This window comes from Leopardus geoffroyi, chromosome E1 (assembly GCF_018350155.1).
Source record: "Leopardus geoffroyi isolate Oge1 chromosome E1, O.geoffroyi_Oge1_pat1.0, whole genome shotgun sequence".
Lineage (NCBI taxonomy): Eukaryota > Metazoa > Chordata > Mammalia > Carnivora > Felidae > Leopardus > Leopardus geoffroyi.
The window spans coordinates 30,621,686-30,693,774 of NC_059330.1; the positions used below are offsets into that span (position 1 = coordinate 30,621,686).

At 42.4% G+C, this 72,089-nt stretch overlaps 2 protein-coding genes across 6 annotated transcripts; one reads left to right on the forward strand and one right to left on the reverse strand.

The window, feature by feature from the left end:
* Nucleotides 1-12,016: 12,016 nt before the first annotated feature.
* On the reverse strand, nt 12,017-39,177 carry LOC123603424 (phosphatidylcholine transfer protein). Of its 4 annotated transcripts, XM_045488314.1 has the most exons (7): nt 38,899-39,003; nt 32,741-32,862; nt 21,322-21,439; nt 18,669-18,748; nt 15,336-15,507; nt 14,410-14,477; nt 12,017-13,278 (listed from the first exon to the last, which is right to left on the reverse strand). In XM_045488314.1, the coding sequence occupies exons 3-7, from the start codon at nt 21,362-21,364 to the stop codon at nt 13,213-13,215; spliced, it is 429 nt and encodes a 142-aa protein (XP_045344270.1). In that variant the 5' UTR covers nt 21,365-21,439; nt 32,741-32,862; nt 38,899-39,003; the 3' UTR covers nt 12,017-13,212. The 4 variants fall into 4 exon arrangements, with proteins under 4 accessions (XP_045344270.1, XP_045344268.1, XP_045344267.1 ...); XM_045488312.1 differs by lacking the exon at nt 32,741-32,862 and having other exon boundaries at nt 21,322-21,436; nt 38,899-39,177; XM_045488311.1 differs by lacking the exon at nt 32,741-32,862 and having other exon boundaries at nt 38,899-39,172.
* Nucleotides 39,178-65,323: 26,146 nt separating this feature from the next.
* On the forward strand, nt 65,324-70,884 carry TMEM100 (transmembrane protein 100). Of its 2 annotated transcripts, XM_045488316.1 has the most exons (3): nt 65,324-68,243; nt 68,573-68,786; nt 69,698-70,884. In XM_045488316.1, the coding sequence occupies exon 3, from the start codon at nt 69,764-69,766 to the stop codon at nt 70,166-70,168; it is 405 nt and encodes a 134-aa protein (XP_045344272.1). In that variant the 5' UTR covers nt 65,324-68,243; nt 68,573-68,786; nt 69,698-69,763; the 3' UTR covers nt 70,169-70,884. The 2 variants fall into 2 exon arrangements, with proteins under 2 accessions (XP_045344272.1, XP_045344271.1); XM_045488315.1 differs by lacking the exon at nt 68,573-68,786.
* The last annotated feature ends 1,205 nt before the right edge of the window (nt 70,885-72,089 follow it).

Below are 72,089 nucleotides of genomic sequence, written 5' to 3' on the forward strand. Positions count from 1 at the left end.
TCAGAATTAAAACAAAAAGATTGAAACATAAGAACTATTACACTCATGACCCAGAAGTAAAGAGAAAATAGAGATAAAATTGCAGAGAAACGTGGAGATCAGAGCTCACGGGAAGAAAGCAGTTGTCAAAGATGAGGACAACAGGATGATCCACATTCAGAGATGGTCTCCCTCTGGTATTTTCCATGAAAGGAGGAGGACAGCCAGGCTGATTAGCCACCATCTACCCCACCCCCACTCCCTACACACACATACCCCAGAAATGGAGGAATCTGCCTTGAGATAAGAAAGGTGAATGTGAGGGCGACAGACAGACAGATAGGACAGCTCCTAGGTGTTGCTGCTTCAGGAGACCATCCCTGGGGACCATGGGCCCTACCACTTCCACTGGAAACTGGGTGGAGAGAGGGCCATAGCTATAGCTCACACACTGCCTCTCAAGCAAGCAGAGAGCTGGATTTGCAATATCAACCTCATAAAATGAATAAAAACCAAATATCCAAGAAAAGTTTAGAGCCGAAATAAATAAAACTTATACCCAAAGACACAGAGTTAATGAAGCAATTATAACAGGGGAAAGACTATAACTTGGGAAAGACTAGATATGTTCTTTATTATTTCTGAGAGCAAAGCTAAGGCCAGTAGATGAAAGTAGCATAAAGTCAGACTTCAGCACAGTGTGAAATAAGAACTTTTCAAAAAATTATGTTCATCCAACAATGAACTTCAATAGAGCACATACAGCTCTAGCCTTGACTCCAACCTATATGGCATTTTTATCAAATGCTTAGAGGCATAGAAAGGTGCATTATCAAAACAGAGTAACTTAGCTTTAAAAAAAAAAAAAAAAAAGGTTAGCCAACAGACTAAAATTAACTGGCCCAGATCCCAGAGAACAGGAATAAATAACCTATAATCACTGGGCCTGGCATATAGTAGCCTACAATAAGCATTTGTCAAATAAACTTAAGCACTATCAGGGCAAATATACGTCCACCTTCTTCAGATATGAATAAGTGCTCATATTTAGATACAGTGGGTGTTGACTAAACTTTCATTCTAGTATAAAAGCCAGCTAATAAATAAATACATAATATAAGTAGTCATAACTTCCATGAATAAAAATACAGTAAGGGTAAGGAGATAGAGAATAACGTGTGATTAATTTTGTTTGGTTTGTTTTGTTTTGCAGGCAAGAGACTACTTTAAGGAAGGAGACATCTGAGCAGAGACCTACATAAAGTGAGGCAGTGTGTTAGTTACAAATTAACCCAGAACCTACTGGCTTAAAACAAAACCTTTACTATCTCAGTGTTTCAAAGTGCCTGCAGCGGGGCATGGTTTAGCTGGTTCCAGTGTCTCTGGCTCAGCATCTCCTACAAGGCTGCAACCAAGACGTCCTCTGGAAATGCAGTCACAGGAAAGCCCAACAGGGAAGGATCTGCCTCCAGTCTCACTCAGAAGGTTGTTGGCAGGATTCTGTTCCTCCCAGGCTGTTGGACTAAGTGTCTCAGTTCTGAGTGGCTGTTGGCCGAGAGCCCGTTTTCGGTTGTCATACCAGCATCTCTATAGGGCAGCTCACAAATGGCAACTTGCTTCATCAGAACAAGTAGGCAAGAGCCAGAGAGAATAAGCAAGAATGAAGTCAGTCTTTTATAACCTAATCTCTATGGGTCACAGTCTTATAACCTAATTCCTATGTGACATCCCATCACTGTTGCTACTCTTTAAAGAAAGTCTTCTATTCTATCCTATTCTATTCTATTCTATTCTATTCTATTCTATTCTTTAGAAGCAAGTCTTTAGGTCCAGGTCACATACAGTATGTGTGGTGGGGGCGGGGCGGGGGAGTGAGGATTACACAAGGGTGTGAATATCAGGAGGTAGGGATCATTGGCAGCCACATCAGAAAGCTTCCCCATTGGCAGAGCACTATATACAGATCTGGGGGAACAGCATTCTAGATGTTGGGAACAGCAATGCAAAGACCAAGGCAAGTTTGAGGTACAGAGAGAAGTTTGAGGTACAGACACATAAGAAAAGGAGGTGGAGTTTGAAAAGTAGGCAGGGGCCAGATCCTAGGTCACATGGAACTGTTCAGGTCTCCTTAGTTTGGTTTTGATTATGAGCTATGAAGAAAATTCCTTGGAGGGATTGAACAAAAGAAGTTAAAACAAACTTTCTTTTATGTAACTATAGTGATGGTAAATGGTACATTCTATTCATTTATTTCTTTGAGTTTATTCTTAATGACCTTTCTAGGGGGGAGCTGGCAATTCCATGCCAATTGTTCTCTATATTAAAAAATTATTTTATTTTATTCATTCCTACCACCCTGAATGTGACAAGCTAGTGATCTATAAGATGATTCAGAATCACAGATTTTTTTTTTTTCAACGTTTATTTATTTTTGGGACAGAGAGAGACAGAGCATGAACGGGGGAGGGGCAGAGAGAGAGAGGGAGACACAGAATCGGAAACAGGCTCCAGGCTCTGAGCCATCAGCCCAGAGCCTGACGCGGGGCTCGAACTCACGGACCGCGAGATCGTGACCTGGCTGAAGTCGGACGCTTAACCGACTGCGCCACCCAGGCGCCCCAGAATCACAGATTTTTTTTTAGCAACTGAGCTCCACTATGCTGCATTTGGGAAAGAAGGGCTCATTAATTTGTGGTTATTATTTATTATTATTCACTGCAATCAACAGAGCTTGTCCCACCCACATCAACCTCAAGCAAAAGTCAGGGAAAACAAGGAGCTGGATGAGCAGCCATACAGTGAGCATGCTCCTGGCTGTGTCTGTGGAGCCACTGGGGAAGTTCACCCCGTAGCCCATGGATATTCAGGGAATGGAGGGTCTACTTCCTCTCAGAGAATAAACACACGTAAATTGCTGATTCCTTCTCCCTAGTTATCTGGGTCACTTAATCCCAGCACAGGTCTGCCAGCTGAGCTCTTCCCTGGCCAAGCTGCTCTGCTTTGAAATTCTTCCCCAGGCTACCTCGCCCAATGATGTCAGCCGGGGTGAGCGCCTGCCAGCCCTCCCCTCTCACAAGATGATGTGCAAGGGGAAATGCACACTGTCTGTGCTCAGGAAACATCTGGTTGATCCGCCAGTCCTCAAGCGGGTCTCTGGCCGTTTTATAAGTTAGTGGAACAGAATAGGATGGGAAGACATGAGCTTCAGTGATTACCCAACCTTGACAGCAAGTTACACACTGAAATGAGATGTGAGGAAGAGGCCTCCCTGGCAGGCCCTCTCCAGGGACCCAGCACCGTCGCCACACAGTCACATTTCCTAGCTTGTAATGGAAAACAAACACTGTTTACAAGAGCTTAAAGTAGCTCAAATGGGAACATGAGCCAAGCAGTAGAATGCAGGGTGAATTTCTACATGGAAGCTTTCAGCAGTCCAGTAATTATTCAGTACCAGGCCTGAAATACAGGCTCCTGATGAGAACCATTATTCACTTTCCCTTGGAAAATGAAACACCACACTCATGACCACTTAAAAACAGATCCAGCCCCTCGTAAGCTGTTTGACATAAAACAAAAGTTGCTGTATGTCCTTCACTGAGCTCTAAGTGCCGTTTTTGTCCTGCTTGGTATCCACTGGCTTCTTCTCAGTTTCTGAACCGCTAGAGAGAAACTGGGTAAAATAGATAGAAGAAAATGGATTGGGTGTGCTGCCCCCACCCAACCTCCATACCTGTCCCTGGGGAAATACAGGTTTTCTGAATGTTCAGGATTCTGGCCTGCAAATGAAAAGTGCCTTCTCTTCCTCTGCTTTGCCGCCTGCCTCTCTCCCCTCCCCCAGTTAAACCAATAATACCTTTCCAGTGTGTGGACTTCCAGATAGTTGGCAGAAGTCCTTCAAGGGTGTTGGATCAAAATGGGTAGCAAAGAAGAATTAAAAAAAATTTTTTCAAGTAATTAAACAAAAAAATTAAAAACACACACACAAAATAACTGAAAAATAAAGCAATTCTAGCTTTAAAAAATTTCCAAAAATTCATTTGTTCTCAAAGTCCACTCTTTGGTAAGAAGTAAGTGGAGCACAGGATTAGCTGTAAATCTGGGGGGAGTCCATCTCTCTGGCATATCCGTCAAACTGAGATCATAGGGCTTTAGGGTTGTTGCTACCCCATGGATTCACTCATTCCTTCAGCAGACAGTCAGATATTTTTTGTGTTCTATGTATTGAGAATATAGTTGGGAACAAGACAAGGTACCATGCTCTCTCGGAGTCTTTGTAGGTGAACAAGGATGAAATAATTTAATGTACTCAAAGTGCTAAGCCTCTGCTTGACATTTCGTAAGTGTTCAATAAATGTTGGCTGTTATTAGCTATTACCCCCAATTGCCTATAGCTATCTGTCTCTCACTCTCCAGCCTCTGCTATGCCTCAGGCTATTCTTTTAGTCTGTGAAGAAAATCCTCCCCAAATTTTGCCAAATTTCTGTCCAAATTCAAGACTTATCATAAAAAAGTATGTCACACGATTATGTAGGCTGAAACGTCCCAAAAAGATTTGGGAAACTAATTTTAAGTAAACATATAAAACATAATCATTGTAGGAAAGCTCATTTATAAACTTCTGTCTTACTTAAATCTACTTAATTTACTTATTCTTAACCATTACATTTAGATTATTTGTGAAAATTTCATGAGATATTAAACAGCTAATCATTTATCTTTCTTGCTGAAAAATTCTGTAACAGAAGTTGATATGAATTTAACATGAGCTTATATGACTTTTAGTAAACGGAGGTCAAATAAAAGTACTACATTTAATACTGATAACTCTAAAATTCCGGTTTTAATTAAACCAATAAATTTAAACTAGCTTTTATTTACTGAGGACTATCCTAGATCATGTGAGCTTGCAAAATATTTGGGCTAGTTTCTATATTTGTCAGAGGATATTTATATAATACGTATTTGTCTTTAAGCCAATTAAATAGAACTCTTTTCAAATTAATTCTGGCAGGTTAAAAACAGAACTACCCTACAATCCAGCAATTCTACTACTAGGTATTTACCCAAAGGGATACATGCACCCCGATGTTTACAGCAGCATTATCTACAATAGCCAAATAGTGGAAACAGCCCAAGTGTCCACTGACTGATAAATAAACAAAGAAGATGTGATACACACACACACACACACACACACACACACACACACTCACACACATACACACAATGGAATATTACTCACCCATTAAAAAAGAATGAAGTCTTGCCATTTGCAATGCCATGGATGAGGCCACAGAGTATTATGCTAAGTGAGGTTAGTCAGAGAAAGACATACATTATGATTTCACTCTTACGTGGAATTTAAGAAACAAAACAAATGAGCAGAAGGCAGAAAATGAGAGAGAGGCAAACAAGAAGCAGACTCAACTATAGAGAACAAACTGATGGTTACCAGAGGGGAGGTGGGTAGAAGGCTGGGTTAAACAGGTGATGGGGATTAAGGCATGCACTTGTGTCCAGCACTAGGTGATGTATGGAAGTGTTGAATCATTATATTGTACACCTGAAACTAATATTACACATACAGTGTAATATTACACTGTATGTTAACTAACTGGAATTTAAATTAAAACTTTAAAAAAAAAAACTAATTTTGGCAATACCAGTCAGAAGTACAAACCCCCTCCCCATGTACCTATAACATAAATACACAACTGTACATAAATATACAAACAGCTCAAACAGATCTTACAGCTTTCATTTTAAAATTGTAGCCATGAGACAGGTATGATAATGTAAAAGTTTATAAAAGGACACTAGTTTATCAAAGGGCAGTTGGATCGAAATTGTGTTTTTGGAAGATGGAATAAGTTCCCCCTGCTCAGATAGCTTTTTATTAATGTTTGTGGAAAAGACTTTTTAAGACTTTTCACAGAACTAGTTTTCAAAATAGCCTTTTTTTTTTTCCTCCCCTGATAAGAAGTCCCTTGTTTCCTGGAAAAGACTACGTAAAATACGTATATCTCAACAGGCACAGAAAAAATGCAAGTTCCGTCAAAAATGACTCTTGTTCCCCAAGTCCAGATCTTTTACAAAATCTGCAAGCCTTTCTAATGATTAGAAGAGATGTGGGGACTGGAAAAATGGATAAGTGGACTCTGAACTGTTTCCAGAACCACATTTCTGGGCTTGTATTCGATTTGTAAGATAAGCATAATTGCCTTTAATTTCTCAAAGAACTGAGCTGCAACCAGAATGATATGGAGACTGTCCCACCCATCCAACTACATTATCCTCAATTTGCTTCTTTACATCAGGGAGACCTTCAACTAAGATGGAAATCAGGAGATTCCTATGTTTAGATTCAGAGCCGTGTGTCTTTGGAATGCTTTAGTAAATCCTTAGACGAGGGTGCGAGATGTTTTTCTTCTTTCTGGGTCCATAGTATCATTTAGCTTAGGGGTAAGGCCTAAAACAAATTTCTTTTCAGGCTCTAAATATCAGCTTCCACTTTGGCCAACGACTGACCACAGAACTACTTTAAAAAGAAGAAAAGTGAGAAAAAAAAATCCTTTTGCATACCTTGTCAAATTTCAGCCTTGGACAAGCAATAAATTTTCCCATCATGAAGGAACAACCCCATAGGGACCACAGGCACAGATACTATGCTCCAAGACCCACAGCCACCCCCAGACATAACCTAAAGAAAGACCATTCCCCTAAGAATTGGCAACAGTGGGTAGGATCCCAGCCACAAATGGAGAGCATCCCACATTTCTGTACAGCTATATTATCAGGGTCCCCAACCTGTTGCCAAGCCATGTTCTCAGGACCCAAAATGAGACAAACAAGGAGACAATAGCTGTCCCTGGAGGGAAGGGTTTGACAACCAATGAGTATACAAAAGCGTGTTCACCAGTCACAATGCAAAGACCTCACTCTTAACAAATGTTTTTTGCCTGCCAATCTGAATTTGGAAGGGTAGAGACAACATGAAACTTTACCTTTTTCTCTCAGCCAGGCCCCACAGAGATGGAAACGGCAAAGCTAATTTTGGTTAAGAATTCTTACCTTTCACAGGTTTCTGCCAGTTTCCTCAGGATCCCATCCGCAGGCCCCGGAGTGTGTGGCGTGTCCCAGAGGGTCACACTCTGGCCACCTGAAACTTTAGAGGAGGAAAAACAGTTTTCCCCCTACCCCTATGGTGAGTGCTTGGCTCTAGGGCACCTCCTGAATGGATGAGCTTTATGTAGAAGTTCTCCACTGCAGCCACAGGAATTTAAGATTACCTTTGGTAAGGCTAACCTGCTTGCTCAGGCTTAAAACAACATTTCATTCACTTGAGGCCACACACTGGCCCCGCTCCGCCCCTACCCGGTTCGGTTTCTAAGCCGGACCAAGTCCGCCTCCCCCGGTCCGCCCCCACCCGACCCGGTTTCTAAGTGGGACCCGATCCGCCCTCACCCGGTTCAGTTTCTAATCGGGACCAAGTCCGCCTCCGCCCCGTCTGCCCCCACCCGGTCAGGTTTCTAAACAGGACCCGGCCCGGTTTCTAAGTGGGACCCGATTTGCCCCCACCCGGTCCGCTTTCTAAGCGGGACCGAGTCCTCCTCCGCCTGGTCCGCCCCCACCCGGTCCCGTTTCTAAGCAGGACCCAGTTTCTAAGCGGGACTCAGTCCATGGACACCCGGTCCGGTTTCCAAGCGGGACCCAGTCCGCGCACACCCGGTCCCGTTTCTAAGTGGGACCCAGTTCAGCCCCAGAGCCTTCCGGTTTCTAAGACGGAAGTAGGCCCCTCCGACCTGGTCCGCGTGCTAAGCGTGGCCCAGTCTCCTCGCAGCCAGCCATCCAGGGTTCTATGTTGGACCCAGCCGGCCCCTAGTCTGTTTTAGTTTCTAAGTCATACCCATGCCCACCCTGTGCCTCGTCCAGTTTCTAAATTGGGCCCAATCTGACTCAGCCGGTGTCCGGACTCAGTCCGGAGAGAGAAATGCTCGAGTCAAATCTGAAACACCTCCCTTGAGAGCTGCAGAGCTAGCATCCAACAGGGACGTAGAGCCTCCAGAGGCAGCGGGAAAGCAGAAGCTCAGGGGGCTCAGCAGGTAGGTCCTGGTGGCTCCTTGCCCCTGGGGGCTCCTGGGGGTCTCCTTTTGTTTCCTCTTCTGACCAGAGCTGGTAAAAGATCGACTGAGGCATGGTAGAACTTTTAAGAGCTTATGTGAACAAAACTCGATTCAAAGCGGGCAGCATCCAGTCTAACAGATTGAAAGGAGCTCGGAGGAGCTGTACAAAATAAAAGGAAGAAGGGAGTGAGAACGCGAGAATTATGCTAGACGACAGAGCAGCGCGGTTATTGCAAGGTCACTTTCCTTTAGGGGATGACACGGGTTTGTCAGGCAGATTACCTAACTAGGATTGATCAGGTGATTCCTGATTGACGGGTCTAAGACTCCATTTGTGGGTGAGCTATAACTGTAATTAAGTTAAATCTTCATTGGGGGAGTGGGGCTTGGTGTAAGCAATTCGATTTTGGACCTGTTGTCTTAACCGCAGTTTGCCACGAAGTCCTAAAATACTACATGTTTTCCTTCCATGTGCTGGTGATCCCATTGTCATTATCATAAACTGTGCACCTATTTCAGTCCTCTCCAGACTGCTGTGTCCCCAGTGGAAGAATCTGTTCCACCTTTATGAACTCCTCTGCCTAGCATCCAACCTGGCTTATCGTGTTAATGTCACTTAGTTGTTCCCTTTTTCTGTCTTATGAAGTGGAGTACATATAATGTGTATCCACACAGACACATACAAAAACATACAAGTAGATTAGCAATATAAATAATTTTTCTGAAGCCCTCCTGTCTTGTTAGCTCTAAACTCTGAGAACCTACACAAACAATGTTTCTGTCTTCTCACGAGGAAGAGGAGTGTAGAAAAAGAAACTTTGGAGAAAGCAGACCTGCTTACCTTTTTTATGCCTTTCTGTTTGCTCTCCCACCTCCGGATCCCGACAGTTCTGCTCGTGTGGGCTGTGTGATGCACCCATTGGAGGGTGTGGGGTACACCAGCATGGACCATGAGGTTCTCTGCCTCTCTTTTTCTGGTTAGACTTCAGAGGCTGATGCTCCACTTCGGAAACTAGATTTGGGTGTGAGCCACTGTGCCTTCTACCTGACAGTGGAGAGGATTCCAAGTGACAAGGCTTAAAGCACCTTGGAGAGTACCCCGTTGACAGTGTTGGACGGACTGTTCCATGTGGTGCAGAAGGAACCATGGAGGGGGGAGGGAATGAGCAGCTGTTAAGAATGATTAAACTTGGGGTGCCTGCGTGGCTTGGTCGGTTGAGCATCCAACTTTGGCTTAGGTCGTGATCTCCCGAATCATGAGTTTGAGCCCCACAACGGGCTTTCTGCTGTCAGCGAAGAGCCCGCTTCCGATTCTGTGTCTCCTTCTCTCTCTGTCCTTGCCCTGCTCACGCACTCACTCTCTCTCTCTCTCTCTCTCAAAAATAAGTAAACATTTAAAAAAAAGAATGATTAAACTCATCAGGTCACTGCTGATTTTAGGTCAGCCTAAAATACTTCAAAGCTCATTGGTGTTCTGGGTATAGAGTCCAAAATCCTTGCCATGGCTCTCACGATCACCCACGGTGTAACTGCCTGCTTCTTCAGCCACACGTGAGATGCCTCTCCTTCCTTCCCATTGCCCCAGCCATACTGGCCTTGGTATTTCCTCAGATGTGATTGGCTGTCTTGCCAGAGCAGCTTTATGTAAATGGTTCCTTCCTCGCAGATCAGTTTTCTTCTCCAGCCTACAGGCAGCCCACTACAACATGTTCTTCTCTGACCCCTCAAACTTGGTTAGTGCCCCCAGTTTTACAACCTCTGGCACCTTTTACTTGCCCTTTCTCAAAACTCATCATCTTTCAACAGCTTGTCCACGGTGTCTTCTTCACTAGACCACGAGCTCCGTGAGGGTAGACACCAAGCCTGTCTCATCCATCCCAGGATCTGCCATGTCAGTCCCCTTGCCAGGTGGACACCAGACTCAAGAAATAGCTGTTCAGTGAATGCATGTCTCAAAGCTTTTAAGTTTTTTTTTTTTCAACGTTTATTTATTTTTTGGGGGGACAGAGAGACAGAGCATGAACGGGGGAGGGGCAGAGAGAGAGGGAGACACAGAATCAGAAACAGGCTCCAGGCTCTGAGCCATCAGCCCAGAGCCTGACGCAGGGCTCGAACTCACGGACCGCAAGATCGTGACCTGGCTGAAGTTGGACGCTTAACCGACTGCGCCACCCAGGCGCCCCGACAAAGCTTTTAAGTTTTAAGGATAATTCTCCGAGCCAACTGCGTGATGATACTGGAAACATAAGAACTGAACGGGCTCTTCCTGCTCTGTGTCTCCCAAATCCAGCTGGGAAGCAGGAGGTTTGAAGGACAAACATTATAGATGGGGACTCTGGGTGAAGAACCTCAGCCAGGGAGCCAGGCCAGGACTGTCACTGTGAAATAGGAACATTTTCATGGGAGGTGACCCTTTGCTGGAACCCCTCAATTCCAATGTGGTCGATAGCTTTGGATTGTTATGCAATGTGACTAATTCACCTGTGGAAAAAATTTAGCTCCAACAGTAGTGCTATTTTTTGTTTTTCATTAAAATCCTGATATCCTGACTAATCAACTGGACTGTGTCCAGACTGTACCATTTCTGTAACATTAAAAAATAACCTGTAACCACACCAGCAAAGCCACCCCTTAACAAATAAAGGACCAATGGGAACCGAAGGAATCTAGAGCCCCCTCACCACACACACACACACACACACACACACACAAAAATGACTAGGGAAATAATTTGGCCTGAATTGTTGTTTAATGTAATCGAATTAGACCTCCATATCCGAATAGGCTTGGCCTTCTGAGTGTGTGTCATTTGGTCCATCTCTCTAAATCACTCACTTGAGTGCCTACTGTCTAGAACCCTAGGGGCTGGTAATCAAAGTGAAGTAACTGTTTCTATCCAGAGATCTTATTGTCCATTTGGAGAGACAGAATGGAAAAGAGTAAGTGAACCAAAGTGCTAGAGGAATGACAATATATAACTTTCAAATACCAAGCAATGCATCCAGCGCTCATAGAGAGGCATACCCTGAGGAATCGGGAGCAACCCCAAGAGCACCAGTCCTACATTTTCTGCACCTCTGGCATTTACTATTGGCTCATGGGTTCTCAGTTTTTCACATGACTTCATGTTTCAATGCTGTGTAGGACTGTCTTCTCCAAATTAGCACACATAAATGCCAAAGAGTCAAAACTCTACTAATTATCCCAAACTTTGTGACTGTTTTTTGGTACTACTTTACCTAGAAACTCCATATTCGTGTTCTCAGAGTTCTTAACAAATTATTAAACACTGTTTAAAGATGGTTTGCATGACACCATTTCATGTCGATTCTCTGCTCAAAGACTATAATCGTTGTGCCTGTGTTTCAGTGACTCTATACTTAAAATTTCAACTTGGCCCTCTGTTACAAGAGACTTTTAGATTTCACTTATCTAAAATTAAATTCCAGTTATATTACTGATAATGATTTTCTTAATGGTAGACTTATGAAGCATTCATTTATTTGTATAAGCCTATCCGTATGTCCAAAATGACTGGGGAATGGACAGGCATATGGTTGAGAGAGTCATAGGATGGTGTGGGATCTACTGGAAAGAAATGCTGTCTTTTTTTGGCTCAGCAAGAGCCTGAGAAGATGTAGGCCTACCCTTTGCTGTCAGCAGCAATCATGCCACCAGACAAAGCCCAACGTCAAAGATAACCTGAAGACAAATGTAGCCAAATTCTAATGTCAGTCTTATCAACCCTAACCTGAGTCCATCCTACACCTGGCCTTGCATGTAAGTGCACCTAAAATTCTTGTTTATGCTCAAGTTCATTACTCAGGTTGGATGTGTCTTGCAAACAAATGAGGCCCAACTGTTTTATTCTCACAAAAGGAGCAAGGTACGAAGAAAACTACAAACAGGACAAATTTATGTCACGTTGTATTTATTGGTATTCAATCTGTTTTCTTCCCAGAGAGAAAACATACAGTCTGAGGTATCCCATTTTAATAAATCCTTTGCTTCTGGCTTTACATCCTAAATGTCTATGACCCCTAATCAGGGTTCAGTGCCATCACACACAGTGGTTAAAATTTTTCCCTGAGATCATTAAGGCTATGCCTTGAGCCACAGAATATCTTGCTCTACCAAAATTCAGGAGAAAACAGGAAACTGGATGTATCTTTTAGCGGTAGAAGAGGCAGACATCTTAGGTAGAATTCCTGAGAAAAAAGTTGTAGAGTCATCCAATCCACTAATTAATATTTCCCTGGTTGTGAACTCTTATCCCTTCAGAATCTTCAAACATTCTAGAAGGGAAATTCATTTTATTGCATATAAAGACACTTTATCACAGCTGTGCGCACAGTATTTTGACTTTTGCAAACCGCCAGAGAGCCATCATGATGCCTCAGTTTCTGATAAAATGCAGAGCTAGTGAGGTATGGTCAGCCTCTCTCCAGTGGCATGTGGGAAGGAGAATCCCAGACATAGATGATGAGAAAACATGGCTATCACATTAAGTGTGTAATCAGGCCTGCCATGTGTTTAAACATGGTTTGAAATCAAAACAGCTCAGGATCTTCTACAAGTACAAATGGTGGAAAGACTTACTGGATCATCACCTCAGACCCCAGCCAAATCAACACACCAAAGCATCAGGCAAATGGACATCAGCACGTGTCTCCCAGTCTAATGCACCAAGAGTCCAGTCTGAAGGGGATGGCATCCCAGCAGCCCCTCCTGGGTTGCAAGAAGTCACATTCTGGGAAGGAGCCAGCTTGCCAGGATTGGTTGCCCTTGCATTTGTTGTTCCTGCAGCCACCCATCCCCCTAAAATGGCACAATGGAATGATTGTGTTCCCTATTGAGGACTTCCCTTTTTAAAAATAAACAAGCAAAAGTTTCCCTAATCTGACCCACATTCAATAGTGGAAGAAGGCAGCCAGTCCCGGGGTGGGGAGAGTGGGAAAGGAAGCCAGGCATCAGGCAAACACACTTGGGGACGATGCGTGGGACAGTGTGCAGGCCTCCGAAGATAGAATAGTGAAAGAAAAGCTGAGCATCAGTGGGCTGTGGCACTTGCAGAGACGTCGTTCCATGGACACACCATTCGTTCCCTTTCTTAGGTTTTCTTGAGGTAATTCTGACAGGCTTTTGCCATGTCCTTCAAGAAGTTAGGAACGCCATTCTGCAAAGCAAAGAACACTTGTCACTTCTGTGTCTTCACAGACATTACTCCTGATTCTTTGGGATGTGGCAAAGGTAAACAAAGATGCCTTGAGAATAATAAATATGACAGTAGGTCCCCTGTCCAATTTCAACAGAACGTTGCTACAGATAATGACAGAAGACCCAAGGCACAGGCGAGACTAGACACCAGGGGACACTGTTGTATGCCTTGGCTTTCACTAGTAAAAAGCTAAGATGTTTCTGAGACACCATTTTTTGGAGAGAAAAAACATAGGAAATGGGATTGGGTTGGGTTGTGGGATTCTTCCACAGAAATCAGAGAAAGGACTTCTTTTACAGAATTAGAAAATGGTGAGGCTGTGGGGGCAAAGGGTTAGGCTATTTTATTATTTAGTCAGTGCCGAACTTCGTACAAGATTTTCCCCAGACACTGCTTTATTTACTACTACTCTACAGGGTCGGTAGTATCCATCTCCATTTTTAAAAGGGAAGAAATTGATGGCGTCCCTAGATTACAGAAAGAAGCAGGACCAGGATTCAAAATCACATGTATTTGACTCAAAGCCTGTGCGCTTTTCACTCTCCAGGGAATGTGCTGAGCCCTCCCACCAGGAAGGAGGTCTCCAAAGCAGGCTGAATGATTCTCATCAAGCCAGGCCCCTAGGCAGTCTGCAGTGATCCAGTACCACAGCAGTTCCCTCTCCTTACAGGGAAACAAAACACAACACAACATCAGTAACAAAACTGGGGGCTTCCAGGCTTGGACACATCTGGTTGTCTCTGGAGCCAGGTTAGCCTTCCAGACTCCTCCATAAGCAGGGCAGGGTCTAAAGGCCCCATTTTCTCTATAATGAGCAGGCTATTGTCAGGAGGATCCAGACAGTGATCCCAGCAGGGTGTTGCCGGCAGGGAGGGTCTGACATTCCAGCTAAGGATTCTTTGTCTTTTGTCCCAGCCTCCACATCCTGGGTGTTGGCAACCTCAGTCCTAACTGTAGTCACTCAACCAAGCTGCTTCATAAAAGAGCCTCATTAGGCCTGAGATAGGATGTCTCTTCAGCCTGACGGCCCCTTGGACTAAGGCAACATTTGTCAAACACACTTCCCCCTCCTGCCTCCTGGGATCTCACCTTGGCGACCCAGTTAATGAGCCAGGACGGAATTTGGCCACCCGGGTTATCGAAGTAATACATGAAAACTAGAGGAGAAAGAAAAGACAATTCAGGAGGAGGAAAAATGTTACAAAGACAAAAACAAACCCTGCCAACCTTCCCCTTTTAGATTCAGAAAGAAGGGAGGGAGCACAGGATTCAGGAGGACTTCTCTTCCCTGTCTCCCAGAATATTTATATGTAAACATTTTTAAATCACAGTCACAGGCACATTTTGCTGCTACTCATTAAATGCCTGGCAATGTTCTATACACCTGGATATAGTATCTCATTTAATTACTTCTCTCTTTATTACCTTCATGGTACAATTGGGTCGGTAAGAACAAACTCGAGCTTATAAATGATAACATGGAGGCTCAGAGAAGTTAGGTGGCATGTCCAAGGTGACATCTGAAAAGCGTCAGAACTAAGCTTCAGATTTTGCCTCACATGCAAGGCCACGCTTGTTCCAGTACTGTAGGCGGCTGCGTATGCCTACTCTGCTCACAGCTTTTCTCCACGTGGGCTGGAACTCCAGAGAGGCAAGTCCTGAGTCTCTGGGTTTCTGCTGGGCAGGAGCTGCGTCCTCAGAGACAGTGCTGCCAGCCTTCTTGCCCACCCTCAGGCCCAACGTACGTATCCCGAGGACCAATCTAAAGTGAGAGTTTTTAAACCTTCTGGCTCTAATTTCATCTGGACAGTGCAAGAGTCAGTAAAGAATGGGCTGAGTCAGATCTAACTCAAGTTTCTGGGGGAGAATGGAGTCTCTCTCCGGGTGTTGTCTTCTACACGTGCCCATCCTCTGAACTCGGGGAATAAGCACCATGAATTTTACGTGCCTCACAATCAGCATGGCCTTGATACAGGTGGCCCTGGTCAGCGCACCAACATGCACCCCGGCCTTACCTTTGCTTCCCTTCTTGCCATCACTCTCGATTGCGAGGCTCTGCTTGTACCGATTTACCCGGATCACACCAGGCCTCTCGGCAAACTGCGGCACGGAAGTGCTCTGGGCCAGGACCACGTGGATCTTCCGCCCTTCCACGTCCAGCTCTTGCCGCTGCCGGATGTAGACGTACTGTAGTGCCAGTCAAGGCATGATATCAATGCCAGCCTTACAGATGGGCAGAAGGAAACCCCACAAGCCAGAGGCAAAGGGAGAGGACTCTGTTCCTCTCACCTGGCATTTGTTCCCTTATACTGTTACTTCACTTCCTTGCCCTGTCTCTCTACCTGCGCTGTAAGATTGTGTCCCATACTGTCTGATGTTCTCATCTGACAGCATGCCTTACCTACCTGTGAACGAGTCCTTGATGCTTTTAATTATATAGAGAAACCCCTCCTCCTTTCTCTAAGAAGGCACTGTGAGGTATCAGAGGATTGATCACTCATCAGTGGTGTGATTCTGCATTAGTTACTCCCTGTTTCTGAGGCTAAGTTTCCCTCTGTAGGGAAAGGGGGTTACACTGCTCAGCAGGCATGCGTGGTGGGGGCACTGGAGAAACCAGGGCAGAACAGGCACCCCATAAACTTTGTCCTTCCCTCCTCCAAAGCTCTAGTTGCTGACTTCTATGCACAGAGGATGGCCAAGCAATGTTACTTACACCTGCTGGTCATAGGAAGAAACCTAAGCACCTGAATGTTTAGTAGGTGGATGTCCTCTCTGGGTCAACATTGATTCACCAAAAATAACAAAGCCATTTCATCTCAATAAACACTTGTAGAACACTCACTATGTCTATGGCACTATTCTAGAGAAGATAATTTAATCCTAAGAAGCAGTGAGAATTACCATTTATTCAGACATTACTATGTGCTTTACATGTAGCACCAGTTTTGACCCTGAAATGGTCCCTGTGAGTTCGGTGTAAGTATCCCCATCCTACTGATGATAAAACTGAGGCTCAGAAAAGTAAAGAAACTTGCCAAAGACCCATAGCTCAACTGGAACCTGAATGCAAACCCAGATCTGGCCCCCAAACCTAGTTAGACTTTCATAGCTAGACAGGCCTCAATAGAATTTTAGGTTTTGCACTAGAAGGAATTCAAAGACTAAACAATTAAAAAAAAAAAAAAAACCACCCTAAGTATAACACAATTATACTTACTATAACAGCAACAACCATAGCCCCATGCCACCTCAGAGTCTCTGTGGCACCCACAGTGGTCCCAGCCCTCACTCAGACAGCCTGCAGGATGGGATGTTGCCCCCGCTCTCTGTGGATTGACGAGTAAAGTTCTTAAATGTCTTGGGGGAGAAATGAATTTGCTTTGGCTCTGGCTTTCCTCCCCCAGGCCTCTTTCCTCACAGCCAAGATTGTCCTACTCTCTCCCAAAACTTGCTCAGCTCATGTGACAGATATCACCTGACACTCCATTGAGGAAAAATCAGCTGATCTATTAAGACTTGGCAAAGGTCTTCAAAGGGTTGGGAGGTTGCTGGACCTTCCATAGAGCCTATGAACAGAGAACCACCAGGTCACTGAGGTCCAGAGAAGCGAAGGGACTTTTCCAAAATCACACAACAAATCAGGGAATAAGCTCACATTCAGTCTGGGATCTCTGGCTCAAAATGAATGTTCTTTTCCACTGCACTATTCTCTGTTCTCAAAAATTTAACCCTTAGTGGAGAGACATATGTGCATATGAGAAACTCACTGTGGGACTGTGGGGCCTGGAAAGCCAATTAAATAGAACTTCCAAGTAGCCCCAAGTGTCCACTCCTAAGACCTACCCAGCAGTGTCACAGTGAGGTCAGAGATGGACTCATGCCCTGGTCAAGGTCACCATCTCTGGAAAGAGCTGCACCTGGGTCCAGAACCTGCCTCTGCCACCCACTGGTTGTGTAAACCACAGCAAAGTTCTGACTTCTCTTTGCATCAGTTCCCTTGACTACAACATGAGGGTGATGGAACTCACTTTGCACAGTTGTTGGTAGGATCAGAGGTAACCACATAAAACCTAAGAAGTAATCCACGATCTGTTGAAATATGTACCATGTGTGTACCAACTACCTAGCAGTATGCGGGCAAGAAATAAACCCTTAAGGGGCGCCTGGGTGGCTCAGTCGGCTAAGCGTCCGACCTCAGCTCAGGTCACGATCTCGCAGTTCGTGGGTTCGAGCCCCACGTCGGGCTCTGTGCTGACAGCTCAGAGCCTGGAGCCTGTTTCGGATTCTGTGTCTCCCTCTCTCTCTGACCCTCCCCCGTTCATGCTCTATCTCTCTCTGTCTCAAAAATAAACAAACGTTAAAAAAAAAAAAAAAAAGAAAGAAAGAAAGAAAGAAAGAAAGAAACCCCTAAGGATTTTATAATCTGGTTGGAGCCAAGGTAAACACATACACTTAGACACAAACACACACACACACAATTTCTATAAAACACACCCGCATGCTCCTTCTCTTTCTTGTGAATAATTATTTAAGAACATACAAGCTTGTATAATGTCAGAGCTAGAAATTCGGTGGCTCTCCAAACTTTTTTTAATCCACAAGACCCTTTGCTGAAAGGATCTTCTATGGAAATTCAGTGTGTAAAACACTTGACTGCTGTGATTGAAGAGGACAGTGAAGGAGTGGAAACCTCACCCCTCAGTCATCCTGCCCCCACCCTGCCTGTCCTTGAAATTCCATCCCCCATAGGAGGCTTGTCCCGAGAAGGCCTCCTAGAACCTTGTAGTGTTAGCTAAAACTCCCCACATTCCATTCAACTGCTTTAATGATAAATGAGGAAACTGGGGAAGAAACATATCCCCAGTACCCAGAGCCACCAGTCAAGGAGGGATCGCTGTGGGGTCACTCAAACTGGAGACGAGATGGGGAGAGCTGGAAAAGTGAGGGTGTGAGTTGCAGTCCCCACTCTGTATGTATGCCTCTGTCACTTTACCTCCCTGGGTGCTCACTTCCACCTCTAGATTGAGGGAATTTGTAAACACTAGAAGAACTTCTCTCCAGGTCCCCTTTTCTGGAGCCAACAAATTCAAGCCTTAGAAAACTTTTCAGGAAAGTCTGAGCTGCCCTCCAGTGACCACAATCATAGACGCTCCACATGGTCAGGCCCAGAAATCACACTCTGAGGTCTCCAAAAGCCACACAAGAAGCAACAGCTTCAGCAGATGTTTCTGCAAGAATCAAAGGACAACACTGTCCACATTGCCATGGTCATGACACCACTGGGCAATAGCCAAGGGGCACAGAAACACTTAGGAAGTCAAGTAGTGATGTGCCTTGAGAAAGGATACATCTCGGTTGGACATGGGAAAAGGGTACTTCACTTCCCAGTAGACCACGGTTTCTCCATTGCATTCCTTTTCATAGAGTTCTAAGGAGAACAAAAGAAGTTAATGTATCTGGAAGCTTTCTGGGCTTCATTTAACAAGAAGCCTAGTTATGATTATCTCTGAGGGTAATGATAAACCACTAACTCATAAGGCACAGAATTCTAGGAGAAATAAGATTCATTAATGCTAAAAGCTTGTTGCCCAAGAGCAGAGTCTGGTAGACATTAAAACACAGTAAAAATAAAATAACCAAACGTGTCCATTGTATAGCACAAGCAAGATTCTCAAATACAATGCAATGGAACAAAATCAGGCATCCAAAAATAAACGTTCAGGTTTTAAAATCAGGGCAACCAGCAGATGTCACTAGAGTACCAGTAGTTTTGCTTTTGATTTCTCTCTCTAGATTTCTTGACCTATTACAGCTAGCCCTGAACTGAGTCACCCAGTCTAGTGCGTTCAACTGGGAAATGAAGGTTCTAGCCAGGGCAGTGTCCTTCCTAAACAGCTAGGAAGTGGCATAGCTGTGGCTAACCCTAAGTGTCTTGCTTCTCTCCCCTGTTTCTTTACACACTACCATGACTGCAATGACCAGATTCCCTTAATATTTCATCGTTCTATAGTGTGCAAATAGCAGCTAACTTGGCTGGAGAGAGCAAAAGAATTCAATGGCATGTACACCCTCTGACCCCAAGCTGTGCAGTATGCCTTCATACTAAGCATTTATTTAAAGAAGGAGGCAAGCCAAGGCTGCTGAAGTAACCATGACAGACGCTTAAGGAGATGCTGATGGGGGAAAAGTATTCTTTAATTCAGCTTTGGGAGGAAAATCTATTAGAAGACCATGGATTAAAGAGCTTGCCCATTGGTGCCACAAGAGACTAAAGACAGCCCTTGAGAGGAAGGGAAGAAGTAGACATCTGTGACCTTTGCATACTCAGCATCACCTCCCCCTTCTTGAACCAGTGATCTCCATTCTCCTTCACCCTTCCCCTCCTTGACTATGCGGTTTAAGCAGGACTGACTCAGCATTAATTTCAGGGCTGGGAAAATGAGCAAGATGTGGCCACAGTGATTCATTCAGGGATGGTGCATCTGGCCAGGGTCTTACCTTGTGGTTTAGTAAAGGCCCTCAGGTAGCTCACAGAATATCTAGAAGGACCAGAGCTGGGCTTAGAACCTCAGGATTGTTCCAGAGAAGCCAAACTACTTCTGCTACCGGACTAGACACCATAGTGTGAATGGCTGATGCCAAGTACCAAACATCAGAGGCTCTGCAACTGTTTCTCCCAGTGTCAGACACCTTAGCCCTGACCATCGCCAGAAAATTGATTTTGTATGCTGCAGTTCTCTCTCACATTGAAGCTGCATGTGTGTCTTACTGGCAACATCTATATTACATCCCTGAGGAGACTGGGACAGAGAACATCTGGCTTCTCCCTTGAATGGACAAGTATCACAGTTCTTCCTAGATAGAAAGGGTACTGGAAAACACTAGGAGACCACAACCATGACAAACATCCACAGGAGGCCATGAGAGCAAATTCTGGGGCTCTGGCTGCCGTGAGCAGGAAAGTGGAATGCTCCTTCCTGTTCCCGTGGGGTTATTATCTATATGGTTAGACTATAAGCCTGGATCTTCTGGTGGCCATCTTTGCCATGACATAAGAATCTGCCTGAGAATTAGGTCAACTCAGAAGAAAACTGAGTCGAGATGGAGAAGTTATTTAAGCATTAGATGCAGCTGTCCTAGAAGTCAGATACCCCTGGACTTTTCAATGCCATGAAACCAATAAACTCTTTTCCATTTCTTACACTGGCATTTGTTAACTTTTTGTTGCTTGCAACCAAAAGTCCTGACTATAGCAAAGGTCTTTCAGAGTTTACATGCACCTTGGCTAGTTCTGCAGTTCTCTTCCACTGTGACTGATTTGGCAGAGGCCACTCCCACTTTTAAGTGACAGGAGGAACCCCTATTTAATGCCTTTCACAGGTGGCATTCTCCTTCAGGGCATCACCCTTCCCCTCCTCCTTGACTTTCAGGGCAAAGTCTAAGAACTGGAGCCTTGGAGCTCTGGACCTTCCTCCTGCCTTAGCTCTACCTTCTGCTACCCCAATAACACAATAAAACCAAACTGCTCACAGTTTTTGAACACACCATGCTGTTTCATGCCTTCCTCCCTTTATTCATGCTGTTCCCTGGGCCTCAGATGGCCTCAAGCCCACCATCCCCTCACCTTCTCACCCTCTCACCTATATGCATTCTTCTTGTTGATAAAACTTTGATTCAACTTCCAAAACAAAGCTTGGACACCACCTCCTCCAAGAAGCTGCCTATGACTACCTAGGTATGTGAGATGATGTTGAACTTACAGTGAGAACAAAGGAGCCCCCAGAGCAAACTGGAGAGTAGCAGCTAAGGGAATGCAAGGAATCACAAAGGAATCACAAAGGACTCACGTTTCAGCCCAACACTTAAGACTTTCATGCCAAAATTAAAAATAAAACATAACATAGTAGAAATTGAACCTGTTGCTTTCTACTAGCTGGAATAAGTTAACAATAGATTCTACTTTCTAGATTTTTTTTTTTCTTAATAATAGATGTTATTCACCTTTAACATATTGGTCCCACTGTTTTCTGTAGTCTAAGTCCATGTAGACATCTGCGAGTAAAGCCGGAGGGCAGTCGTCCAGAACACCAAAGACTTTATACTCATAAAGTCCCGTCTGCTGTAAAAACAGAACAGGCAAAACAATCTATTGATTTCCAAATAGACAGCCGGATGACACAGCATATGAAAAGCAGATGTTCGTACAACACCAATTATTGAGTACCTCCTCTGTGGTCTTGGTAACACAATAATGAAAAAGCAGATGAGGCCCCTGCTCTAGTGGATCATACATTTATTGTAGACATTGGTGGTGGTGGTGGCGGTGGCTATAAATGCTATCTAGGTAATTTGAATAGTATATAAGGAAAGTTATGTCATCAGTGGTGCCTGTTTTGGGGGTAAGGGGTGTCCTACGTAATCAAGTTATCAGGAAAGACCTCTATGAGGGATAACCTTTATCAGAACATCTTATTCTAAATATTAGAAGGAACCAGCCATGGGAAGATAAGGAAAACCCATTCCTGGTATAGGGAAGATCTTCACGTTTATGAACCTTCATGCTCAAAAAACAGGAAGTCATAAGATCCAGAGAACTGTGGATTGGGGAGGTGGTAGGAGCTGAGGTCAGAGAGACGGTGGTGTCCAGACTCCACAACAGGGCTTTGTAAACCAGGGTGATGGGATAAAGATTTTGTTCTAATTACTAAGGAAAACCAATGAGTGACTTTAAACAGAGGAACACTAAATAAAAAGATGATCCTTGATGCTTGGTAGAAAATAGATCATAAGGGAGCAAGGAGATGGTTTGAAGACCAGTGCAATGGTCCAGACAAGAGATGATGGTGATTTAAACAAGGAGGTGACAACAGTGATTGAGAGAAGTCAGTGATTTAGGGTTATATTTAGAAGTAATGTTAGCAAGAAGTGCTGACAGATTGCCTGTGGAGAAGAGAAAGTAAAGAATTACTTAGAACCTCTGCTTGAACAACTAGGTAAATGAGACCATGCTCTAAGATAGAGAACACTTGGGAAGAGGTGATATGTGAGCTATGGGGATATCAAGAATTCTACTTTTGAGTTTAAGATGCTTATTAAACATCCAAGTGGGAGTGTCATATAGGCAGCTAATGCTCAGGGGACAGGTTACTATTTTAGATATCCATGGGGCATAATGAAACCTAACACATTGTTTTTATCAATGCCAAGAAAGAATTTGTCAACAACTTCCTTTTTATGTAAAGAACTTGTGTATAAAACATCAGCTTCAAATCACATTAGTCCTCTTTATTAAAAAAAAAAAAAGAGAGAGAGAGAGACCATTTCTAGATTCCAAAGGATGAGAGTCCCTCTCCCCGCACCACCACCACCCCCCCCCCCCACCTCCGACCTTTTTTTTTCCTTCATGCGAGACCATATCCTCCTCTGTGAGGGTTCTGGCGCTAGAGTTGGCCATGTTATGCATTTCACTTTCCCTACAATGGCAACTAACAATTCCTGACCCTCCCCTTGCCTAAAGGCTTTACTGTTAAGATTAAACCAAAGGCTTTTAGATTAAGTTCCATGCAAAAGCAAACAAATAAAACAAAAATGATGCTTTTAGAATGACACATTCTTCCATGTGCTAAAGCAATGTTATTGGCTAATCGAACATGTGAAGTCAAGAGGTAAACATGGTGAAGCTTTGTAGAGATCTTGAGGCTACAAGGGCTTCCTGGCTCAGGGGGCATAACCCAGGGCAAAACATATCCTAGTTTAAGAATCTCATCTATCTGTTAAATTAACTGGTAAGAAATGGAAGATGCAATTGAAATGGAATTCATAAAGTTCTTCCAGCTCTAAAAGTATGTGACTTTATACCAAAGGTTTCCAACCAGCAAATGACAAACTAGCAGATCTAAACACCTCACATGCTGTGAGCACAGCACGCGAGGTATTTAGATCTGCTAGTCTGTATACCCCAAAAGAAAGACAAACATCAGGAGAAATACCTCCTTCTCCCTCCTGTGCCCTCCCCTCACACAGATGGGAAGACAGTGAGGGTTTATACATACTCATACATTTATTAATCATCTCTGGGGGCGCCTGGGTGGCGCAGTCGGTTGAGCGTCCGGCTTCAGCCAGGTCACGATCTCGCGGTCCGTGAGTTCGAGCCCCGCCTCGGGCTCTGGGCTGATGGCTCAGAGCCTGGAGCCTGTTTCCGATTCTGTGTCTCCCTCTCTCTCTGCCCCTCCCCCGTTCATACTCTGTCTCTCTCTGTCCCAAAAATAAATAAATGTTGAAAAAAAAAATTTAAAAAAAAAAAAAAAATCATCTCTGGAAGAGAGACAGTTCCCTGTTCAGGAATGCTGGGGCCCCATTTTCTGTACATACTGAGCAAAAGGGATAATTATGCATTGAGATAATGATCTCAGCTTACATGAGTTAACTTTGGTTATCTGGATAAATTAAGACAAACTGTTTCCTTACACTGGTTCCCTTCCCCTTCTGAATTTAGTTACTGTCCTTAGTGACCTCAGTCCTATACATATCACAGAAAAGAAAAACAGAAAGCCCTCTTAGAAAGAGAAAAATAAAACGATGTGATTTATGTGAATACAGAAGAACGAACTATTGTTACAACTTCCTTTAAACACTCCCTTCGTGGCAGAACTGAGAGATGCCAGGACTCCAGAGGAACAAAATGCTTGGTAACACTTCCCTTGTCTATCAATAAAATGTTCTTTTCAAGTAACAAACAGCCCACCAAAATTCTTGGATCAAGGCACCTTTTCACCTATTATTTCTTTCTGACAAGGATCTCTGCAAACATACACACGATTTTACTTTCCTTTAAAAAATAAAGTGAATTTTTTATAACTGTAGAAATAATATTCATTATAGGAAAATTGGAAAATGCAAAAAACTGAATAAGGAAAATATAAATGACATGTAACCCCATAATCCACAAAGATCTATTGGTAATATTTGACATATTTCTTTTAAGTACATAAATACTTCTATATGTTACAAAATCGGAATAATATAGTTTAAACAACTTGTATTCTCTATGGAGAGATCAGACCTAATTTAGTTATTCAGTCCTTCGTTTCTAATATTTTTACAAATATAAATATTGCTGGAATAATTATTATTTCAGATGGACCAACTTGGTCCATAATTCTAATTTTTTCCATTAGGAAAGCTTCCTTAGAGATAGATTTTAGTAAAGGTTCTATATGCTTTTTTATAAGTTTAAGGTTCTTCATGCTTTTTATAAGGCTTTAAGAATTTATACCAATGTATACTCTTGCCAATAGCACAGGAACATCTCATCAGGATTGGGTACCATTGTTTGTGCAAATAGTTTGATAGGAAAGGGAATAAAGCTTGGCTTGATTTGGGCAAAGTTTTTATTACTGATGTGTAAGATCTCCTTAAAATTAGAAATATAAACTTTCTGCATTATGTGTAAGATTCAGTAGATGATTCAATAAATGATTCCAAATAAGTTTACTTAAGAGATTCTTGGCTTTCCTGAAGCTCCTCCAGAAAACCATTTGTAAGAATGTCTCCATTTATCATGCTGTAAAACTTGGTGTATATTTTTCTAATTCTCCATGTATGAATAAAATTGAAAAAAAATTATTCGGTGGTAGAGAATCAGTAAATACCTTGTGTAGAATACAGTGACTAGAAGAAACAGAAGATTTACCATAGCACAGAGTGCCTTCTTTCTTGCTAAGAGAACCTCTGTGGCAATGTACACAACTAATGACTTTGCCGGTCTCCTACACTGGTTTGACTATGGCTATTTGGAGCTACAGCAGCTATTTTGTAATGAAGAGGTACCAAACATGAGGAGGAAGACTAAAAAGACTCATTGTTTTACTGGCATCATTCATCAGCTAAACCAGTGCCATCAACTACTGACCCCTGCTCTACTTGTTAAATGAGAAAAATAAACCCCTCTTTGAGTCACTGTTTGTACAGTTTCCTGTTACTTGCAGCTAAAAGCAATCTTAATTGATAAAAACGATCCTTTCCAACAATGAATTTTACAGGAGTCCTGTGATTTGCGGGAACAGTGAAGGTTAAGAAACTCCCCTCTCCTTTGTGTTCCAGAAAAGAGCTTGTTGCAAAGAACCATCATTCCCATAGGACTTAGATAAGACTCCCAGATGCTGCCCTTGTTTACCTGTGACAAGGCCAGACACAGACGCTCTGAATTCCCTTGCATTGCCTCATAAATGATTAGCTGAACTGCTTGTCCCCACTGATCTGATCAGAACAAAATGCTTGTGAACCAGACTGGTTAAGTTTCTCTCATTCTTCCCCTAAGTGTTGGCCCACCCTCAGGCTGAGCCAGCATACAGCCCCTCCTGAGAACAGACTAGCCTCAGGGCAAAATATTCTCTGATCTACTATCCAGGCATGCCACCTTTTATCTCACTTCCTCACACTGGTTTCTCACCTTGTTTACTCATCTCTATAAAAGAAAAACTCTTTTTGCCTCATTCTTGAGACATTCACAGATCTTATGGTCAAAGCGTTCTCCCTATTACAATAATCTCTCTCCCCACTTTGCAATAATCCTTGGGGATAAAAGTCTCTCCTTGTGAGTCCAGGTTTGATTTTACTTGGCATTATTACTCTAAAGTAGAAAAGCAGACGGCCAGAATAGTGCTGATAAGACTTAGATGCATTTACAAGGAAAAACTATTATGTATAAATCCATTAAAACAGTACAGAAGTACATAAGCATTGCTATAATGCATTGTCAAGGAAGAGAGGGAAGAGATCATGGCCAGTGTTAATCAACATTAAGTATATTTAATTTTGCATATCTGAAACTCCACACACTGTTATAGAAAGTGCCACCTCCTTCCACTAGGTCAGAAAAAAGTATAATTACAAAAAATTAACATACATTTTATTATGAAATTACAAACTTGCTAGGACCTGCTGTATCCTTGGCCCTGGGAAGAAATCGGGCATACACATATTCTTGGCTTTTGAGCTTGGAACATACTTCCCCCTGGTGATGTCAGTAGTCATGCAATAGCCATGCATTCTGTATTTGAAGTTTTCTGGTCACTTTGACCTGCTATAAATTATTTTACTAATACTAGTAATTGTTCAGTTTTCAGTTTTATATTCATTACCTCATGTAATCTTTAACAGAGCTCTGTGATAGAGATGGGGATGTTAGTGTTATCTCCATCTTTATGTGAAGAAATTATCTCAGACAGGCTAAATTACTTGCTTGAGTCCCACAGCTAGTACTTGGGACAGCCAGAAAGAAGGTGACATGGGCCCTTCTACTTCCTTCAGTGTCTCCTGTTTAGCCCTATTGTCTGCACATTTCCTTCAAACCATTGTTCCAAACCACAATCTAATGATTAAGATAAAGAAGACCCATCACATAGCATCTTAGAGCCAGAAGGGGCCTTAGACCTTTACGTAAAAGAGGTCAGTGACTTGCCAAGGGTCCCACTGATGAAGCTGTTGGTTGCAAAGCCTGGACGGGAACCTGTTCCTTCTGGTCCCCAAGCCAGTGCTCTTGCTCCTTCCCTGGACCACCCAGAATGGACCGCCCACTGAGATGCTCCCCTGAGGCCTTAAGCCTGGTGTGTTTGTCTAACAGGCCTCCAAGCAGCCAGAGGAATATTTTTTAGATGCCTCTTCTGTAGAGATCAGATCCAGAGCAGGAGAAAGGCAGGAATGGGAAAGGATGAATAATAGAACTTTCAACGGACTAGTGCTTTGCTATCTTTACGTGTATTATTCCAGGGTCATCTCAAAAACCAGAAAATACCCCATGGTGGTTACCGCATGGGCTCAGAGTCACAACCCAGTAGGGTCAAAGCTCTTCTACCCACTAGCCTTGCTTTCCTCAGCTGCAAAGTGGGTCTAATGAATTTGTACTTAAGGGGATGATTATGAGGATTATGAGCTAATCCATCTAAAATTCTTACCATTGTGCCTCACACGTAAGTACTTAGCAGATATTAGATGTCATTGTCATTCATAAGGTGGGTACAATGATCCCCTTTTCCATATTAAATAATTGAGGATTCAGAACTGTAACATAATGCACATTTTTTAGAGAAACTAACATCTATGGAGTATGAAGCCAGGCACTGTGCTTGGTGATTAATACATAAAATAATCCTGTGAGGTAAGCATATTATTATCTCCACTTTATAAATGAAGAAATGGTGGAGGTGTGGGGACAGGGTTTGGCGATTTGCTACTGATCTCACTAATCAGTAATTTTTAAGATACTCTGTTATTCTGGGGCACTTGTCTAAACATCAGATTGTTATATTTCTTGGTGCTGATTCAAATGCATAAAAGAACTGAACATTTTATTTTCAACTGCATTTATAAGGTTAACATATTTTGAGAAACACTACTGCCAACAGCACACTTATTTGTCCTGAGCAGGATAAATTCTGTAAGAGCTCATGTGTTTACATATGAGAAATGCCAAAATGTCACAATGTTTGCATTTAACATTTGCAGCTCCCTCAGAGGACTAATCTGTTAGACCTCCTTTACCTCTCCCCCACCTGATCCAGAAAGGTGTCACCCCATCTCTGTAAATTATGATGTTCATCTGCATTGACCTCACTGACTGTGAGACAGTCTTGATAAATCACATTTGTCTAATCCTGGAAATGCACCTCTGAGTGTGTGCTGAATTTTCTTAACCTCTCAAAGAAGAGCTCATTCCCATTCCTCAGGAGGGGACAATATCTCAACTTTGACTGTGGAAGCTGACCAACTCCAGCCACTCTGTGGCAAGTAAACAGGCTCTGAAGTTATGAAAAGTAAGCATTTTTCACCAAAAAGCATCAATTCTAATGACAGGAATCAAGCTACAGCTGCCACTTGGAAGGGTGTATCAAGATTAAAAAAAAGGCAGTTGTGGGGCGCCTGGGTGGCTCAGTCAGTTAAGCGTCCGACTTCGGCTCAGGTCATGATCTCACAGTTCGTGCGTTCAAGCCCCGCATTGGGCTCTGCGCTGACAGCTCAGAGCCTGGATCCTGCTTCAGATTCTGTCTCCCTCTCTCTCTGTTCCTCCCCCACTCATGCTCTGTCTCTCTCTCCCCTTGAAAAACAAATAAAAACATTTAAAAAAAAAAAAAAGGCAGTTGAGTAAATCTGATTTAGTATTTTAGATCTCTCTACAAAAACATGGCAGGTTTAATCCCTAAGGATTGCACATAGCTAGGTAAGATAATAATGATGGCTAACATTCACTGAGCGCTTACTGAATACCGGACACTGGACTGATATCGGATTATCTCACTTAATCCACACAATGATAATATGAGGTGTGGCTCATTGGGAAACCCATTTTTCAGGCAAGGAAACTGAGGCTAAAGGAGTTCGGAGAAATTTCTGGAAAAGGCAAGTCTACAGAGACAGGAAGCAGATTGGTGGCTGTCTAGACTGGGAATGATAACCACAAGAAGTGTCTTTTGGGGATATCACAAATGTTCTAAAATTAGACTGTGATGAAGGCTGCATAACTCTATACATTTACAAAAATTCATTGAACTGTACACTTAAACTGAGTAAATTTTATGGTATACAAATGATACCTCATTAGAGCTGTAAAAAAAAAAAAAAAAAAAAAAAGTCTGTGAAACTCACCTAAAGTCACTCAAATAATGACCGTAGAACCTGGCCTTGCAGCCAGTGATCGGAGAGCTGAGGTCATGGTCTGTGATACTGCCTCTGGATTGTCACTGACCTCTCCAAACATACCATTGGATAAATAAGAAAGCTGCTGAAGTGCATATAGTTATAGCGAGGATGACCGTATTATTTATCATTCCAACCAGCATACTTTTGAGAGTGAAAGGGATGTGGTAAAAATATCATCAGGACAACAGGTATAAACCAGGCCTCTGGGGAGTATATTGGGTAGGACATATACACTTAGCTATGGCTCACAACAAAAACCATTTAATTTACTGTGTGTTTCAAAATGTATCTTCTCATTGGATCCCCATACAAATTTGGCAGAACAGGAATTACTTCCACTTTACAGATGAGGAAACTGAGAACCCAGCTAGAGTCTCAGGCTCATAAATCCTAAAATGACAGAGCAATCAGGCGTCAGAAACATATTTTAGCCAGGTGATGCCAAATCTGTCCTGTTGGTTATTTTTGAACAGTCCACAAGCTAAGGATTGTTTCTGCATTTCTAGGTGGTTATATAAGCACCTACATAATATCTTCCATTTTGCCTCTTGGCCCACAAAGCCTCCAATATTTACTCGCTGGCCCTTTAGAGGAAAAGTCTGGTGATCCCTGCTCGAGACCATTGCTACCACCACTTCCAAAACATACAACTCCGGAAAACTCTGAACTGCCAATGAGTCGTACTGCAATTACACATGTAAGAGAGGAAACTTTGTGTCGTAGTCATATTTACGTTTTATTTTGAATCACATGGGTGTTTACTGTGCAGGCTCAGACCACCCTTCAAAGTAAATCTGCCCATCTTGAGCACGCCATGCGGGACAAATACAAATACAAAAAAAAAAAAAAACTTAAATATACCCTATTTATTTTTTTTAACTAACTTATTTTTAATTTACATCCAAGTTAGTTAGCAAAATATATCCTATTTAAATTCAGAAAAGAAAAAGAAAATCTTGACCTATAGAGAAACATAGATGCAGGTTACACCAGACATCTTGTCAGAAACCATCCATGTAAAACGACAGTGGAATAAAATATATAGTGTATTAAAAGAGAAAATCCACCAACCTAGAATGCTGTATGCAGTGAAACTGTCCTTCAAAAGTGAAGGAGAGGGGCTCCTGAGTGGCTCAGTCAGTTAAGCGACATACTCTTGATTTCAGCTCAGGTCATGATCTCTTGGTTCGTGAGATTGAGCCCCACGTTGGGCTCTGTGCTGACAATGCTCTGATTCTCTCTCTCCCTCTCTCTCTGCCCCTCCCCTGCTCACCCTTGTTCTCTCTCAAAATAAATAAGTGAAGGAGAAATAAAAAGTTTTTCAAACAAATAAAAACTGCAGGAATTCAGCAGCAGCAGACCTACTCTGGAAGAAATGTTAAAAGATGTTCCAAGAGAGAAAAAAAAAAAAAATGATGAAGTCAGAAACTGAGATCTATATAACATATAAAGTGTTTGTTTTATTGTCTTAAAGCTTCTTGAAGGTATGAACTTTGTCTTATTCATCAGGTATCACCGGGATTTAGCATATGCCAGGCACACAATAGGTCCTAAAGACTGCTTGAACAAGCACATGAACAAATATTTTGGAGTTTTCATTCACCCAAAGGTAGCTATGGAGAGGTATCTATCCTAAACTAAATGGCAAAATAAGGTGGTTAAGTCTATCTCTAAGTTTTTCTGGGTCTTTTTTTTTTTAATTTTTTAGTTTTTTTAATTTTTTTTAATTTACTTTTGACAGAGAGGGAGAGAGAGAGAGCTGGGAAGGGACAGAGAGAGAGACAAGATCCGAAGCAGGCTCTGCAGTGAGAGCGGAGAGCCCAATGTGGGGCTCAAACTCACAAACTGTGAGATCATAACCTGAGCCAAAGCCAGACACTTAACCGATTGAGCCACCCAGGCACCCCATCTAAGCTTTTCTGGGTCATAAAAACACATTAAAGGGGCACCTCTTGATTTCACCTCTCAGGTCATTATCCCAGGGTCATGGGATCAAGCCCAGCATGGGTCTCTGCACTGAGTATGCAGCCTGCTTAGGATTCTGTCTCTGTCTCCCGCTCTGCCTCTTCCCTGGCTCATTCATATTTTCTCTATTTCTCTCTCTATCTCTCTCTCTCTCTCTCCCTCTCTCCCCCCCTAAAAAACAAAACACATTAAAAGTCCCAGACTAAAATTCAAAGGTTCGTATTTGCATGGATGCTCCCTTTCTTACATGAATACATTCATTTACATAATTTCCCTGATGGATAAAATAGCTTCACAAAATTATGTCCAGGGACTGTGAGCTTGTGAAGTAACAAACTATTCCCACCGAAGGGCCCCCTAGAATTCTCCTTCCGCCCATAGGTGGTGACTCTGATGTCAACAGCAGGTTGGAAGACCCAGCAAGAACCATATTGCACTTGACATTGCTCCAATTCAGCCCCCTGCTTCAATTGGTATGGTATTGTGTCCAAGGATCCAGAATGTCCAAATCTTTGCTGACAAGTCACTTCTGCTCTCAGAGTCCCAAAGGCCCAATGAAAATCAGAGTTTTGCTTTATTAATAGTCACCTCCTGTGATCCCCATGGAGGAATTTGGTGAAAGACAGGGTGAGGGTATGAAGCCTGGCTTATACCAAGACAGGAGTGGGAGGTCCTACTCAGCCCTCTCCTCTCAGTCCCCTCAACTTAAACCTTGGGACCAGCATTCTCACACAGTCTCACACCACATGCTCATCAGGAGAGAGAGGTGAGGAGGGGAAGACCTGAGGTTCTGATATATCCATCCAGCTGCTTGCTCAGAAATATGGAAAAAGAGAGAGAGAGACACAGAGGGAGAGAGAGCGAGCATGAGCAAGAGAGCACAAGAGCTGGCCTCAGTCTGTGGCAGGTAGAAGAATGCCACACATGGGTGCTCTGCATTCAGACATGGTGGCCCTGCCCACTGGTAAAATGTGGCTCCATAAGTGTCCCAGGTCCAATAATCATTAGGTCACTCATGCCGGTAGCTACTCCTCCCTTAGCAGAGAGGTAAAAGGGTGAGAGAAGGGGGCAGAACAGTCCTGTAATCTGGAAGTGAAGACACTCCTGACGATTATGATCTCACCTGTGGGGTGCTAGTGGAAACTTCTCAGCCATTGAAGTAAACCTGTTCTTGTGGGAGTTAAATCTGTGCTTCCCACCTAAAGGCCAAACTTTCCCTTAGCCAAGCCTGGCTAAACACCATTTTCCCAGGAATGCCAGGCTTTTTGTATTTTAGTAGGTACACAGCATAGAAAAGAACAGTCCCTGGAAAAGAGCCGTCAGCTCCTGAGCAAACTTCTTGATTAGAAGGCCCATTAAAGGACAAAGGCACACTGCAGGCAGTCCCTTCTCATAGCGCCAGACATTCAGATTTAAAAATGTTAAGAAGTCAAGCCATTAACCCCATCAGCTCAGACCACTACTTACTGGTCTAAAGTGAGGGTGCAAAGCTCTGCCTGCTGATTTCACACTCTCTGTAGGCATGTCACAGTGTCAACTGGCATGATGATGTGGCCCAGAGCTCCAAGGAGACCTGACTGCAGATCACTGGGAACGCTTTTGTAAGTGACCTGTGGCCCTTCTCTACCAGGGAGACTTCTTGGCACAGCTCAGAAGTCAACATTCACTCCCCCAGGTGGCCACTAACTTAAAAATCAGGAGAGTGAGTCTTCAAATGGTGTTGCTTTTGTCTTAAGATATTCTTCTTTCTCCCTCTTACCTTTCAGTTTCCACTGCTTCTCTAGGACTCTCCACCCCCCAGCACCATTCTAGATGGTCCCCATACATTGGTGGTACTCAGGGTATAGTCCCTGGACTGGTAGCTTCAGCATCACTTGGCAACTGGTTAGAAATAAAACACAAAAAGAAGAAAAAAAAGAAATACCATTGTGCCATATACCATTTCATTTGATGACTGTTGAGAGGTCAGTAATTCTGAAAGGTAAATATTATCCTTGTTTTGAAAATGAGGAAGCTGGGATTTCAAAATGAAAAGATAACTGAATAACATCACCCAGCTAGTAAGTGGGGCCTGGCCCCTGGCTACTCTCCAACCATAGATTCACCCCAGTCCTGTATCCTTTTGGCTCTTCCTGGAAAACAAGGCAAGCTTAGCCTGACTCAGGGACTTAGCACTCAGTGTTCCCCCTACTACAGTGATTTAAAACCCAGCAAGTCTATTTGAACCTCCTGGGAAGTTTTAACATTGAAAACAAAAACAACAACAAACCAGATTATGAAGCATTTCAAACATACACAAAAGTAGAGACAACAGAATGATCAACCCCTGTAATGAAAGGGGAGTTTTTCAAAGGACTACCCAGGCCACAACCCAGATCAGTTAATTCCAGGATTCTAGAGTAGGGCTTGGTCATGTCTTAATAGCTCCCAGGGTGATCCTAATGTGCTTGCGCTTTGGAAAACACTCTCTGGTACATTTCTCCTCCAGATATTTGCATGATGCAATCTCTCGCTTCATTTCTGTTCCCACTCAAATGTTACCTTGGCAGAAGGGTTCTCCAGATTCCCTCATCTAAAACACATCACATCATCCCTGGCCACCACTGTGATACCATCTCTCTATCCCTTTACCCCACTTTACTGTCTTCATAGCATTTTTCACCCAATGTATCATTACATGCTATGGGTTTATTCTCATCAGTGAATGTCGTTCATTGTTCAAGAACTCATTCATTGGAACAGTGGCACATCTTCCCATTCATTGTTTATCCCCAGTGCCTGTGAGGGCAATAGCACATGGGAGGCACTTTGATGAATCTTCTCTGAATGAAAAAAAATGAATGACAGTGGGCAGAATGGAGATTTTAACCCAGGATTGTCTGCCTCCAAAACCCATGTTCTTCCCACGATACCATGTGGCAGTTCGGGGCTAGTTTTGCTTATCCTCCAGAAAGAGAAAGTAATTCTTGCCTTGAAGCAAGCTGTTTATTTGGTGCTAAGCTTATCAAAGTAGGCTGGTTCATGTCTAGTTATTAGTAAGTAATTAGGTCCTGTGTGGCTCACTTAACAACTGGGTATTATTTCCATCTGTAAAATAGGAAAATAGGCCTGTCCCTACCTATCTTCCAGATTTGTTTACAGGGATAAAGGAAACTTACACGTGACAGCATTTTGTAAATTAAATCACTATGTAACGGTAAGTTATTGACATTACAACCTGGGGAGGAAAAAAGAGAAGAGAGGAAGGAAACAGCAGGCAAAGGAAGTAGAAAAAAGAAGTGAATGAAAAAGATGATGGCATTGAACAGAATGGTTTCAAAGAAACTTTCAAAGTCAAAAACCTGTGATTTAATAGAAAAAGAGAAAATGAAAAAGTATCAAAATACTGTATATCAAAAGTGACCATCTATGGGGCACCTGGGTGGCTCAGTCGATTAAGCTTCCAAGTTCGACTCAGGGCATGATCTCGCGGTTTGTGAGTTCAAGCCCCGTGTCGGGCTCTGTGCTGACAGCTACTCAGAGCCTGGAGCCTGTCTTCAGATTCTGTGTCTCCCTCTCTCTCTGTCCCTCCCCTGCTTGCACGCTCTCTCTCTCTCTCTCTCTCTCTCTCAAAAATAAATAAAAAACATAAACAGAAAAAGCTACAATCTTTTTTTAATATAATTTATTTTTTACACCAGATAACTAAAATGCCCCTACACTTCAGTCTTTTCAAAACATGCAAAACAGATCATCGTCACAGTTCATGGTGGATTAACATAAATGTCTATACGTGATCCAGACACATAGTAGGTTGTTCCCAAGAGAACAGTCAACCTGGTGGAATGGATAAAAGCCACTGCAAAATCTGTTTACACTGAGAAGGGTGGCTGCCCGATTCTTTCTATCATAAAAATTCCCAGTGTTACCTGCTTTTCCCTACCCCACCCCATGAGGCCACTAATATGCTTTATATGTAAGTCATGTTGGACTGGCTTTATCATGTTGGAGATATTCATCTATTAAATATGCTTATTAGCCAAATCATGGTAAATACTTTGATAGAGGAGGTCCCCTTTGCATGGGTACTATGTGTAACCTTACTGCTGCAAAATTCAAGCAATCCAAGAAGACTTACCAGATTACCTATCTCAGTATCCCTTATATGGATGTTAAAGATGCCAAGAAAAATTAGACTAACAAGAAAATGGGGAAAGAGAGGGGAGAATCAGAGCACTTATCTCAATAGAGTGGAAATCTTTAGATGGTTATTAAGAAACAGGATGAATGAAGCAAATGTTGATGGGGTTGAGGCAAAGTAGCACTAGCTAAAGTTAGATGGACCAGTTGTACCCTGTTGGCCCTTCAACATTAAAGGGCTCCATACAAGTCCACTCTGTTTACCCCAGTTGTTGGAATTTAAAAAGCCAGAAAGCAAAGACTGAAATACTGAACCTCACCTGGACTCACCTGCAGCAATAGTCAAGTAGATTAATCAAGATGAAGACTAACAGAAGGACCAAGGTCTTCTGGTCTGAGCCCCCAGTTGGGGACCTGAGGACCCAAGGCCATATACACTCATGTGTGTAAAATGGTTTGGGTTGGTGGAAGAAAAGACACATAATGGTAACATGCAGGGTGGATTAAACACCACTGGCCCACAAGACAGAAAAGGGTTTTGGGGCAGATAGGTGCAGGTCTATGCAGAATGTGGGACAAGTGAATTCACTTTTGATAAGGTATGGTATTCGGATGGAAAGATTTACTAACTGGAAATTAGAGGGAATTCTCTTCCGGGAAGAAGGCAAAACGTGAAGTCAAACTGGAAAGAAAATGAGGCTCTAGCAAAGTGGGCCAGGCAGCAAATAATGCTGGAAAATGCTAGAACCCAGGAAGGGTTCTAGGAAAGGGCTTATACCCTAACTCAGTAGGGCCTCCTGACATTTTAATACAGATGGAGAACAAAGTGGCCATGGAGCAATGGCCCTCCGTCCTAGCTGCTGAGGCTCAGGGCACACCTACTGGAATCCCATGCCCTTTAAACTTAAAGAAGTTACCTGGGAGCACCTATAATTTACATCAGTGTACCATGAATGCCCTTATCCCTAAACAGGTTGAAATAAGACATATGGTATTGTTAGTAGGGATAGGAACTATTCTGAATACCACTCATGTCCTCCCCACAGGAGGGAGGCAGGCCCTGCAATGTAACAATACACAATGGAAACAAGACACAATAGAAAGCCAGGCACTGTCTCAGCTCACAAGCACAAAAGCAAGAAAGCACAGGCTCACTGGAGTAAAGGGTAGAGTGCTCTGGGCTGGCTGGAGGACAAGGGGTGTGCAGATGAGTCATGGGATATAAAGCTGGAAATGTAAGTTGGGACCAAACTAGTTCACTCATCTCAATAGAGTGGAAATCTTTAGATGGTATTAACAAACAGGAAGTATGAGGGGCGTCTGGGTGGCTCAGTCTGTTGATCGTCGGCTCAGGTCATGATTACACAATCCTGAATTCGAGCCCCTAGTCAAGCTCTGTGCTAACAGCCCAGAGCCTAGAGCCTGCTTAGGATTCTGTGTCTCCTTCTCTCTCTGCCCCTCCCCACTCGGTCTCTCTCTCTCTCTCTCTGTCTCAAAAATAAACAAACATTGGGGCACCTGCGTGGCTCAGTCAGTTAAGTGGATGACTTTGACTCAGGTCATGATCTCGCAGTCAGTGAGTTCAAGTCCCATGTCAGGCTCTGTACTGACAGCTCAGAGCCTAGAGCCTGGAGCCTGATTGGGATTCTGTGTGTGTGTGTGTGTGTGTCTCTCTCTCTGCCCTTCCCCACTCATACTCTGTCTCTCTCTCTCTCTCTCTCTCTCTCTCTCTCTCTCCCTCCCTCCCTCTCAAAAGTACACATTAAAAAAAAATTTTTAATAAAATAAACATTAAAAAATAAAAAGAAACAGGATAAAATAAAAAGCATTAATGCAATTCAATAGTCAACAACTTGACAGGATAACTTATAATTTTTGACTTTACAAACGCACAAGAGCAATATGCATTCAGTAGAAACAGTACTTTGAATTTTGAATTGTTATCTTTCCCTGGGCTAGTGATACGTGATATAGTACCTTCTGATGCTGGGCAGGGGCAGTGAACCACTATACTTACAACTATTCTGCACCCCATACAATCATCCTGTTTTCAGTACACTCTTCAAAAAATTACATGATATTCAACACTTTAGTATAAAATAGGCCTTGTGTTAGATGATTTTGCCCAACAATAGGCTAATGACAGCATTCTGAGCACAGTTAAGATCAGCTCGGCTAACTGTGATGCTCAGTAGGTGAGGTGTATTAAACGCATTTTCAGCTTATGATATTTTCAGCTTATGATGGGTTTATCAGGATGTAAACCCATCATAAGTTGAGAAAGATCTGTACAGTCTACCCAGCAGCATTTGACTTCTCTCAGAGAGGCAATGCAGGAGCCTGCTCATGGCACAGGTCTGCAAGTAGACAGGTGAGTTCTGATCCCAGTTCAGACCTTGAGCAATCACCTTAACCTTTGCACACATTCATTTCCATATAGGTAAAAAGGTGATAATTACAGTGCCTTACATTAAGACTGACATGAGGATTCAGTAAGTCAATAACTGTGAAGCACTTAAACAGTGCCTGGAACATAAGACAGCATGCAGTGTGTGAGCTATTATAATAGTATTAATTCTGCAATCAACAGTGCCACTGAAAGGGGAGTGGTAAGACCACAGCCTCTCCTTCAGGTGCCTGATCAGGCTGTAATGTGTAGGATGGAAGGGATCAGAGAGGAAGGAGGAAGGCCAGAAGTCTTCTGCAACTCTAGGTGAAAGGTACCATCCAAAGTGCCAACCACAAAGGAATGAAAAGGGAAAGGAAGGGGGCCAGATATCAGGCTTGTCTGAGCAGCTGAACTGACAAAACTTGGCAAATGCCTGGATATGGCTGGTAAGGAAAATGGAATGGTCAGAAGAATAAAAGATTTTGTCTGAAAACATGTCCACTTTGGCACCAAGGCACCTAATGAAATTACACTCAGAAATTAATTCCACCTGCGCTGGACTGTGAGCTTCTTGTTCATTTTGTCACACCCCGTGGCCCTGCTACACACACGTTCAGAGTGCCTCCCTACTCTATACTACTCTGGTTCTCTGCCAGTAAACCTTGATTTCACTTCACTTGCCTAAAAGTGATTTATTATCCCATGTGCCTTCAGTTACTATCACTCACTGTAACTGATGAAAGGTCTCAGGTACAACGCAATCGTTCCACCTGGAAAGCTACCTGATTCCAAAGGCCTCCGGGAGTGCCTGGAGAATTGCTTAATAACCAACTCTATTCCTCCTACCCTTTAAGTTAATCTTCTCCCTAAAGCTTCAGACTAAATTCTTAAGTGCCCCTTACAAGAAAGGGGCAGCTGTGAAATGAAATGACTAAAATGACTGAGATGATATTAGCTCCCTTCTCAGCCACACTGCTCTGCACACACACTATCACCCTGCACATCCAGTCAGTTTCTGAAAAGTCTGGTCTCCTTTCCACCTGTATGCAAACCCTAAGGTTCTCTCCACCCCACCAACATACACACATCAGTGGCACCCACCCGGGAAGAGGATCCACGTCCCTTGCAGCCAAGTGCATGGGGCTCAGACTCTGCAATCCTGCATTTTAACCCTATCATTAGCTTCCAACAAACCACTCCCGCCCTGGGCCTCAGACTTAGGCTGAATTCGGATGACCTCCCAACTGCAGGGGCAAAGTCAGTTGCCAGCACTGCCCCTGCGCTCCCTCCTCCCTGCTCCGCGTGACCAACTCCGGCCCTGACTTCCTAGGCCGCTGCCCCGCGCTTCCCCTGGGGAGGTTGGCCCCGACAAGCGACTGCCTGGGATCCTCCAGCTGGCCGGCCGCTACCTGGTCCAGCAGTCCGTAGATGCTGAAGCCCAGGGTCTCCACCAGCAGCTCCCAGTTGGGCCCTGCCGGCGCGCGCCGCTGGATCTCCGCGCAGGCCTCCCGGAACTGCTCCTCGGAGAAGCCGCCGGCCGCACCACACTCCATCTTTTGGCAGCCCTAGCTTCTCCGCCTCCCGGGCGAAGCCGCGGACCCGCCGGGTGTGCGCTCTGGGGCGGGCCGAGAGGGTGGTCCAGCGTGATTGGCAGGGACCAGAGGCGCGATGGGGCGCTGGAGGGATTTATGGGGAGGGAGGAGCCTAGGGGGCGTGGCCGCGGAGGGGCGGGCTTAGGGAGGTGGGCGGGGCTGGCCTGAGATCGTGAAGATGGAAGAGAAGTAAAACCAGAGAAGCGCTGGACTTGATCTCGGGCAAGATGCAGGAGCTAGGGGAGTGAGGAGGCTTATAGACGGAAGGGAAAAGGAAGAAACTAACGCCATCTCAGAAACAGCTCCTTAGCCCATCTCATCCTCCTCCCCACCCCGTACCTCCTAAAACCTGCTTGGGTGTCCCTCCTTTACCTTCTCTGAAGAAGGCAGGGAAAGTCTCTGAGGGGATTGGTACACTTGGGAGGTGAGAGGGACAGAGCAGAAATGCTTGAAAATCTCCGGGATCAGATGCTAGAACTGAATACTGTTCCAATGTCATTTCTATTCCTTCTGTTATGCATTTAAAAACATTATGCCAAGAAGGGGTGCATGGGATTCACCAGGAGGCCAAAGGGGTCCATGGCACAAAAAGGATTAAATAACCTAATCCATAATGGGTCTACCAGGTAATTTGCCACCGTGGAGGGTGAAAGATAATCTAAAAGGTATCATGGTGTCCACCGAGGATTTCTGCCACTTGCATAATTCAGATCTTCGTGCAACTCAAAGATCTTTTTGCTCCCTCAGCTCCTTTGGGTGTTAGTATATGTCCTACCGGCACCCTGTAATTGGCTTTGAGTAAGTAGTTGAAACAATGTCACACCACAATGTCAATACGCTCTGAAAATCCATGTTTCCCAATCTGTAAAATGGGGTAAGAATTGTGTAACCAGTGAGAACTGAGGAGGTGACTACATAAAATAAACACAGAACATGTTTGCACATTGCCTGTCAAAGTAAATACATGTTCAATAAAAATGTCCGTGTATTTTGCATTCCTATATTGAAATGTTTCTCCTTCTAAACTTAAAGCCTTGAAATTAAGGCAAACTCTATGTTCATGCAAATTTCCAAGAAGAGAAATTAGATCAGATCTGGCAGCACAGATAAGCTACTGTTTTGTTCAATTATGAGCTGGTTCGGTTTTGTTCTATGAGGATGGTTCTAGACAAAATGCACAAGAGATTAGAGACCTATTTTCCTACTGTTTTTGTAATGCCTCTTAAATTCTCTCTTCTTTATACAACCTTTATTAAACAAATACAAACTGTATTATATATAGTATATATATGGTTTTTTTAATGCTTATTTATTTTTGAGAGAGCACGAGCAGGGGAGGGGCAGAGAGAGAGGGAGACAGAATCTGAAGCAGGCTCCAGGCTCTGAGCTGTCAGCACGGAGTCTGAAGCAGGGCTCGAACTCAGGAACCGCGAGATCATGACCTGAGCCAAAGTCAGAGGCTTAACCGGCAGTCACCTAGGCGCCCCAAAACTGTATTATATTTAAACTGAAATTCAACTGCTTGAAAAAAGAAATTTCATCAAAACCCATTACCTAGGAAGTATTTTCAAACATCTTCAAGGAATCCCATTATAAAGGCGTGCTTTGATGAAGCTGCAATGCTTCAATGTTTCAATGCTATGTAAATGGTACGTAAATGTTATGTAAATGGCATTTTGTGAAATAGGAGATATAAGGCCAGAAATTCAAATTGCACGTACTGCATATGTTTAAAAGTGTGTTTATCTACTAAACTCGGAAGGTAAGCACACATACATTTGGCTATGTTGAGGTTTATGCACATGTTTACTTTATTACAGTTTATGAAGGAAAGAAGCAAATAGCTTTTATTTTGTGCAGCCTCAGAGAAACCTAGAAAAGGCTTGGAGAAAGGTCTAAAACGGCCTGTTCTCCTTCAGGACTTGCCTATTTTAATAGGCCATCCTGTTTCCTTTGTGAAAACACTCTCTAGAGAACTTCCAACAACATGACAGCTGAAGCTCCTGGCCTCAAACATGGGAATTCTGGGCAAAATATACAAAAATAGTCTTAAATATAGAGTTTAGCTGAAAATAAAGGAAGAGTATGCACCAGATTTCAGAAAGGGAAGATAGAATGAAAGCCAGAGACGCAAGCACAAGGGATATCTTTAGAAGGGATTGACTACCCCCTCCCCCCCCAACACTCCCCCATGCCGAATTTCTCTGTGGAGGATCTTCCCTCCTTTAGAGTAATCCTCCTGGCCTCACTCATTCACACACTCCTTCTCAGGAGATGTGTGATTTAAATGGCTGATGAGTTTGAGAACAGGAACTATTAGATATGCCCAGATCAACCCCTTCTGGCTCCTCCTACTTGTAGAAAATACACATTTTTATCTGCCCTAGTTTATGTAGTAAACTCCAGAGTGTGGGCTGTGGACTGGAATTGAGACTTTTTACTGCTGCCTGTGCCTGGAGGGCAAGTTTGGTTTCAGGCAGTGTTGTAATTCTTTAGTTGCCTCTGCTTCATTGTAATAAAGGGGAAATGCTAATTTCCATTGTCAGACTTCAGCATGTATCTAAATGGATTTGGAGCTCAGAGCTCATGGATTCAGAGCACTGGTGGGGAAGAGAGGAATAATATATTTGGAGCTTCCTGAAATCCAAACAGACTGACGCCCCAGGGGCTGGGGCTGGGGTTCTAATACTCACACAAAGACTGAAGACTTGGTATTGGGCCATAGTTGGTGGGAGGTTGGACAGGGGACACCCTCATAAAGCCTGGATCCCTCCAGATCTGCCCCTTCCATTCCAAGTAAACCAGAAAAATCTCCAGGCTGTAGACCATGGGGCCCTCAAGGAAGCTCATGCTTTTCCTGAAGCCTTAAGTAGAAAGAAATAAAAAGACAGCTGGGAGAAACCAAACTCCGAGTGTATGCCAGAGATGTGACCTAAATTTATGTCATCTGCCCTGTATGGGAGCCACAAAGAGAGAAATTAGCACCAGATCTGATTCAGGACCACTGAAACCCCTGAGATCCTGCCAGAATTAGAGACAGGGACACTTTCACAAGAAGGACACATGGTATTACCCAGGAGAATTACCGAGGTGTGGGACAACACCCACAGAAGATACATATACAATAAATGAGTTACAAAGATCTGAGGAAACAACTCTCCACGTGAGAGAGTTAGCAGATGTGCAAACAGGGTTACCGGAACCAAAAAACTACAGATAACAACAGGCCAATATGAGTAATTTTCAATGAGCATTTATGACAACTAAATAAAAGAAGGTCTAGAAATGGAACACTAAGAAAAAAAAATAAATCTGAAAGAGAACCTTCTGCAAATGAAAAATACAATAGTCACTAAAATTAGAACAGGTAAAATTGTTCAAGAGAAATAAAGGGATAGATAAAAAGGCGGCTATGAGGCAATTCTCCAGAAAGCAACAGAGAGATAGAAAAAAATGGAAAAGGTGAAGATTAAGTAAGAGACACGAAGGATACACTGAAAAGTTAAAACGTTTCTGACTGGAGTTCCAAAAGAAGAGAAGGGAGAGGTTAGAGATGGGATGGACAGGTGGGGAAGAAAAGACAAATGGACAAATAAAGCAAAGTGGAACTCAAATCCCAAAGAGCAAAAACCTAAAACAGGGAGGGTGAGTTCAGAGTTTTATTTATAGGAGGTAAACAAGAGATATTGATTAGTTTTAGTCTATTGCGCATGTTAAAATTTAATGGAATGAATTCTCAAAACACAAACCAATAAAGTAGGCAAAAGGTTTAAACCAACAGCTCACCAAAGAAGATATATCAGTGGCAAATAGGAACATGAAAAAATATTCATCATCATTTGTCAGTAGGGTAATTTAATTTAAAATAGGAGCATGGGACTCTTGATTTTGGGGTCATGAGCTCGAGACCCACCCTGGGTGTAGAGATTACCTAAATAAATGAAAACTTTAAAATAAAATAAAATCACAGTGAGGTACCACTATACACTTATCAGAATGGCTAAAACTAAAAAGATTGATCAAAGCAAGTGCTGGCAAGGATGTGGAAGCAATAGAACACTCATACCCTGCTGGCAGAATGGAAATGATACAAGCACTTTGGAAAACTGACAATTTCTTTAATACACCTACCATAGAATCCCGGCATTCCACTTCCTAGGTATATATCCAAGAGAAAAAAAAATAGCACTGTCCGTATATGGACTTGTACACATATGTTCACAGCAGCTTGATTTGTGGTAGCCCAAAACTGGAAAACAAAAAACAAAAAAACCCACAAATGTCCTTCAAGAGGTGAATTGATTTTATCACAACACATTGTGATATACCCATCAATGAATTACTCAGCAATAAAATGTTAAATGATTAAAATGTGTATATATGAGTGTGTGCGCTTATGCGTTTGTAATATTGTGTATATATTTATATAATGGAATGCACGCAATTTAGCATAAATGATTTTAGAGTAAGGTATCACGATACCTGTGATTTACATTCAAAGAGTTCAATAAAAATAATTGTGCAATATTTATGATGTGATAAACTGGGTAATTGTAAGAAAGAGAAGCAAAAGTGACAAAATATAAACAACTGATGAATTTAGGGGAAAGATAAACAGTTTTTTTGTTGTTCTATTCCTTCAGCTTTTCTGCACATTTAAAATTATTAAAAATAGAAACTTTGAGAAAACCCAGCTATATATGTGTTTACAGGAGAAATAACTAAAATATAATGACACAGAAAATGAGAGGTATGAAAGGTATGGAAAACATACACAAGAAAACCCTAAACAAAAAGGAGTTTGTATGGCTCTAAAAATATCAAACAAAATAGAATTTAAGGCAAGGAAAAAAAATAGGATTTCATGGGATAATTATAAAGGACAGAACTCTTCAGGAATTCTGAATGCTTAAATTTATATTTATTTCACAACATAATCTCAAATATGTAAAGCAAAAAATGTCATTAGTACAAGGAGAAATCAGCAAATTCACAATCACAGTGGAACATTTTAAGGCTCTTTTCTAGGAAATTGATTGGTCAAGCAGACAAAAATTGGCAAAGAGATGGAACACTAGCATATAATTCATATGCTTGATCTAAAGGACATTTATAGAACCCCATACCCAATAGCCAGAACACCCGTATAATTTGCAAACTCTCATTAAACATTCATTAAAATTGATGATCCTGTAAGCCACAGAAGATATTTTCAACAAACACTAAAGAATATATATCATTCTCTGATGACAATGCAAAACCAAAAGAAAAAAAGGAAGATAAAATAGCCAATCCCTGCCCTCACATATTTGAAAAATAAAAAAAACAAAACAAATACATACTTATTCTAGGAGCTTAGCCAGCAGTTAATCCCCCACATCAAATTCCTTTCTGCCTAAAACACCTAGAGAAGAGTTGTTTTCTGTAATTATTCCTGTGTGACATCTTACTCATAGATTAGGATATTTAATTTTTTAAAGAAGAGCATTTCCATTGTTACGGAACCAGGCTGGAACACTGGTGGAAAAACCAAGCGGCACTCGGAGATCTTGGTGGTTCGATTTATTTAACACCAGCAGGCTCAGAGGAGACCGTTTCTCCAAAGATCCGAGCTCTGAATGAAGGGGGGGAAGGGTAATTTATAGTTGTCATCTTCCACATCTGTGGTGGGTTTTTGCACGCGGGGCAAACAGGGCAAGAAGAACCCAGAAGAGGGGTCTCCAAGCTAGAGACTAGAGCTTGTTTTAGTCCCCTCAGCCATCTTATGGTGTTAAACTTTATTTTCCCAACACTATCAATTCAAACTATAAATCCAATGAAATTTAAGCAAAAATCCATTAAGAGTGTTCAAAGAACTTAATGAAAGGGCGGGCCTATGCCAGCCGACTCCATCTTGTTCTGTGTCCTTCACCTTGACCACACCTCCTCCCCTTGAGGAAACCCCCCTCACCTGCCTAACAGGACTCGGACTCTTCCCCAGCCAATCGGCTGAGGCCATAGCCATTACCTCACCAACTGCCCCCAGGCCCCAATAAAACCTTTGTCCTTTTGAAACTCGCTGTCTTTCCCTGGTATCTCACCGCTGCATCGGTGCAGGTAGGGGATTGAGCTGGAGCTAGCTCGAATAAAGGCTCTTTGCTTTTGCATCGGACTCGGCTCCCTAGTGGTCTTTGGGGATCACGAATTCTGGTCATAACACTTAACACACCTATTCTAAACTTCACAAGAAAGGTATCTGTTAGGATGTCCCTGGAACCACAGTGGAGGGGACGGCCATCTTGTCAGCGCACCCCAACGGAAAGCCCCAAGCGGCGGGCCAGAACAAACTGAAGGTCAACCAATCACCGAGCGACAGCACGACCTGGCGCAAAAAAAGGCCCACCCGGACCTAAACCCTGAACCGCTGCAGCTTAAAAACCCTACCCCACCACACCCTGGTGTGACTTCCTTGACTCTCACTCTCTGAGTCACGGAACCTCGCCCGGAACCTTAGTTCCCAGTGAAGCGTTTGACTGCTAAAATTTTTTTAGCCTCTAACTCCTACCTTTACCGTGCCCAACGGCTGATCCTAACAGTATCAAGCAGTTTGAAAAAGGAGGAAAGTACCTTTCTGAGGTAGGGGGGGAGAAAACTTGCCTTATCAGATATTAGGATCAATAATAAAGAAAATACTGTTATACTGACTCAGGTCTAGGAAAAATAAATAATTGAACAGCTTTCCTTCTAGAAACAAATCCATGTGAGAGAGAATGGATAATTTAAAAATATAGTATTGGAAGCATTACATGGTGACAGATGGTAGCTACACTTGTGAGCAGAGCATTATGAAAAGACTTGTCAAACCACTATGTTGTACCCTTGAAACTAATGTAATGTTGTTTGTCAACTATACTACAATAGTGAAATATGGCAAAGAAAAAATGGTATTGGAACAGGGGACCTATCCTTATACAAAAATGAATTTCCATTATCATGTCACATAAAAATGTAAACTCCAGATGTATAAAGACTTAACTGCATAAGGCAAAATGTTGAAATTTGCAGAAGACAATATAAAAGTAAATAAACCTTTATGACCCAAGAGTTAAGAAAAGGTTTCTTAAAGACATAAAACAGCAGAAATCATAAAATAACATTTCAATTAGAAAGCAAAAACCCTTGTTCAATTATACACTATAGATAAATCAAAACCAAACACACAGATTGGTAGAAGGCATTTGGTACATTGACAACAAAAAATCAATATTGGTGATATACATGGAACTCCTATATATCAATAAGAAAAACCCAGATAATGCAGCTGAAAATATGAACAGAGAAAAAAACCCAAATGGCATATAAACACATGAAAAGTTAACTTCCATAGTAAGTGAGGAGATGCAAAATAAATCACACCATTTCATAGCTAGTAGATTGTCAAGAACTTAAAAATTAGAAGTTGGTAGGGTATCTGGGTGGCTCAGTCGATTGAGTGACCAACTTCGGCTCAGGTCATGATCTCACAGTTTGTGAGTTCCAGCTCCACATAGGGCGAGCTGCTGTCAGCACAGAGTCTGCTTGGATCCTCTGTCCCAATCTCTCTCTGCCCATCCCCTGCTCGTGCACTCTCTTTCTCTCAAAAATAAACATTAAAAATTTTTCTTTTAATTAGAAGTTGGTAAATATACAAGGAAATGAAAACTCTGTCATAAAATGTTCTAGGTAAAATATAAATGATAGTTTGAAAAACAACCTGGAAAGACCTATTAAAATTGACTATCCACATGCTACTTGGCTCAGCAGTCCATTTTGATGGGTATACCTGAGGGAACCGCTGATAATTATGTAAATAGGCACAGTGTTCCAGTAGCAAAAAATTGGAAACAACACAAAATATTCTCCAAACACAGAATAAATAAAGTGTGGTGTATCCATTATATAGCTTTTGAAACAAACAAACAAAAATCTATTTGGGGGCACCTGGGTGACTCAGCAGGTTAAGGGTCCGACTCTTGATTTCAGCTCAGATCATGATCTCATGGTTCATAGGATCGAGCCCCACATTGGGCTCTGCACTGACAGCATGGAGCCTGCTTGGGATTCTCTCTCCACCCCCCTTCTCTGCCCCTCCCCTGCTGGCTTGCACCTGCATGTGCATGCTCTCTCTCTCTCTCTCTCTCTCTCAGTAAATAAACATTTAATAAAAAGAATCTACTTGTCTGTGGTAGACAAATCTTGAAAACACTCTTGAATGAAGAAGACAAGTTGCAGAAGGATGTACAGAATAAGATATTTTATATTTATAGCATTTAGTAGTGTTTAGTCTGTAAACATCAAAACGTAACTGGGAAGGATTCATGTTAACATCAAGAGTAGCTGTTCCATTTTATTTCTTTAAAAAATTATGATGCAAATAAGGCACGATATTAATGTATATGCTGGGTAGTGGGTTCATGAATGTTATATTATTCTCTGCACTTTCCTATATATTTGAAATTTGTGTAATGTAAACAAATTAAAGAAATAATTCTAGAGGCAGCTGGGTGGTTCATTCAGTTAAGTGTCTGACTTCAGCTTAGGTCATGATCTCACGGTTTGTGAGTTCGAGCCCCACATCAGTCTCTGTGCTGACAGCTCAGAGCCTGGAGATTGCTTCGGATTCTGTGGCTCCCTTTCTCTCTGCCCCTCCCCCACTCTCTCTCAAAAATAAGATATTTAAAAAATAATAAAAAAGAAATAATTCCAATAAATATATAATACTATAGTCCCCATTAAAAATAGCAGAAGGAAAAGAAAAACACTATTCTGGAATACCATGTAAAATGAGTGAATGAATAATGAATGTTGACAAATGCCTAACTTTGCACAGAGAACAACTATAGATTACCTGTTGTGATTGATCAGTATTGTTTATGTGTGTTTTTTTAATTGGGGGACTAAAAGTATACCTGTCCTTAGTTACTAGTAAGCAACTGAGGAAAGAACGAACTAACTATATGGCATCATGGTTAAAACATCTGGGTAAAGATCGGATTCCCACAGTGATATTTTTGACAGCATAGAACTGATTTGGTTTGTGGATTCCCAAGATAGAGTCATGGTCACAAAAGCTAGCTTTGGAGTCAAAAGATCAGGGTTTTAGTCACTTTAAGAATTGGGGAGATCATTTTAATTTTTTAAACCTACTTACTCAACAGTAATATAAAAATAATACCTATCTCAAGGATTTGCTGAGAGGATTATACAAATAATACAAATGAAAGCACTCTGTAATGTGAAAGTGAACTCTTATGGAATGTATTCTCTCAATAGTTATTGCTCAATTCTATAGCTGAGTTGAATTTAATCCGTCTCAATGGCTGTCCAAATTAGTTTACTTCTATTTGACTTGTACTGTTGAACGTTTGCTCTTATTAAAATGCTTAAGAGTTTTGCCTTGCTAGGGCAGTGGAGAAAATAAAGAGGGTGATGACGCTGTTACTGGGCTCCAAAGCTTATAAAATAATAACCTGTAAGTCAGTTAATAATAGCCTAAGCCTGCTGAGTACTCATTATGAGCCAGAAACTATGCTAAGTATTTTCATCTAATCCTTCCAATACTACTCTGAAATCAGTTCCATTATAATCTCCAGGTTTTAAATGAAGAAACTAATGTTTAGAGAAATGAAGGAACTTTCCCATGGTCACATGGGTAGGTCAAAGGCAGAGCTGAGGCTTGGAGTCAGTCCTATTGGGTTCTAGAGCCTACTTTCTCATACCTACATCTTCTATTACCAATATAGGATCGATAGACACAAAACAATGAATGTAGCTGCTAACTCAATTATATCCATGAAGGTCTTCACTCCTAAAAGACTTTTTATGAACCATTCTAGCCATAAAACTAACATTTAGTACCGGAAAAGGATTTAGATATTGCCTTTAATTTGTTCTCGTTTATGTATTCATGTCCTCAGTTGTTTGATAAATACTTATCATTGGTAAATTTTTATCAAACAAGTGAGTACATTAATAGATAAAAGGATAAGTTAAAGACAATATCTGAATCCTCCTTAAGCGTGATCTTTTATGTTTTTATGGCCATAACAGCAGTTGGAGGGTACAAAGTTGTGAGATGCCACCCTCATGAACACATGAACAATTAGTTTGAGAAATTATTTTATGTATGTGATATATATCTATATCTATCTACATCTGTATCTATATTCCAGCACTTTAATTTTATGGTACCAGTACCATAATGTCTTGATGACCACAACTTTGTAATAAAACTTTGAAATCTGGGGGCGCCTGGGTGGCGCAGTCGGTTAAGCGTCCGACTTCAGCCAGGTCACGATCTCGTGGTCTGTGAGTTCGAGCCCCGCGTCGGGCTCTGGGCTGATGGCTCAGAGCCTGGAGCCTGTTTCCGATTCTGTGTCTCCCTCTCTCTCTGCCCCTCCCCCGTTCATGCTCTGTCTCTCTCTGTCCCAAAAATAAATAAATGTTGAAAAAAAAAATTTAAAAAAAAACTTTGAAGTCTGGAATTGTGATGCCTCCAGGTTTGTTTTTCTTTTTCAAGATTGCTTTGGTTATTCAGGGTCTTTTGTGGCACCATTTTTATTTTATGAGAGAGAATTAGAATAAGAGAATTAAGGCACACAGAGATAATACTTTGGATAACAACTTGGTGATTCAGTTAGTCAAACCATATTGTCACAGATCCATACAGACTGAAGGTCCCTAGTTTATATACTCTGCTAAAAAATAAGACATACAAACCCGATGTTAGAGAAGATGAGTTTATAATTTTACCTAATGGGACATATACTTTATGTCAACTTTCTTAAAATTGACTGTTCAGAAAACCGGGTGTTTAAATCCTGGAAGGGGTCAGAGAATAAGTTGCCAACCATCTTCCTTCCAGTAAAGGGATTCCAGAGATGAGCTGGAAGTATTGTATTTCCAAGTCCCTTCCGCTGCCCTGACTAATCACTGCCGGGGACCTGAGGTCAACACTAGGGCATTTCAGACAAAAGTTTAGGGTTTCGCTTGGGCTGTGGCCCCCAGATTACACTCTGATACTCATCAGCATGAACACCGCTGCCCTTTTCTTCTGTACACCTGGGATCCTCTCACAGAGGGCAGCTCTCAAGTCTGGGTCAGAAGCCTACCTGTCTTCTCTGGGAACGTAGACCAAGTCCTTGGTGAATTCTGCCTGCTTAACCTAGGCCAGTTCTATGTGGGCAAAGGCCTCATTCGGGTGGCCTCTCCTTGCCACCATCTCCCTACGGTCGTGTGTCCATCAAATTTGTTTGGAAGTTTGAAAACCTTACACTGATACTACTTTCTCTCCTTCAAACCCCTCATGCAATTACTCAATAGTTTTTGCTATTTGTACTTTCCACATAGCTTGAGTTTGTTCACTTCTTTCTATACACACTGCCCACTCCGGCCAAGGCTACCATCACTGCTCCTCTGACTGCCCAGTGTCCTTCCCACCAGTCGGTAAGACATTCATTCCCCCTACAGAGAGACAGGGAGTGCTATATTAAAATGTGGTGTCCACTGCTCCTGTCACTCCTCTCCTGACATCTGTCCACCAGCTTCACATTGCATAAAACAACATTAAGAGTTCTCACCCCCCCTTACAGCGTCCCATGCCTCCCCCTGACTAGATCTTCCTGTGCCCCCATCCCCATCTTCCCCATTGTCCCCTCACTGTGCTCCAGCCTCCGTCCCTCAGTGTCTGCTGTCACACCAAGTGTCCCCTGAACTTTTCTCTGTCTCAGCTGCTCTCCCCACACTCCCCACTCATTCTCATCTGTCAGGAATTAGCCCGAATCTTTTTTCTATAGAGTCTTCTCTCCCAGCCTCTTTTATGTGCTATCTCAGCCTTTGCCTTTTTTTCCTGTACAAATTTGATTTCCACTTGTGCTGGAACCTGCAGGAGGAAAACAATAAAAAGTAAGCAAATAAATGCTAATTGCTTTCTAGCACGATCTTGATCTGTAATTAGTTGAGCATCTGTCTCCTTCATCAGAGCATAAGTTCAACATCTAGACCTGTCCATCCCCCTCACCACTGTGTCCCTAGTTATTAGCACACATCTGGTATATAAATATCTGTTGAGTGAATTAGTAGAATTCTGTTGATCTTCATATATATATATATATATGTATATATAATAAATAATACATAATGTATAATAAATCTATAAATCTATATGCATTTATATACATACATAAATTGTATGTATATACATATATTTTGTTGATCATATATATACATGTGTAATATATGCATACATATATATGAATGTATATTATAAACTGACCACCTTACTAAATTCTTTCATTAGTTCCATTCATTTTTTTAAAGTTTATTTATTTTGAGAAAGAGAGGGGGGGAGGGGCAGTAAGAGAAAGGAGAGAAAGAGAATCCCAACCTGTCAGCACAGAGCCCTATATGGGGCTTGAACTCACAAACTGTGAGATCACAACCTGAGCCAAAGTCAGCCACATAACCAACTGAGCCACCCAGGCTCCATTCATTTTTAAATTGTTCTCAGTTTTCTTAAATTTTTTTTTTCAACGTTTATTTATTTTTGGGACAGAGAGAGACAGAGCATGAACGGGGGAGGGGCAGAGAGAGAGGGAGACACAGAATCGGAAACAGGCTCCAGGCTCTGAGCCATCAGCCCAGAGCCTGACGCGGGGCTCGAACTCCCGGACCGCGAGATCGTGACCTGGCTGAAGTCGGACGCCCAACCGACTGCGCCACCCAGGCGCCCCTAAATTGTTCTCAGTTTTCTACATAGACAATCATATTGCCAGGGGAGGCAAAAACATTAAATTCACCTAGCTTTTTCAATAGCTATACAATTATTTTCCTTCCCCATGTTATTAAATGGACTGAAACAATGGTTTTCAAAATGTCTGAGGAGAGACTTCTGGCTCCATCATTGGACGGAGGGCAAACTAGCAGGTGTAGCTCCAGCCCCCCCTTCCCTGCTCCACAAACAAGAGCACTAAGGTTTTGTTGGTTTTCCTCACTGGAGCTCTGAAAGGAAGTTTGTGAAAGGAAAATTTAAATTACATCTTCACTATTCTTGAGTTCTTAATTTTGATTAATCCTCAAAGTCCTATAAACGTTGAAGATTGGCATTTAGCTTCAGGGAGAATAGCTTGACTTGTGTTCCTCTCTAAGATACATATTTGTTTTCCTTTAAAAGTCTCCATTCTAACAGAAAGTTTAATGTGCCTTTTATGTCCAGGAGTTTTGCCTGCTTATACCAAGGCACATGTTTAATTTATTTTCAATGAACCATTTTAAAACTTCAGACTCAAATATTTATTTAGCTCAAAAATTTCTTCTTCTGTTGCTTTTATTTTTGCTTGTGTTCTCATGGTTCCAGCTCCTGTTATGGAATTCCTGCTTTGCACTAACTACATCTTTCAGACTCCTTATTTCCTATCTTTTTCTCTCATTATTTTTAATTAATTATTATTACCTGTGAGCCTTGAGAAAACGCTCTGGTTTACCTTCAGCTTCACTAATTGGGCTTTTTCTCAGTGTAATAGAGGACATTCCTTCCTTCACTGGGAGTTGAACATGGTAAATCTATTTCTAATTTTCACCCAGTTTTTCCAGACCTCAGATTTTTCCTTGTTCATGATGCCAACTCTCATTTTTGAGATGAAATATCTTCTTGAATCTTACTGAGAAAAAGACTTTAAGTCTTTTAAAAATGTTCACTCTTTGCTTATGATAAATATATGTTTATAAGATTTAGTGGAAAAGCATATTCAGTACAGGAAATGGAAACAGGAAGTAGAAATCTTTGACTATACAGTATATGGAGACCTTGGGCACTGATGTATCATTTTTAGCCCCCAATATTGTTCATGAAGTATTATCAATTTTTGCTTTAGCTTCTGACATATCTTCATGGAGAATATGGGCCATAAGAGAAATTTTTTTTTAAAACACAGCAATAAGAAAAGCTGAAATCAAACTGAATGTGTACTTTATAAATATTTATAAAGGCATTATGGGACATCCTTGCAATGGAATACTATGTAACCATTACATGGTCCATTTTATTGACATTGAAAGATGTTTGCTGTAAGCAGTACTAAAAGCTAGTTTGTAAAAATTATATACAGCATAATCCTATTTTTGTAAGACAAATAACATACATCTTATGTGGAGAAAATAGAGTAAAGATAAAACACAATCTTGACAGTTCCATTGAAGATGAAGTTGACATTTGATTTTTATTTCCTACTTGTTTTTATCCCCATTTAATTTTTACATTATGAATAAGTTTTCCTGGTGTTGTTAAAAAGGAAAAAAGAAGACACCATGATTCTTTAAAGTGGCAATTTGTGTGTTAGGACTTTCAGTCACACGCTGAGGGGAAATTGTGATCCTTTTGTTTGAAATGGTTAAATTTGCTAATGCAATACAGACCTTCAGCCAGTAGAGGGCGCAGAGGTGAAAGAGCTAGTGTGTAGCTGGTTTGAATGGTTTCATAACCTGAAGGTTATTTTGATTTTCTTTTCACTCATGTATCCAAGAAAATTTCAAAAAGATCATAGACACATAATTGCAGTTTGGCTATCACTTATGTTACAAAATGTTCGGCATTTACGTTATCTGGAGAGTCAAACGTGTACTCCCAGTGGGTAAAGGAAATTAAAAATAATTGAGTGTCTATCTTATGCCAGGCATTGACACATACTTTATATATTGTAATCTCCTACGTAAAATGTATTTTGATAAATTCATCAGACATTGCAGACACATTAAAACATCCTAGAGAAGGTTTTAATTTTTTTAAGCCCACAGAGTTTAGAGTTATTGACAAAATCTCACAGCTACAGACCACTGTATAGTTTATTAAATGCTTGCAGATTTATTATTTTATTTTATGCAACATCCTGTGAAATAGACCCGTTTGTTCAAGATGAAGAAACAAACACATTAAGTGGTTTATGGAATGTGGTGGCAAAGTTGGAATTTCTCCCAGCTGGCTCTGTGAGTCTGGGCATACTGATTCCACCGTGCTGTTTCTCCAATAATCTAGAAATCTTCAGACATAAATAACACCTTGGCCTCACTGAAGAACCAAATGATATGAGCAGTAGTAAATAGCAATATGAATCAAAAAACTTTTTAGTCCTCCTTTTTTTTTAAATAGGATTTGACATTATAATTCCCATCTCTGATTCTTGGATTAATTAATCTAGGTTTGGTGGTTTCTAAATACCAGTTTGGGGACATGCAGTTCAAAATGTGAAAAGGAAAATCAGTGTGGTGAGATTATATCCTGGATTTTTTGGTTTTGAGCAATAGTACCCTTTCTTTTAAGAACCAATCATAGTTATGGATGATGGTGGTCTTCTTATTTTCTTTATTTTTTTTTCCAGTACTTGTTTAGCAAAACAAGTTTGAAATCCTAGGTCAGTCTCTCCCTACCCACTAGATGTGTTTACTCACCTGAGTCCCCAAGGAAGCACCGCTGTTGATCAGCAATGAGCAATCCTAGACTGTCAGGCTACAGCAGGTTACTAAGCTTCTTAATAAAGTCATCAGGTAAACTAATAGAGCAGCGCACTCTCAAGGCAAGTTTTCCAAAATTCTCAAATAGGAACATGTTAGTGGCTAATGAGCACCACATATTTTCTCAACAGCTGTCTTTTTACGAACAAATTCTGGTAATCTGCCTAGGAAGTTTTTAAAAGAAAGTTGTAAGAAAAAAAAATGTAAGGAATAGAATAGAGCTATTTTCAATTTGCATGAAAAAAATTGTCCCTTGGGGGCAAAACAAAACAAAACAAAACCCTGTTCATCCCTCTAAAGCATGTGCTACTGTGGACATAGAAATACAGAGCTCACTATTTTAAAAAAAAATCCCTCTCCTCTTTCAGATGAGACATCCTCAAACCCTATTGAAAGGAAATTATTTTTTGAAAGGAAATTGTTAATTTAAGCTTAAAGAGAGGATCATGAAGTATATAAAAAGATGGAAAATAAAGATTAGCTGTGATGCACTAAGAAAGCAACAGAATGACTCAGATTGACTTCTTGAGATAGTCAGAACCTGCAAAGAAAATAGTAACGAGTGAGTGACTTAATCTGTTCAGGCTTCACTGTTTTCAAGTTTAAAATGAAAGAGCTAGGGGGTGCTTGGGTGGTTCAGTCGGTTAAGCGTCCGACTTCAGCTCAGGTCATGATCTCGCGGTCTGTGAGCCCGAGCCCCTTGTCGGGCTCTGTGCTGACAGCTCAGAGCCTGGAGCCTGTTTGGGATTCTGTGTCTCCCTCTCTTTCTGCCCCTCCCCCACTCATTCTCTCTCTCAAAAATAAATAAAACTGTTTTTTTTTTTTTTTTTTTTTAATGAAAGAGGTAGGCTAGATGATTTGCAAGCCCTCTTGCAGCCTAAAAAATAAGTGTCTGGGACCTTCTGACTCGTTTGTATAGAATTTTACAATTTGTAAGTGTTTTTGCAGCTTCCATGTTCAGAGCACGAAACAGTTAACGGAAAGTCCTGGCCAGCTGCAGCTGGAAGGGAGTTGATGGTGGCAGAGTCCACATTTCCCTGCAACAGGGGTCCTCGTCAGCTGAATTCAATCTGGAAACTAATTCTTTCTGCTAAAAGGAGGGAGCAAGATACATAAACCAGCCCACCACAGTGCTGGGAGAACACACAGGCCACAGCGATGGCCTGCCCAGAATATAAAAGAAAGTCATAAGGAAGGGAGAGAGAGGGAGAGAGAGGGAGCCCTTCTTGAAGATAATAAATAACTGGAGAGGTATTTCGTAGGGTATATTGGGGAAAAAAATCATCCTTCAGAGTGGATGAGTCTCTCTTCTAACACTGTGAATTCTGAGCAGTTGCAGATGCAAAACCTGCTTAATTTCCTATCACTGACATTAAAGGTCAGCATACCAGGAAGCAGCCATCCCAGAACAAAGCAGAAAAGAACCAGAACCAAATGAGGGAAGCCGAAGCGCAGAGACGCTACCCGATTTGTCCAGTCACAACATTTTTTTTTTTAATTTTTTTTTTTTCAACGTTTATTTATTTTTGGGACAGAGAGAGACAGAGCATGAATGGGGGAGGGGCAGAGAGAGAGGGAGACACAGAATCGGAAACAGGCTCCAGGCTCTGAGCCATCAGCCCAGAGCCCGACGCGGGGCTCGAACTCCCGGACCGCGAGATCGTGACCTGGCTGAAGTCGGACGCTTAACCGACTGCGCCACCCAGGCGCCCCACCAGTCACAACATTTTAAGCAACAGAGCCGACCAAGATAACCTAAAGTCTAGGTCTTCTGATATCTAACATTCAAAGTTATGCTACACAGGGAATACATATTCTATGTCTACTATGCATCAGGTGCTATGCTTTGGCACAGGGGTCACAAGAATGCATTTTTTACAGCCCCTGCACTTGAACTCTCAGACTCTCAGAGGAGATAAACAAGCAAACAGCTTACTTGCCACATAATTTGGTGAGGACTATACGTAAGTAGAGCAGTGTTCCTTTTTTTTAAAATTTTTTAACATTTATTCATTTTTGAGAGACTGTGAGTGGACAAGGGGCAGAGAGAGAGAGAGAGAGAGAGAAGACACAGACTCCGAAGCAGTTCCAGGCTCTGAGTTGTCAGCATAGAGCCTGACATGAGGCTGCGAGATCATGATCTGAGCCAAAGTTGGATGCTTCACTGACTGAGCCACCCAGGTGCCCCAAGTAGAGCAGTGTTCTTAATCGGGTATAGTTTTGCCCCTAGGGGACACTTGGGCAAGGTCCAAAGGCATTTTTGGTTCTCAGCTTGGGGACTGCTACTGGCATCTAGTGGGTAGAGGCCAGGGATGCTGCAAAACATCGTACAATGAGCAGGTCAGCCCCTCCACAAAAAAGAATCATCCAGCCCCAACTGTCAAACATGCCCAGCTTGAGAAACCCTGGCTACGAGCAGGTGGGGACACGGCAGAAGGGCACTGATGCCTGCCTGATCTGAAGATGGGGAAGGGCTCATCCGTCGAGGGGATGCTGGAGATAGTTGGGAAAGAGGAATACACATCATCTTGAGTCTCCACAAGTAGGAACCAACAGGTCATAAGGAACATGAAAAAGTGTGTTTAGTTGTAACTGCTAATTTGATCCAAGCCGGAGCTGAGGCTGGGGAGGAAGGGGCTGGTTCGTGGGAGGTGGGAGGCTTTGTATATCCTATTGAGGTTCCACACCTTCAATGAAGAGACATCACTGCTGGGTTTTATCCAGGGGAGTGGTCTGGTTAGGCTCAAACCCTCGATGGCTTGCTATATTAATGTCAAGCAGAGGCTCTCAAACTCCCTTTGGGACACGTATAAAAAAATGCAGATTCCTGACCTTTTGAGACACACACGTTCTTGCACACACACATGAAACCAAAAACCCTGATTCTGTAATGCGGTGCATAGAGCCCAGAAACCCGTATTTTTGACAAAGGCCCTGCGCAGTTCCGATGCTAGGAGTCCAAATCCTTGCTGGCGTACAGAATACATTTGACGGTGATAAGATTGCGATCCCACCACAAAGAAAATAAGAAGGAATTTTAGATACTGTTCTGACCCATACACATGAGAATCTAAAGTGGGAACACAAGGAATCCATTGAGTCAAGGCAAGTCGCACAGCCAGTGGCACAGCTGCTCCTTCTGGACCCTGTGGCCTGGGAGGGGAGTGGTACTAAGGAAATGCATGCTCTGTGGGACATCCTCTTGGCTGCTTCTGGAGAGCCCAGTTGCTTCTGCAAAACACGTCAGAATTCTCTGTCCCAGAGCCTTGTTGGCATAGCAGTACCTGCTTCCTGTTCCCAGATACTCACCCTTGGGCTTTCCTATCTGTCCATGCTAACACTGGCTGCTCCTGTGCCCCGTCACAGAAAACTGTGAACTGAGGTCTCTGACTTCTGTCATGTCAGTCACCACAGGGTAAGGCTCCACAAGTAGGAATTCCGACCCCTGCTGCTCGACTTCCAAATTCAGTTTACTGCTTATCGTGTTATTGATCTCGTTGGACATCCCACACTCCCTACTGCGCTGACTTTGGATCAGCAAGAGTGGAAATTTGTGTGTGATCGCTGAAAACCTAGAATTTCTGATTGGAACTGAAGGAACCCTTTTCGCTGCAGCCAGCTTCTGCACCAGATGCCTGTGACTCTGTTCGCAGGGAAATAGATGAATATCCACAGCAAAAGGTCAATGGCTCTGCTGACAGATGCTGAACCAGAGAATTCTTTTTTTTTTTTTTTTAATTTTTTTTTTCAACGTTTATTTATTTTTGGGACAGAGAGAGACAGAGCATGAACGGGGGAGGGGCAGAGAGAGAGGGAGACACAGAATCGGAAACAGGCTCCAGGCTCCGAGCCATCAGCCCAGAGCCCGAGGCGGGGCTCGACCTCACGGACCGCGAGATCGTGACCTGGCTGAAGTCGGACTCTCAACCGACTGTGCCACCCAGGCGCCCCAACGTTTATTTATTTTTGAGACAGGGAGAGACAGCATGAACGGGGGAGGGTCAGAGAGAGAGGGAGACACAGAATCGGAAACAGGCTCCAGGCTCCGAGCCATCAGCCCAGAGCCCGACGCGGGGCTCGAACTCCCGGACCGCCAGATCGTGACCTGGCTGAAGTCGGACGCTCAACCGACTGCGCCACCCAGGCGCCCCAAGGATTCTTTTTCTTAAAGAGGCTTCCTACAGCTGTTCTGGTAGCTTGGGTGGTACTCGTAGCTATTTCCCCAAGCTGTCTTGTCTAAGTTCTTGGAGTTTATGAGCCCAAGTAGGATTTATAAAAATAGACTAAAAGGAAAGAATAGTAAAGGATCTACAGACGGGACCCTGAGATCTGACAGATGGGACTCTGAAAGAGAGGAAGAAAGATTCAAATACAAGTTTCATGACTTTCAGCTCATGGCTGTTTTCATCACACAACCGGAGCGGAGAGTCGGAGATGTTAATTTTGTTGTGGAAGCCATCCAAAACCTTACCCTGTGACCCTGGGAAAAAAGATCAAGCTCTGCCAGAGCTGTAAAGAAAATTTTCCAAACTAAGTTCGACTCAGAAAATAAATTGCAAGAAATAAGGGAAGAGAGGTTCTCCTGAGACTAATGAGCCCATCAGGTTGATGGCAGATTGACCGACCAAGTGCAAGTGGCCAGTTGGAGCTGACAGTGGACTTGGTGCCCCTTGGTACAGCAACGGAAGAAACATCATGTTCTCGTTCTGCTGCCATGCACTGTCTTGGGATCATTCATTTTACCAAGCTTTACAACCGCTTGTACAAAGACAATGATGCCTGTTTCCTGTATCATTTATTTAAGTAAACAAAAAGGAGACAGCAAGGTACCATCTCCTCCCCGAAGCCAGACTTTAAAATTTTTATGTAAAGAAAGAAAGCAAGAGATCTGTACTCTGCATTGTTCCAGAAGATAAGTTCATAAGATAAATAGTTCTATTTTGAACTCAGTCCAGCTGGGCAAATGGTCCCTTTCCCACTACCCACCCACGTTGTGGAGATCAGATTGTAAATGGATAAAAATGTTTTCAAACAGTTTCTTGAGATAGTCCCACTCTCAATCAGGGGGCCACTGCAGAGTTTCTACGGGAAGGTGATGCTGTGTTTATTCTGGCAAAACAATCACTTCAAAACCCGACTTTCTTTTGGACTAAGTATAAACTCCTTGCAAGCAACAGAAAGTGTGCACATCATCTGAACACAGAAACAAGGTTGCACAGGGATTAAGAGGTGAACTTTGGAGTCCAACAGGCATTGACTCTAATCCTAGACTCCAGCATTTTCCGAACGGTGACTTCCCTAGGCAAGTCTCTTAACTTCTTCATTTGTACAATGGAACTGTTTCTAACATCTACCTCCTGGGTTATTTGTGAGTGTTAAACGATATTTCATTTCATTGTTTCATAAATCTATAAAAGGTGTATAGCATAAAGTAAATGCTCAATAAATATTAATGTTTATTATTGAGTGAAGCCTGTGGCTGGATCCACATGCTACCAACCATCCAAAGAATGCTGAAAAAATGCCAGTAGTCACTGAATAATTAATGTACTTAGCACTAAATATCTGGTCACTCTAAAATAATCTATTTGAATAACGTTCTGAGTTTTCAAGTTTATATCTGATTTAAATGTACAGTCATTCTTTTATTTATCTGTTGATTTGCTTGGCAAAGACTTTCTGAGCACACACAATTGCTGACACTATCCTTGAGGATACGGGAGACTTTCCAGTCGACGGGACCTTGGTAAACTCCAATACGAAGACTTGCTTGTGTTGCATGAGGCCCAAACTTGACATTTCTTTATTTTTTTTATTTAATGCTTATTTTTGAGAGAGAAAGAGAGAGACAGAGCGTGAGCAGAGGAAGGGCAGAGAGAGAGGGGGAGACAGAATCTGAAGCAGGCTCCAGGCTTTGAGCTGTCAGCACAGAGCCCGACATGGGGCTCGAACTCACAAACTGTGAGATCATGACGTGAGCCGAAGTCAGACGCTCAACCCACTGAGCCACCCAGGCGCCCCCAAACTTGACATTTATGAAGAAATCCACAGTGGACTTGGACTGCTTTTTTTTTTTTTTTTTTTTTTTTTTTTTTTTTTTTTTAGCATTAGCTCAGAGGGAACATAAAATTAGTTCTTGGTAAGACGAATGCTGTTCTCCGCTTGGGTTATGAGGCGATTGGAACCTCCTACATGCTCTTCTGTGTGAGTAGTACCTTGCGTGGTAGTGATCGATAGAGGAGAAAAACACTTCCCTTCCCGGAAAACATCTATGGGGCGCTTTTCTCATGGTTCATGCTTATACAAAAGGAATTGCTGTTTATGTTCTTGTTTTCACAGAACTTAAAACTGAACTTTAAAATTGGCTCAGTGTAATAAAAAAAAATAAAATAAAATAAAATTGGCTCAGTGTGTTGTTTGCATACAGTCATTTCAACCAAAGGCTCGAATTGGAATTCTTAAAATATTTACGTTCTTGTTCTATGAAAAAAGTTAGCCGTGTCAAATCATGTGTGCATATTGTATATGTGTCAGCAGCTGTGTGTATCTGTGTGGAATGAAGTAAGTTATAAGTTCATTCATAATTTTAGGGGCATATTGACCAGGGAGCTCTTAACCTCATTATTTGGCAATTCAGGAAATGGTTCACCAATTAGTTGGTGGGCAGTAATGTCACTCTCTCCAGCGTCTGTCTGCCTCTCCACCGGAGAAATAGTCAGCTATGCTAACAGAACAAGTGTGTATCCTTCACCGTATACCTGCTCCTTGCCCTGGCCTTCTGTTTCTGATGACAGTATCGATTAGCTATTAATTACTTAGGCCTTAAAACCTTACAAATCCCTCTCCTTTGACAACCTCCCATGTGGAAAATTCACTGTCGCGCTCTGCTGATTCTGCCCATTATTGTGTCTTCACGCCTGCACGTTGTTTCCTAATATCAGGCCCCTAGCGCCTTTCACCTGGACAATCACAAGGGTTTTCTAACAGGTGTCCCAGTCATAGTCTCCACCTTCCCCAATTTGACTTTCTGCTTGCCTCTCAACACTCTGATGCCAGGCTAATTTGGATAATGCAGAGAGAGCAGACTATGCCATTCTTCTAAAACAAACAAACAAACAAACCACACCGTTCGCATAACACAGTCCCAACTTGACGTTGAGACAATAATCCCACCATAAACCTTCTCCCGTCTTATTTGGACTGCTCTCTGCCTGTCCCGTGAGTTCCATAAGTCAGCCACACAGGCTACTCAAAGCTCTCTGCAGAAGACTCCGACTTTCCTGAGCTATGTTTATTTATGTTTATTATTTATGGCCTTTGGCCTAGAATCACCTCCTCTCCTTTCCTACTTGTAATACTCTCAGTACCCACCTGCCATCAAGCTTTCCCTCCCACCTAGACCAGACTGACTTCATTTTCCCCAGCCTTCCCGAAGCAGTTTGGTATTCCCTCCTGTAAAAAGATTACTGACTTAGGTTGCCCTATGGCTCTCCTGCCCTGGACTATAAGCTCTGGGATAGCAGAGATCATACTTTGTTTACTGGTTTGTATTTTCTCAACTAGAGCATGGAACAAATCCCTGGCAACTGAAAGCAATACAGTAAATATCAGCAGAACTTAAATGTTCATGAAGGCACAGGAATGGCCTGAGTGACTTCTGAAATGTCCATACTGCCATGGCATCTGGCCCAGACTCCAATGGTACCAGGCCTGTGTCTCAAGCCTACCCAAATCTGATTAGTAACACAGCTCTCCTTCAAAACCCAGATGCATTTGAGTCCATGCACGTGGTTAATCATCCTAGAAGCAGTAGATACCCATTTGCAAAGCACTTTTCTAAAACTGAACCTAGTGAGAATATGTCATCCCTAAGCCAAGAAAATGGGACTTACTCTGAAGTTAGGGATAGACATGTATTCTAATAAATAATAATAAGCAACAGTAGTCCTCACAGCACAACACAGGAGAAGTAGCTCTTGGACTTGAATCCTGGTCTTGCCTCTTTCCTTTGTAGTAGATCCTGAGCAAGTGCTTAACCTCCTGAGTTTTAGTTTCTCCATTAGTCAAATGAAAATACCTGAGATAGGGTCTGTATTATGGGCAGTGCATATTAGACACCAGGTAAGTGCTAATATGCTCCTCTCCTCTTCACTGAGAGTATCATGTGGGTCAACTCAGAATGAAGGAGTCTGGGCTCTGGAGTTAAATCTGGGAACAGTGATTTCCTCTGAACCTCTGCTTCTCTTTCCCCCAAAATGGAGATAGCAAAAACTATTTGTGACAATCTATTTGACAGTCCTCTTGCCCAAACACAGAGCCCAAAATCTATGGTTTCAACTGTATCTTGGCAGCACTGATCTGCCCATCCCATGTGGGTCATTTTAAGACCATCACTACATGACTGAGAGACGGCCAATTGGGTCATAAGGTATATCTTGCTCTATGAATATGGAACAAAGAAAAGCTAACTGACCCTTATAGGATGTCACAGATTAGTAGTTTTTAGAAAATTTTACATGTTGCAGGGTGGTTCAAACTCCCAGCACTGTATTGATGCCGAAGCCTAGAAATTACGTGTTGATTGGGAGTGGAGGGGGGGAGGGTGGTCACACAATGTGCACGTTATATTATGGACAAGAAAAGTAACATTTGTCATCAGAGGTGAGGGGGAGACTGCTTTTGTAAAAAGGCATAGTGGGATCCTACACTACTGAGTATCAAGAGGAGCATCAAAGGAGTGAGCTCGTTCCGGTCCCTTCCCTTGCCTCCCCTGGACAAACAGGCAAGTATGGTGGGCTTCCTCCAAGCCCCTGAATACATGACCCATAGCCTACTAGGGAAGGCTGACGTGAGTGGTATGTACCTGTTTGGGAAAATAGCAGTCCAATTTGCTATCACCCTTGATCTTTGAGCTTCCTCATTCTAAGGCTCCAAAGAATAATATGCATAAAGAATTGTGCAAGATACATGGGGATGTATCAGGACCACAGACGTTTCAGCATACATTTGGATTTTGAAACAAGAAAATAAATTCTCATCTGAGGCTGAAGTGCCGATTAGCTCTTGTTGAAGTGAGAGATGATTTACTCAGCCCTCCCTAAGGTCCTACTGTGCCATTTGATTTTAGCAACTCTGGGTTTTGTGTTTATGTAACAAAATAGATAAGAGAATGGTGACCAGGATGTGTATCTAGAAGACGTGTTTCCACCCTTCTATACTCACATGGATTTAATGAGTTTCTGGTAGCTGGAAATTGACCAGCAAATAGTAAAATATATATCTAAGGCATACGCATCATTCCTCTTGGTACCATCAGGTCTCTCTATTTAATGTCCTAGACCTCAAAGAACAGTGCCTGGGGGTGGGGGATGGTGTGGGGAAAGCAATAACATGACCTGTTATCCAAAATGAACACACAAGCACAGATCACTTTCCAAAATGTTCGTGATTTCAGAACATAAATGCAGACACACCCTTAAAAGAAGCATTGGAAAAGAGAAAAACTGGCCAGCTTCCCAAATCACACTGAATCCAATTGGACTGGGTGATGACCCAGATCAAAGGCATGCAGTGATTGGACAGACAGCCGGAAGGAACTGGCATCTTCAGAGCTGCTGGAAATTAGCCAACTCAACCACACCAAGCAAAAGCAAACTGAAAGTAAATATGGGCCAGTAATTGAATACACATGGGGATGCTCTTCACAAAATGCAAAGTTTGTATACTCCCAAAGGAGAAATGTCCAGGTCTTCAACAACAGAAAGCCAATGGCAAAATCAGAACGCCCCCCCCCCCTTTCCAGCCCAGAGACCGAACCTTGGCTTCTATTGAAGGGAAAAGGGCCAAATCTCCTGTCATGGTGTTCACCATCTGCCCTACTCTCCTCCACTTCTGTATCCCCTGCACCTAAATATCTTTCTTTCCAATCTGGTTTCTAAATAAAATAAGATTTTTTTCAAATTTGGGGAAGTTCTTTCCAGAATAACAAGTTCTGCTCCTTATGATGCCTTTGGTGGAAGTGTTACATATGGTGCAGTGTGGTTTCAAATCCCCAGGACCAGACTGATGTCGAGGCCTGGAAATTATGTGATTAAGAGTTCAGTTCCTCACAGAAGTGATTTTCCAGTATACCATCATTTCCATGGTGCCTTGCCATCCTCTGATAGAGAGCACTGGTAAGACCGCTACTCTGACTTTAGGGAGAGGGTCCACACAAGGAACCACATGTCATTTTCACCACGGATCCTTCTCTTCAATTACTCTTTTTACTTGCATGTTGCAAGGAAAGAGATTAGTTTACATCCCACACCGCGCACATACTTTCCGAACCCCACACCCGCCTGGAAGTACGTAACAAGGTTTACAAATTCTTTTCTGCAGGTTCCTAGCATTTACAGAGGAGTATCAGAAGGGGGGCTTTGGGTAGGGAAAATCTTGAAATCTTGAAAATGAAAGCCTGGGTGGGACTATAAAGAGAGTAAAACAAAGCAGGACATTCTTTTCAAACTTGGTTCCCTTTTAAAAAACACGGATTACATTCTCAGAGAGGGAAACTGAACAAAATGCAGCCGCATTTAAGGGATTTCCTCTCTCCAGTTTTTCTCCGGTCCCTTAATTGTGTTTAAGCCTTGTTGAGTACTTTGTTTACGGTCCCTAGTGTGGTGATTTGCATCCCCCTCTCTGGGTTGCTGTTGGCTGGAGCTGGCAGCTGTCTCAGTCCGATTCTGGCTGGGAAAGGTAAGAATCTTTGCCTTGCTTTTTGAAAGATCTGGGAGAGAAATGTTGAATGCCTACGGCGAGGGGGCAGGGGCGGGGGAGTTAGGGGCAGGGGGCACTGATTTAATTCACACACTGGACGCTTTCTGAAAAGTTTTCCAAACTTTAAAAGAATCTCCTGGAGCCATGTGTTTTCAAAAGAACCAGAAAGATTCCTCCTCTCTTCTGAAAGGCTTGCAGAAAGAAGACTGGTTGCTTTGTGGATAAGATTTTGCATTTGGGGGCAGGTGTCCCTTAAGGAATTCCCAGGGGCGGGGGTTAGTATCTTAAATGCACAGAATGGATGAAGGTAAAAATATTCAAAGACATCAGGCATTGATCACTAGGCATTCTCCCTGAATTTCAATTTGAAGAAGTAAAAGTCAGTTAAAACTGCGTGTGTCCGTGAGTATAATGTTAGGGGCTTATTCTTTGTATACAACTTCTGTTTTGTCCCAAAGCTTTCTTTGTCTTTGTATTTATCAATACAAATCATCAATTGTCTACTGAAGAGTCTGGAAACGCGCATCTGTGTATCTAGGCAGATGTATACTCCTTGTGAAGAATTGGTGGAGAATGAGATGCCTGGAGCCTGGAAAGCCTGAAGAACGCTTTGGTTTATTACAAGTAATGACAGACCTGCCCATGTTCCCAGCGCATAGACATACTTACTGTCCCTTATTATAGATTCAGTCAAGGGCTCACTGTGGAAAAAGGGTGCCCTCTGGTTTCTCTCTGGTAGAGGTTTGATTCATGTACCTTTGATTTTAGTAATAGAGGAATATGATGTTCAACAGGGTAACGTGATTTAAGAGCTTCAGTGGGTTTATTGGATTGTTTTGAGAGAGAGACCTTGCTGCTCTTATAAGGAACCCCCCCCCCCCCCCCCCCCCCCCCCCGCCGCCAAGCTTCCAATGTATGTAGCCAGTGGCCTTTGTATCACCATTTTCCCAGGGCAGTGTTGACAAGTGCTGAAATGCCCTAGTTCTAAGCATCCTTTATCTTCATCACCAAGCCACAGCATTTCTCCTGGATGATGGGTCTGTTTCTTGGACCCCCACATTTTAAAAATGCAAGGATGGCAGCTATGGGGACCTCCAGATACTTGCCATCCTCAGCACGCTGGGCTCCCTTGACCTCAGGGACTTTTCAACTTTATTTCTTTTGAGATGCAGAAGCCCTCTCTCTGGATCCCATTCTAGAGAAAAGGACTTCTGTTCCCTCTTCCTTTATGACAAAACCATCAAGGGATTTTTACTAGATGCGGGATGCTATCTTAGAACAGAAGTGAGATGCCTGGGAACATCCGAGCCTTGTGCCAACAGTTAAAGAAATCTAACAAGCCAAGAGAAAGAAGGGAACACATCTTTTCAGATAATTGACTTAACACTTATAAATTTACTGTATTAATTAAAAAGAAGTTCTTAAAACTATAGAGACTAAAAAATAGAGGATGGATAACTTTTAGCTACAGAAGTATAGGGATGAACTTATAATAGTGCCCAAATATTATCTCATTTTTCCTCTCAAAAAGACAATCTGGGGCTTTAAAATTTCAAACAGCTTATCTGTAAAAAAAAAAAAAAAAGTATCAACCTATAAAGCCATTTGAGGAAGAGTGGGATATAGACCTTTAACTTAATTGTTGGGGTGTGTGGTGGGCCAAACCATCTATGCTTGAATGTTTCAAGTACCTTGCTCCTGAAAGTGGGCCAAGAAACAGCAGACTGGCATCAGCCAGGAGCTTGTTACAGACGGACGACATCAGATTCGACATTTAATAAGCTCTCTACATGATTTATGTGCCCATTAGAGCCTGGGGTTCAAACCAAGGTTTTTTTTTTTTTCCTTCTGTGTGACCTTTGTGAGATTACTTAACCCCTCTGAGCCTCATTTACAAACTGTTTATAAACTCATTTGTAAACTAGTGAGAAGTAATGCATGCACGCTGTGCGTGCCACGTCCATAGTAGGTGGTCTGTAAATGACAGCGGTGATGGTGATGCTGATGGTGATGATAATTTCAGCATTGCCAAAAGTACTCACCTCCTAGCACAAGTAGTAAGTGATCATGTTTAAATCAAGATGACTGGATTCCCCCTCAGCCATAAACGTTTGCCTCTCACCCTCATTCCTAAGAGAATTAATATCAAACAAGGGGGGTTTTAAGCTTCAGATGGCCCCACACACATACAAATAAAGAATATTGGGGAAGCAGAAGAAAATGGACTTTTGCCGGCTTACAGGCTGAATTCAGCTGCCTCATGACTTCACAGCTGTTCCTGCCGCCCTAAAGTGTCTGTCCCTTCAGCTCTGTCCCCTCAGCTGGGTCTGCAACGCTGAGTCTGGGATTTTCTTATGAAAATGCCTGATGGGTGGGAGGAAGATCTGGAGGTTGGCTGGGGGAAAAAATGAGTAATGCAAAGCAGTCTACTTAGTAAATGCTGCAAGAGAAATAAAAGTAAAAGCTGGCTTCTGTCTCTGGGGACTCTAGACTGATTCTGACTTATCATGTCCCTGAGCAGAGCTGGGGGAAGCCAAAACTCGAAATCTGCTGGCAAGGAAGAGAACGAAGGAAAAAAAAAAAAATGACAGGGAGGGGCAATCCAGAGGGGGAGGAAATAAAAAGAGAGAGAGGGAAAGACAAGCGTCATTTAGGAACAGAGGTAGAGCGAAAGAAAGAACTCCAGGATTTGAAACCAGCCCTACAGCACAGTATTTTTATATCTTTTCTTTTCCCCAGTGGAGATTCCTGTCCTGTCATTTTACTGACAGACAAGCCACTACAGGCTCTTTCCCAGAAGTTGACCGAAGAAACTCAAGCACTGCTGTTTCTTCCCTCCCAAGTCCGGTGTGCCGCCTGGTAATGGATTGCTTTTCTCTGAGGTATGTGTCTGTAGTTGGGGACAGATCTTCGTTTGCAGGTTAACTTACTCCTCAGCTTTGGAGTGAAGATTTTTTTTTCTTTCAGACATAATCTCAAATATCCTTCTACTGGCCTCGCCAGTATGTAGGGTGTCACTGGACAGCAAGGATTAATTCAGTGACTAAAAATTACATGCGAATAGGCAGTTCTAAGATTTAGCTTCATTGCACACAGAGTGATAGTTTGACCTCCCAGGGCAGAGAGGAACCTGGGAGGTTTGATTTGGGCTTAAGTTTGTTTTCAGTGGATGCTTAATATGTTCAAAGTGTTAATAATCTCCTTGAAATAGCCTCAAGAATCTTCCTCTGAATTTCTTCGGTAACTGCAATGCTGCTAGCTACATCGCTTCTCGGGGACAAAAGAGGAAGACTTAACATGTCTGAACAGCAGACGAGAGCATTCACCGATTTCTCCTGGGAAGCATTAGAGACAGATGCTTGACTGAGAGTTTCTGATATGTGATGGAGAGTCCTGAAAGTGTTCGGGTTCAGATGTTCAGAAAGGTGCATTGAGACAAGTTTTATACACTAGGGCATGGGGAAATGAAAAAAGTATAAAACTTTCCTGAAAATCAAGCATCCTTATTTTTAAAAATATGTCACAGCCCACGTAGTATTTGAAATTCCTTGTTGAGTTCAAAGGAAAAGTTTGAATCAACAGGTACTTACTCTAAGAGTTGATCTTATCTTTAAGAAAGTACAAAATTGTATCCTACAACACCGTGGGATTTTTCTTCTTCCTTTTCCCTTCTCAAATGGATTGGAAGATATTGCCACATTTCAGATCACAAATCCTGGCCTTCTTGCCGCTGAATTTTTGCTGACCTGCTCCCCCACCGTGGTCCCAGGACACATGGTGCGCTGTTAAATAGGTACAATAAAGACTTGCTGATTGTCAGCTGCCGTAAAAGAACATCCTTCATACACTGGCTGCTGGTCTTGATACTGATTTGGTGGGCAGCGAATGGGTGATAGTTTGGAATGCATGTTATGCCCGGAAACACTGGCAGAGTCTATGTTGCCCTGAGTTTTGGAACAAACTGTGAGGAGTATTGTTTATAGTGTATTCTCCTCATGAAGGAGGCCGTCTTTTGGATTAGGATTGAGGCTTTTCCGTGTGTTTAGAGAAATGAGAAGCAATAGACAAAGCGGAAAGGCTTGTAAAACGTTTGTAGACCGTCAGGGTATATTAAACACTGTAAAGTGCTTCCTGCTTTTTATATCTTCCCTTTCTTTATGGCTATCTGCTTTACCTTGCATTTTGCAAAGAGAATGCAAACAATTAGGAAAAAAAATATGAAAGTTGATTTTCACATGCATCTGTGCCTCCTGGGAAAGAACCCAGAGGTGCCTCCCTAGCTCCTGACTTCTATTTGCAGGGCTCACTTTGATGCATTTCTCTGTCTCCTCCACAGCTTCCACCCTGGAGAGACCCCCCAGGTCTAGTCTGTGAACCCAGCTAGGAAACACCGCTAGTAAAAATGACTGAAGAGCCCATAAAGGAGATCCTGGGAACCCCAAAGTCTTCCAAGCCAGTGACAATGGAGAAGAGCCCCAACAGGGAAGTGGTGGTCACCACGGTCCCCTTGGTCAGTGAGATTCAGTTGACGGCTGCTACAGGGGGTGCCGAGCTCTCCTGTTACCGCTGCATCATCCCGTTTGCCGTGGTGGTCCTCATCGCTGGCATAGTGGTCACGGCTGTGGCTTACAGCTTCAATTCCCATGGCTCCATCATCTCTATCTTGGGTCTGGTCCTTCTGTCATCTGGACTTTTTTTGTTAGCCTCCAGTGCCTTATGCTGGAAGGTGAGGCAGAGGAGCAAGAAAGCCAAGAGACGGGAGAGTCAGACGGCTCTTGTGGCAAATCAGAGAAGCTTATTTGCTTAGGACCAAATGGGACCAAATGGGATACGTGGCCTGAAAGCCTTCCTTTCACTGTGTCATCCAATTCACCCAGAACTAGTGTGGGAGAGAATGAACAGAGCGTTGGAGCAGACCAGAGGAATGGGGGTGAATTGAGGCTGGGAGGGTAGAGGGGGTTCTGTTTTGTGAGGAACCTACTTGTGTTTTCATTAATGACAAACTTAACTCTAAGGGCTATTTCTAAGACTGAAAACTCAGCTTTTTTCTCTACATTAAACATTTGAGGGTCATGGGAGGTGCACGGCATTAGACAACACTCATTTCACCTTGGAAAGGAGCCAAGGAAAGATGAGAAAATAATCAGACAGTTCTGGCACACCAGTGACCTGCCTCAAACACACACACACACACACACACACACACACACACACACACACACTTTTGAGGAGTTGTATCATAAAAATGTACTGCCGAGAGTCTAAATCCCCTCAGACTTTGCATACTTCTATGAAATTCTGTGATAATTTTTTTAAATAAGTACTCTGGCATCTATTTTTTTTTGCTTTTAATAACGCATCACTGGTGGTACTTTTTCTTGAAGAATAAACTAATATTTTTTATGTTTTAACATTGGACAGTTTTAGATGATTAATGATGTGTCAGAAATTAAACAAAAAGGTAAAAGGTGTAGCTACTAGATGACATGGGGGGTTAAATTAATATTAAAATAATCCAACCTAGCACTTTTGATGATTTTTATATAAAGTTTAATGTACATTTCATTCAAAATAATAAATACTTATTGCTGCTGAAACTTCTTAAATGGTTGTTTCTATTGTATTTTTATTTTTATTTATTTTATTGTAGTTTTCTGATTTTAAATCGTCCATCTTCCCCTCCTTGTTCGCAATGTCTTAATCGTAGTTCTCTCAAATGAGCGTGTTGCCACTCCCTAACTTATCTAGAAGATTTTTATTGTATCATTTTTTTCATGACTTCTGAAGAAAAATATTAATGATGTTCATTATATTCTAAGCCATTAACAACTAGGAAATCGATGCCTGGGGTCAGGAATTTTATAAGGTGTTATTAAATGTGCGCTACCTACTTATTCAATCAGCTGTTAAATATTTGCTTCACGTATTTTCAAGCACCAACCATACGCCAGGCATTGTGTAGATTCTCAGGCTGCTTACCTGAGTGAGTTCTAATATAACCAAATAAGATCACTGCTTGACTTTTGTGAACATTGAGCTATTCTATACCCAGCTAGGACTCTACTTCAGAACTTTAGCCAGAAATATCCTTGGTCCATGTAGTTTAAACCACATGAAACTAGTATGGGAAGATAGTGAGGCACGAAGCCTTTCTTAACCCTGGGAAATACAAAGAAAAACAAAACAAACCTTATGTAGCACTTTCAAGAGAGGCATTCTCCCAAGGAATTTAATTAAATATGGCAGGAGCCTTCTGGCACTGACTGCTCTCTGGTGCTCAAGTGGTTTTGTTCAGAGGAGAAGCCTTGATGGCCTAGTTTCTCATGGCTTTGAAGGGCAGCTGGTACAAGTTTGGAGTTGTTGATTATAGTAGAGTACAGCACAATTATCTTAAATTCATGCACATCAACACTCCTCTGGGCCAAATGCAAGTATATAGCATCGTGTTGATTTCAGTGAGAGGGAGGGAGCCTGTGCTTTGACATGCCTCTTTCCTGCTCAAAGATATTCAAAGGCTCCCTGTTGCTTGATGAAGAAATTTCTCAGGCAAGTGTTCAAGGTTCTCCACTATCCGATCCAAACAGATGTATCCAGCTTTCACTTCACTCCAACCCAAAAACTCATGAGTTAGCCAGACCAGACTATTCACCATTCTGAATCAGACTTTGGTTTCCTGCCTCCATGTATGTTCACCTTCTGTTTTCCTTCCTCCATAATGTCATCCTTTC

Coding starts and splice junctions, on each gene's coding strand:
- LOC123603424 (XM_045488311.1), bottom strand. CDS start 39,042: ATGGAGTGTGGTGCGGCCGGCGGCTTCTCCGAGGAGCAGTTCCGGGAG. Junction 18,749..21,321: donor GTGGGACCAATATGTTAAAG/GTGAATAACATC, acceptor TGTTCTCCTTAG/AACTCTATGAAAAGGAATGC. Junction 14,478..15,335: donor TGGCAAGAAGGGAAGCAAAG/GTAAGGCCGGGG, acceptor TTTCTCCTCTAG/TTTTCATGTATTACTTCGAT.
- TMEM100 (XM_045488316.1), top strand. CDS start 69,764: ATGACTGAAGAGCCCATAAAGGAGATCCTGGGAACCCCAAAGTCTTCC.